General features: G+C 67.1%; 4 protein-coding genes across 14 annotated transcripts in view; all 4 read right to left on the reverse strand.

Moving 5' to 3' along the window:
* Positions 1-1747, reverse strand: part of MAPK12 (mitogen-activated protein kinase 12) — a 10279-nt gene extending 8532 nt beyond the window's left edge. The window contains exons 1-2 of one of the 2 annotated variants that reach the window (XM_084879695.1): positions 1446-1747; positions 1176-1305 (exon numbers count right to left, since the gene is read on the reverse strand). In XM_084879695.1, coding sequence (XP_084735821.1) covers positions 1176-1305; positions 1446-1570 — 255 coding nt within the window. In that variant the 5' untranslated portion in view covers positions 1571-1747. The remainder of the gene's footprint in view (positions 1-1175; positions 1306-1445) is intronic. The other variant, XM_084879696.1, reaches the window with a different exon arrangement.
* A 2061-nt stretch (positions 1748-3808) lies between these two features.
* MAPK11 (mitogen-activated protein kinase 11) lies at positions 3809-10493 on the reverse strand. Of its 6 annotated transcripts, none has more exons than XM_084879699.1 (12): positions 10142-10491; positions 7678-7807; positions 7521-7579; positions 7343-7454; positions 7013-7042; positions 6893-6940; positions 6689-6803; positions 6394-6468; positions 6078-6157; positions 5702-5780; positions 5439-5612; positions 3809-5109 (listed from the first exon to the last, which is right to left on the reverse strand). In XM_084879699.1, the coding sequence occupies exons 1-12, from the start codon at positions 10255-10257 to the stop codon at positions 5030-5032; spliced, it is 1098 nt and encodes a 365-aa protein (XP_084735825.1). In that variant the 5' UTR covers positions 10258-10491; the 3' UTR covers positions 3809-5029. The 6 variants fall into 6 exon arrangements, with proteins under 6 accessions (XP_084735825.1, XP_084735826.1, XP_084735827.1 ...); XM_084879700.1 differs by having other exon boundaries at positions 6394-6465; positions 10142-10489; XM_084879701.1 differs by lacking the exon at positions 7013-7042 and having other exon boundaries at positions 10142-10493.
* Positions 10494-15736: 5243 nt separating this feature from the next.
* On the reverse strand, positions 15737-46159 carry PLXNB2 (plexin B2). Of its 3 annotated transcripts, XM_084879667.1 has the most exons (39): positions 46031-46159; positions 34785-34837; positions 29765-30851; positions 29311-29493; positions 29025-29153; positions 27895-27995; positions 27669-27795; positions 27046-27196; positions 26199-26313; positions 25671-25779; positions 25489-25599; positions 24980-25072; positions 24710-24791; positions 24218-24378; positions 23964-24112; positions 23686-23794; positions 23388-23524; positions 23084-23254; positions 22514-22643; positions 22157-22384; positions 21870-22046; positions 21628-21767; positions 21351-21451; positions 21005-21234; positions 20737-20918; positions 20356-20422; positions 20095-20241; positions 19671-19748; positions 19400-19478; positions 19050-19150; positions 18871-18955; positions 18411-18565; positions 18149-18309; positions 17890-18037; positions 17215-17279; positions 17021-17096; positions 16667-16741; positions 16437-16575; positions 15737-16266 (listed from the first exon to the last, which is right to left on the reverse strand). In XM_084879667.1, the coding sequence occupies exons 3-38, from the start codon at positions 30836-30838 to the stop codon at positions 16471-16473; spliced, it is 5532 nt and encodes a 1843-aa protein (XP_084735793.1). In that variant the 5' UTR covers positions 30839-30851; positions 34785-34837; positions 46031-46159; the 3' UTR covers positions 15737-16266; positions 16437-16470. The 3 variants fall into 3 exon arrangements, with proteins under 3 accessions (XP_084735793.1, XP_084735794.1, XP_084735795.1); XM_084879668.1 differs by having other exon boundaries at positions 15737-16575; positions 34785-34835; positions 46031-46149; XM_084879669.1 differs by lacking the exons at positions 34785-34837; positions 46031-46159 and adding an exon at positions 33615-33668 and having other exon boundaries at positions 15737-16575.
* A 1043-nt stretch (positions 46160-47202) lies between these two features.
* On the reverse strand, positions 47203-57847 carry DENND6B (DENN domain containing 6B). 3 transcript variants are annotated; one of them, XM_084876886.1, is made up of 19 exons: positions 57616-57845; positions 54503-54541; positions 54387-54429; positions 53792-53904; positions 53394-53474; positions 52794-52899; positions 52631-52710; positions 52486-52548; positions 52174-52229; positions 51553-51675; positions 51371-51466; positions 51187-51281; positions 51020-51085; positions 50675-50829; positions 50243-50296; positions 49863-49972; positions 49635-49737; positions 49138-49212; positions 47203-49070 (listed from the first exon to the last, which is right to left on the reverse strand). In XM_084876886.1, the coding sequence occupies exons 1-19, from the start codon at positions 57775-57777 to the stop codon at positions 48948-48950; spliced, it is 1743 nt and encodes a 580-aa protein (XP_084733012.1). In that variant the 5' UTR covers positions 57778-57845; the 3' UTR covers positions 47203-48947. The 3 variants fall into 3 exon arrangements, with proteins under 3 accessions (XP_084733012.1, XP_084733013.1, XP_084733011.1); XM_084876887.1 differs by lacking the exon at positions 52794-52899 and having other exon boundaries at positions 52631-52744; positions 54387-54541; positions 57616-57847; XM_084876885.1 differs by lacking the exon at positions 50243-50296 and having other exon boundaries at positions 54387-54541; positions 57616-57847.
* Positions 57848-60948: the final 3101 nt, after the last annotated feature.

Genomic DNA, 60948 nt, shown 5'->3' on the forward strand with positions numbered 1-60948 from the left:
GATGAAGCCTTGGGTAGAAGAATCTGCCCTTGTGGGGGCGTGGGGAGACAGGGTCCGGGCGTGCCCAGGTGTGACGGGGAGACGGGAGGCCCAGGCTGGGCTGACATCCGCCGTGAACAGACCTCACCTGGGACGAGGGGACCAGGCTCCTGGGGACCATTTCCCGAGGGGAGGCCTGCGGCTCCCAGGACCCAGGAGGGGCCAGACCAGGTGTCAGGAGCACGATTAGCCAGGGGCGGGGGCTCACCCTGCAGCCCTCCGACTGGGTGCAGATGGGGGTGAGGCAGGGTGCTGGGGTGGGACAGGGGCTGGGGTGGGGCAGGGTGCTGGGGGGCAGGGTGCTGGGGTGGGGCAGAATGCTGGAGTGGGCAGGGTGCTGGGGTGGGGCAGGGTGCTGGGGGGGCAGGGTACTGGGAGGGCAGGGTGCTGGAGGGGCTGGGGTGGGGCGGACTCTTGGCCGCAGGGTTCTGTGCGGAGAAGCAGTGAGAGCGCCCTGGCCGGGCACCCAGCAATGGCACCAGAGCCAGGCCTCTCGGCCAAGGGTGGTGCCCGTGGGCAGGTCTGGAAGCGAGGGAAGCCTCTCCCTGGTGGGGCCCAGGTCCGCCTCCCCCCCACCCCCCACGTCCATGAACCCCGGCCAGAGAGCAAAGGGGGCGTCTGTGTGTTGGTCACTGTGCCCTGTGCCCTCCCCACACCAGCTCCCCAAACCCACCCATCACCGGAGACCCCAAGGCCCTGAGGCGACAGGTCCACGCCCAGCTCTGCCTCCCAGGCCCCGCCGCTCAGCAGGGGAGGCAGGAGCAGAGTGAGGGCAGGAGCAGAGTGAGGGCAGGAGCAGAGTGAGGGCAGGAGCAGAGTGAGGGCAGGAGCAGAGTGAGGGCTGGAGGGGCCCTGGGTGGGGCTGCGGGAGGCAGGGGAGAGGCTCAGCGCCCTTCCAGGAAAAAGCTCCACAGGATTTGGGGCGACACCTGGGCCATCTCCTCCCCGGGCCTGAGCGCCACAGCCAGGGGCGGCCCAGGGAGAGCCGAGGTGGGTCCCATCTTTTCCAGGGACGGCCCGCCCGGAGGAGAGGGTGCCTCGGGGGCCAGTGGGGGGCCGGTGGGAGGGCCGGTGAGGGGTTGGTCTGGGCGGCTGTGGCGGGAGGCGCGCAGCCGGCTGTGGGGGCGCTGACTCACGTTCTCGTGGTGCATGTGCTTGAGGAGGCGCAGCTCGCGGTAGGCGCGCTTGGCGTACAGCTCCGACTGGAAGGGCCGGTACAGCTTCTTGATGGCCACCCTGGCGCCCGTCCGGCTGTCCACGGCCGAGCTGCGGGCGAGCGCAGGGCTCAGCGGATGGCGGACCCCCGGTCCCAGCCCCGACCCCGCCCGGACCCCCACCCCCCGCCCGGACCCCCGCCCCGACCCCCGCCCGGACCCTCGCCCGGACCCCCTCCCGGCCGCGCTCACCACACGGCCCCGTAGGCGCCCGAGCCCACGGGCTGCAGGTCCCGGTACTCGGCGCGCACCTCCCAGTCCGTCTTGGTCACCTCCTGGCGGTAGAAGCCCCTGCGGGCGGGCGGCGGGGAGCTCATGGGCGGCCGGCCTCCCGGGCGCCCCGTCCGTCCCGGTGCCCCGTCCGCCTCTGGCGCTCCCTCCGGCTCCGGAGCTCGCGGCCCGACGCCGCCGGGCGGCGCGCCCCTCCCTGGCCGCCGGACCAACCGGCCCCGGGGCCGCGCGCACGTGACGCCCGCCGCCTCCCGCTCCGGCCCCTCCGGAAACGGGCGGCGGCCGGAGAGGCGGGAGGCAGGGGGGGTGCGGGCGGCGGACACGGGGGAGGGCGGCTCAGGCCCAGCCTGAACCAACTCGGCGCCCAGACCCCAGCCCATCGTCTCCACGCCAGGCTGCACGCCCGGCCCGGGTCGGGGTGTCTGGGCTCCTGTCTCCTCCTTCCTAACCAGGCCCCTGGGGAGCCGGCTGGCCCTCGGGACGGGACGCCCATCCCCAGCTCCCCGCCACCAGCTCCGCCAACGCCCCCGCCCCCACCGCCGCGCCCCACCCCGGGGCCCAGAGCTGAGCACGGAGCTCCCGGCCCCCAGCACGCCCCCTCCCCGGGGCTGGTCTTCCATCCTCAGCTGAGGCTCCCCAGCACCTGTCTTGGCTGCATCCCCTTTCCCGAATGGGGGAGTCGGTTCCGTCTCCCAAGCTTAGAGTGCCTCCCCAGCACCTCCCTCCCCCTGCGACCACTGACCCCAGGCCTCCCGACTCAGCCAGAGAGGTGGTCCCTCTGCACCCCCAGCTCCCCCTCCCCTCCCCCCCGCCTCTGGGGAGTCCTCCTGCCCGGCCACCCCCCGGCCGGCTTCCTCCCTCCTCTGTCCTTCAGGGCCCTGAGCCGCTCCTCCCGCTCGGGGCTCGGGACAGTGTGCCTGACCCGGGTGAAGGGGCCCAGGCCAGCTCTCAGCACCCCCTCGCTCCCCTGGGTGTGGGTCAGACCCCGTCCTGGACCAGACAGGGTTTGGAGGGCAGAGCCCTCGGCCCGGTGAGCCGGGCTGAGAGGGAGGGGGTAACAGGATCCCGGGCCCCCACCGCCCGCCCTGCCCCGCCACCATGAATCAGCAGCTCAGCGCCGCCAGCCAGAGCAGCTTTACACCTGAGTGCCTGCCTGCGGGGATGCTGAGCCCTCAGGACCTGGAGAGGCTCCATGGGGGCAGCCTGGGGCCTGGAGCCAGCGCCAACTGCACCCCGCGCCCTCATGCCCTGGCGCCCGAGGCTCTCCCGTCTCCTCCCTGCAGGGGGCCCAGGGGGCCAGCGGGGTTCTCAGTCGGACCAGACCCCAGGGGAGGCACGCCCAGTTCTGCTGCTATCTCCCCGACACACACACAGGTCTGGCACCCCTTTTTCTCCAGGGGTTCCCCGGGACCTGAAGCCCAGAGCCACACTGCCCAGGCCCTGGAGGTGCAACTCCCGGATGGTCCCAAGGCCCAGAGGAAGGGCACAGGATGTCTGCCCCGGAGACACCCTGCCTGACTCCCCACTGGGGCCCGGGCCCAGCCCACCTGAGCCACAGTGGCTCTGTGTGGCCAGGGAGCTGAGTGACCCTCTCCCCGTAACCAGGAAGGAAAGCTACGTCCCCCACTCCAGCGGGCTCCGGGCAAGGGCCGGCCTTGGCTCCCAGACACCCTCACCTCTCCCCCCGGCCTCCCTGACCGCCGAGGGAGGGGCCGGTTTGATCTGGACCAGATGCAGGGTCCACCCGGGGGAGGCATGGTGCCCACCCGCCCCCACACTGAGCCCATTGGCCTGGGCGGAGCAGGAGGGCACTGCCCACAGAAAGCTGCTTGTCAGACGGGAGCCCAAGGGAGCTGGCCAGGGCAGGGACAGGGCAGGGCCGGGCGGCTGGGGGTGTGATGCAGGAAATCCAGCCACTGTCCCAGGCAGCAGGCCATGGGCAGCACCTGGAGCCTGGGACACACGCTGAGCGAGAAGAAACCTTTTTTACAATTATTTATTTACTTATTGTTTATTGATTTCAGAGAGGAAGGGAGAGGGAAACATCAATGATGAGAATCACTGATCACCTGCTTCCTGCACACCCCCTAGTGGAGATGGAGCCTGCAACCCAGGCATATGTCTCCTAACTGGAAATTGAACTGTGACTTCCTGGCTCAACCACTGAGCAACACCAGCCGAGCAAGAAGAAATGTTCTTTAAAATATATATATATTTCAATACATTTATTATATTGAAATCAATATATAAATATATGTATATATATGAAATCTATATATATATATATAGATATAGATATATATATAGATATATAGATATATAGATATAGATTTTAGAGAGGAAAGGAGAGGGAGGAGTGAGAATCATTGATCAGCTGCCTCCTGCACACCCCCCACTGGGGATTGAGCCCAAAAGCCAGGCATGCACCCCCAACCGGAATCGAACCCGGACCCCTTAGCCCACAGGCTGATGCTCTCTCCACTGAGCCACACAGACAGCGTGAAGAAATGGTCTTTATTGCGACACCAGGTGCAGGCACTTGGCCCATAGCCCGCCCTGGGGCCCTCGAGGTAGGAGGCCGCGGTCTGGCACCTGACGCCTCCGTGGACAGAGGAGACTCGCTCTCCTCCACGCCGGGAGCAGGTGCCTGTGCCAGAGGCTACAGTCAGCTCCTCTGGAAGGAGGGGGGCCAGAGCGCCCCAGCTCCGCAGAGGGCCCGGTCCAATCCAAGCGCCTCGATGTGGCCCAGCCCCTCAGCGCCCCAGCCCCTGACTGCAGCTCCCCAGCTGGCGGTGCCCTCAGGCTTCGGAAGCCAGGAGAACGCCACGGCTTTTGCTCACGCGGCTGTCCCTGGCCACTGAGCCCCTCGCGTGGTGCACGGCAGGACCTCAGCACCCTCATGCCAGCAGGCCCTGGGGAGGGAGGGGAGGCAGGGACAGCCACCCCGACGTGGGCCTCTGCTCATACCGACTCTGGCCCGGGTGCCCCTAGATTCCCACGTGCCTCCCATGTAAATGCCAGGAACACGCATCAGGGCACGTGTGCCCCACAACACAGGAAACACGTGGCTCCGGGCGGTCCGATGTGACACTTGGTGGCTGTCCCTGCCCTGCCACCCGCCAGGGGAGACCAGCTCTCAGGCCTTAGGGTCTCAGCATTTCCCAGGGCAGCCGCCCCACTTCTGGGCCAAGCAGCTTAGACCACGGAGTCCCTGCCCTTCGAGTCTCCAGGGGGCCCTGGTCCCAAGGCACCACCCCGAAGAGACAGCCCCCTGGGGGGGAGATCCGGGGACAGACACCTCCCCAGGGGACCCCTCAGGCACTCAGGTCTCCACAGTGAGTCCCAAGGGAGACAGAGCCTGGCTGCCGGGATGTGGTAGGAGGACACTGTCCAGGCTCCTACGCCCGCGGCTTGCACACGTTCATGCATTTGTATGTGTGCACAGACGCCCACAGGAGCGGCATGCAGGCCAGGGGTCCCAGGCCAGGTTCATGTGGCGGGAGGCGACCCCGGCGGAACCCGGCGGGCTGCGGAACCAGAGCCGCTCACTGCTCCACGTCCAGGCTGCCCGGAGGCTGTGGTGGCCCCGGGGGCTTGAAGCTGAGGACTTCCTGGTAGGTGAGCTCTGAGGAGTGAGGGGAAGGTGAGCCCCTGCTGCCTCCCCCCAATCCCCCCCTCAGTGCACACCAGCCACCAGCCCAGGCCCACCGGCATCGGAGGGCAGCCTCGGCCCTAGGCCCTGCCAGAGCCTGCCCTGTGCTGCCCCCTGCTCTGCTGGGTGTGCCAACCCATCTCTAACCAACCCCTGGAGTTGGCAGGGGACTGGGGGAGCGTGCTGTCCCCCTCCCAGACCACCCCGAGGGCAGCAAACAGGCAGTGCCCGGCCTCCCGGGAAGGCAGCCCTCGGGCCCTGGGTGCCACCGCCCCCCATCTCCCTCCACCCCCCAGGCCCACCCTTCCACTCCTCCAGGGTGCGCTCCGTGGCCTCCACACTCTCGTCGTAGGGCTCGGCCTCGGGCTCGTCCTCGGGGTCGTGGTACTGGCTGAAGTAGGCGTGGGCCAGGGCCTCGGCGGCGCTGAGCCGCTGGTCGCTGTCCAGCACCAGCATTCTCCCCAGGAGGTCCACGGCTGCGGAGCGGCCAGGGGGGGGGGGGTCAGCCCCGCACCTGGGGCCGGCCAGACGTGGCGCCCAGCCGGGGCCCGGGGCCCGTCCTCACCCAGGGGGTTGGCGCCACGGAAGATGCTCCTGAGGTCCTTCCCGGGCATGGGAGGCAGGGACTGGATGTACGTCCGGGCCTGCGGGCACAGGGCAGGGCCTGAGGGGCGGCACCCCGCCTCCCTTGGCCCTGAGCCCCCTCACTCACTCACTCACTCCTACCAGCCAGGGCGAGGGCAGATCTGGGCTGGTGCTGCCCTCCTTCCTTGGCCAGGGCACTGCCCTCACTGTCCCTCATGCCAGGAATGTCCTCCCCGTTCACGTCCTACCCCCTGAAGGGCCCGGCCCGTGCTCCCCGCGGCGCCTGGTCCAGCCCCTCAGGCCCTTCCTCCAGGCACCACGGCCGGGCAGCAGAGGCCCCGGGGCTGGTGACTCACGTGCTCCGAGGAGATCTTGGCCAGCACCTCAGGGCTGGGCGTGCCCACCACCTCCATGATGCGCTTCAGCTGGTCAATATCTGCCTGGCTCAGGAAAGGCCCACGGGCCAGGCACGAACCCTCCTCAGGCCCCCAGACCCCAGGGACACTGCCCAGAACCTGCTCTCCTACAGCCCGGGACAGCGAGCCCAGGTGCGGGGAGAGGGGGAGAGAAGAAGCAAGACTAGCCAGAAAGGGCTGAGCCATCCCCTCAAACCCCCCCCCAAAGGAAGGGATCCTGGCGCTCAACCCTCCCCCCCACCTGGGCCAAGGATACAGTCACTTCCCGGGAAGAGGGCCTTTCCTTGGAGCAGCTCAGCCATGATGCAACCCACAGACCAGATGTCCACTGCTGGGGAGGCGTCTCCATCAGCCTGTCCACCCAGTCCTTCCTCTGAGAACTGGGGGTCCCCTCCTCCTCCAGCCAGAGCCCTCTGAAGGTCTGTTCCTGAATGCTGGCCCCAGGCCTTGGGTCCCCACGATTGAAGCTCCCAACGTCCTTGGCTTTGTCCCCACCCCACCCCCAGGCCCTGGCATGGGCTCTGCCGGCCGCCCCACAGGGCTGACGTCACCTGTCTGGTTGTAGTGCATCCAGTTGAGCATGATCTCAGGGGCCCGGTACCAGCGCGTGGCCACGTAGCCCGTCATCTCCTCGTCTGCCTGGCGCGCCAGCCCGAAGTCCAGGATCTAGAGCGGGCACCCGGGTGGTCAGCGCCCCCCGGAACACCTCCTCCATGCCCGCCCCCCACCCCACGCCGTGCCCATCCCGCAAGCACCCTGAGCTCGCAGTCCTCATTCACCGCCAGGTTGCTGGGCTTCAGGTCCTGCGTGCGGGGTTAGAGTTAGCGGGCCGAGGGCAGGAAGAGCGGAGCGGGCGGCCCTGCAGAGCCACCTACCCGGTGGACGATCCCGGCCGAGTGGATGTACTGCGAGCGAGCGGAGAACGGAGGTCAGGTTCCCGCAGCCTTGCGGACACGCCCCGCCCCCATAAGACCCTGCCCACCCATGGCCCCCCCCGCCCCTCCGGCCCCACCACTTCCGGCCCCGCCCTCTACGAACCACGCCCATTCTACCACGCCCATCCACTGACACGCCCATCGCAAGCCCCGCCCTCCCACCCCCCGCCCATCCACAGACACTGGCCCAGCCCCTACCCCCGCCCACCCCGGCTCCACCACCTCCAGCCCCGCCCATCCAGCGGACACGCCCTCTCGGGCCCCGCCCACCTTCAGCCCGCGCAGCAGCTGGTACACCAGGAACTGCACGTGCTCATCGCTCAGCGCCTGGCACTTGACGATGTTGTTGAGGTCGGCGCCCATCAGCGTGGTCACCAGGTACCTGGCGGGTCGCCCGGTGTCAGCACCGGCCCGCCGCGCCCTCCCCGCCGTGCCCCGCGCCGCTTACACTTCGCTGAAGTCCTCGATGGACGTGGCCGGCGTGAAGACGTCCAGCAGCCCGATGACCTGGGGGGGTCAGCGTGGGGTCCGGCCCAGCCCGCGGCCCGCGCCCCCCCGGAGCCCCGCCCCGCCCCGGAGCCCCGCCCCCCCGGAGCCCCGCTCACGTTCTCGTGCTTCAGGTGCTGCAGCAGCCGCAGCTCCCGGTAGGTCCTCCGCGCGTGGACCAGCGACTGGAAGGGGCGCGACAGCTTCTTCACCGCCACCTTCTGGCGGAGCCGCGCGTCGTAGGCCGAGCTGCGGGCGGCGGAGGGGGCGGTGGCCGCGACCTGGGGGCGCCCGCCCAGGGCCGTCTGGGCCGAGGGCGGTCCGCACACGGGGGCCCCGCCGCCTCCCCTCCGCGGCCTCCCCTGCCGGCCCTCCGCCGGGCTCCCCTGGGAAGTCCTGGGGGGCCGGGCCGCCATCCGGGGTCCCCAGGGCCTCCGGTCCTGCTCCCTCCTCGAGGAGCGGCTCCCCCTCCCCCCACACTGCCTTTCCCCCAGCCTTCCAACCCCAGAGTCCGCCCGGGAGCCCAGGGCCTCAGGACCCGGTTGGTTTGCCCCCTCACCCCCAACCCAGAGGAGGCCAGGATGGAAATGACGCACCAAGTGAGCAGCCTCAGCTGTTCACACAGCAAAGGGCCCCCCAACCCTTCCGACCGTGAGTCCAGGAGGGCCCAGAGCCGCCTCCAAGGCCTCTGGACATTGAAACATTCCTCACTCTGCAGAGTGAGGAGCCAGGCAGACAGAATGCCCAACGGAGCGTGGTGTCTGCATCCCCCGTGCCCAGCCCCAACCCCAGAGGCAAGACCCTCCACCCCACCCCACCCACCCCACCCCCACCCCACCCCACCCGCTCTTCACAGGGGACTCAGCAGCCCCTGGCATCGTCCTTAGGCCCAAATCTCAGCTCTGGTCTAGGCACACACACACCTACCTGCCCCCCCACCCCCCCAGCATGCCTCTAGCGGATGCTCCTCCCTTCATCCCTCCATCCTCCCACTCCATCTCCCCTCTCTGGGATCTGCTTCCCCAGAGGGAATGGAATCCAGTGTTTGGAGCCGCTCCTGGGAGACCAGGGGTCCCTGCTCCCGGGCCAGGTAGTGGTGGGGAAAGCCAGGAGGGAACCTGGGCACCTGTGCCCTCAGTTGGGGGCAAGTCATTCCTCAGTTGGGACCTCTGGCACCGCCCACCCGCGAACACGCCCCGCCCATCCGGCTCCACCACCTCCGGCCGCCAGGTGGGGCAGCAGATGGTTTTGCCTAATCGTGTCTGTGCCGCCAGGTGACCGGGGACCGGCCTGAGTAGGCAGCTTCACGGGTGAAGGGGAGCCCAGGAGAGCCGTCACCTGCCGGCACGTCGGGCTGAGTGCAGGAGAGACCCGGTGGCCCTCGGAAGCTGGGTCACTGGGAACTCCCAGGAGACAGGCCTGGGCGGGATGTGCTTCCAGCAAGGCTCTGTCAGACCCCTGCCTCCCCCAGCCACCAGCACCTGGCCCCGACCCCCTTCTTGCCCCGGGAGAGGCCTGTGGCCGGCTGGAATGCCTACAAGGGCCGGCCTGAGGCTCCTGCCTGCAGCCACAGGGTGAGCTCAGGGGCCCCAGGGGCCTCAGGCCCCTGCTCCAGGATCCAGCACTGGGCCTGAGGCCTGGCCCACTCCGAACTTCCAGCCAGAGCCTTGGGCAGTGACATTTGTGCGCTCCTCCCTCCCCAGGGCCGCTTCACCCCCACCTCCCGGACCTCCACCTCCCGGACCTCCACCTCCCGGACCCCTGCAGTGGCAGCAGCCACCTGGCTCTGGCCTCGCAAGGAACCAACCCACTGGGTGCTGGGGGAGGGCATCTATCACATCCACACCCAGTCAGCCTCGCCGTCAGCATGGCAACTCACACCAGACTTCCCGCAGCTGCCTCACCCCGGGCCCTCTGCCTCCCCACCCCCAGAGGGACAGGCCTCAGGAGCCTGGCCCTCCTTCCCCTTCCAGAGTCATCCTCTGTCCGGGCCCAGGGCCTCGCTGCAGGGCTGTGGTCTGAGCTCTTATTTGGAGCAAAAAAGGGGTGGCATGGGGTAGAACCCCCTAATTGTTGGGGTCGTGGTAAGCACCTTTGCTTAGGGCTACCCCCCCGCCCCAGAAGTCAGAGACCCCTTGCAAAGTGGAGGGAGGGCACAGGCCCCCCAGGGCCATCCTAAGGGGAGGGGTTGCCCTCTCTCCCTAGCTAGGCTTTTCTTGTTCAAACAAAAGTGCCCACCCTAGGGCGTGGCCTCTGCCAGACCCTGGGGCTGCCTGACCCAGGGCCAGGGGCGCCCCAGAGGCGTGCTCAGACCTTTGGGGGCCGGGAGACCCGCCCTCTCGGGCAGTGACGCCGCAGGCTTCAGGCCCCGTGGGGGCAGGCAGGTGGCCCTTCCCCCCACCCGGAGCAGGGTCTGGGAGGAAACTTTGCTCCACGCCCCCACCCCCGTGCATTCCCACGGAGCCTCGCAGCGCCGTGGGCGGCGCAGGGCGAGGTCCCACCCCGCGCCCGGAATCCGGCCGGGTAGGTGGAGGGCGCGCGGCCCCGCCCAGCCCCCCGCCGCCCCGCCCCGCCCGCCCCTACCAGACGGAGCCGTAGGCGCCCGAGCCCACCGGGCGCAGCCCCTGCAGCCGCTGCGGCACCTCCCACACCGTCTTGTTGAGCTCCTGCCGGTAGAAGCCGGCGCGCGGCCCGGACATGTCCTCCCGCGGCCCCGCCGCGCCCGGGCGCACGGAGCGCGGGGCGGGGCCGGCGCGGGGCTCCCGGGGCGAGGCGGCTGCAGGCGGGGGGAGCCGAAACCGGCCTCCTGGCCCCTCCCGGGCGGTCCCCGCGGATGGGCTGTGCCGGGGGAGAGGGAGCCCGGACCGCCCGCCAGCCCCGCCCGCTTCCCCCTCCAGGGCCCGCGCGCCTCCCCTGGGATGCGCCCCCGTCCCGCCCCCGCCCGGCGCCTCGGATGGTGGCCCGGCCGCCGCCGCCTTTCCCAGGACTCGGCTCCCCGCACCCTCCCCGCTGGCGCCTCCCCTCGCCCCACCTCCCGCCCCGCACCCCGCCCCCGGCCGCTCCCTGGAAATCAGAGATGCCGGCAGCCATCGCCCACACAGGAGACCACCGAACAGCCAGCGCCGCGCTGGGCAGAGGGCACGGCGCCTGGCCCTGGGCCTGCCGGGCCTCCCTGCGGAGGCCGCTCTGGGCTCGGCGGGCGGCCGCCTCCGGGCAGACAGACCTCGCCCAGCGCCTCTCCGGGGCCAGGCCTTGGGTTTGTCAGGACCAGGGACAGCGGCGGCACCAGGGGGTCTGGGGTGTTGTGCCCATAAGAAGCTTTCCCTTCAGTGGGCAGAGCAGCGGCCTGCGGACTGAGGCGTCCCAGGTTCGGGTCCAGTCAAGAGCACAGGCCCAAGCTGGGGACTTGACTCTCAGTGTGGGGCGTGCAGAAGGCAGCCAATCAATGATTCTCTCTCATCATTGTCATTGATGTTTCTCTCCCTTCCTCTCTGAAATCAATATATATATATATATATTTTAAAGAAAGCTTTCCCCGAATGAGTCTTCTTTGGTGCCTGGTACCTTCCTTCTTTTTGAAACAACCGCCCCCCTCCCCCCGCCTGTCACCTCTTCCAGGAAGCCCACCCTGACTTGCCTAGATACCGAGGAGGTCCCAGGGCTGCCAACACCTCCTGAGCCGAGGTTTGCTCTCTCGGTTTAGTTCCCACTTGCTGTTCCACCAGGTGTGCCTGGGGCCAGCAGGCGGGCACCCTCATCTACCCAGCACCCTTGGGTGAAGATAATGCCTGCCCTGGGGCAGCAGGTAGTGGCTGGGCTGCCCCTCCCCCCAGGAAAACAGGAAATTAGGCACTCGCCCAACATCCTGGTTTTTTTTTTTTAAATCCTTCTTTACAAATTTCAGAGAGGAAGGGAGGGAGAGAGAGAAACATCAATAACGAGAGAGAACCTCCTGCACATCCCCTACTGGGGACAGAGCCTGAAACCCCAGAATGTGCTCTGACGTCCTGGTTCATAGGTCGAGGCTCAACCACTGAGCCATGGCGGCCCGGCCCAAAGTTCTGGTTTTTCAAAACAAGTTAAAACCTGAGTTTTTGCCCTAACGGTTAGCACTTTCTGGTTTGGCTCAGTGGATAGAGCGTTGGCCTGCGGACTGAAAAGTCCCAGGTTCGTATCCCAAGGCATGTACCTTGGTTCTGGGCACATCCCTAGTAGGAGGTGTATAGGAGGCAGCTGATTGATGTTTCTAACTCTTTATCCCTCTCCCTTCCTCTCTAAAAAAATCAATAAGGTGTGCTTTTTAATAAACAAATCCTGAGATTTTATGGAAATAACTGATTTTTAAATATTGACAACCAAACAAAAATAAAGCATATGAACGCAGTACCAGGCAAACGGTCACTCTGCCTAGAGTAGTGGTCGGCAAACTGCGGCTCAAGAGCCACATGCGGCTCTTGGGCCCCTTGAATGTGGCTCTTCCAAAAAATAACACGTGCGATTGAAACTTCGGTGTTCGGCTCTCAAAAGAAACTTCAGTCTTTGTACTGTTGATGTTTGGCTCTGCTGACTAATGAGTTCGCCTACCACTGGCCTAGAGAACCCGACCTCGGGAATCGGGCCGAGTCCCAGCGCCAAGGCCATGACCGTGGCCAGTCCCGCGCCCCCAGGAGCCCCCAGCAGCTCGCTCCTGTTCCCGCGGGGAGCGGAGCCCCGCCCCTGGCCGCCCCTGGGGTCCCCTCCGGCCGCGCCGGTGCCTCCCGGCCGCGGAGGGAGGTTTGTGCGGAGCTAATGAGGCTGCAGCTGAGCCGGGGCGGGAGCGGGCCGGGCTGTGGGAACCGCCGCCCAGCCAGAGGCCGCCTTTGTCTGCGCCCCGCGCGCCAGGGCGTTCCCATGGCGACCGCCCCGCCCCTGCGCTGTTGGCGGGCAACCCCGTGCTCTCCCCGGGGTGGGGTGTCTGCCGACCCTGGGGAGCCCCGCGGTCCTTGCCGCCTGGAATCCCACGGGTGGGCGGTCCGGGCTGCCGCGCGTGGAGCAGCCTCCCTGCCCGGCTCAGCGGGTGGGGGAGTGGAGACCGTCCTCATTCAAACCGGCCCGGGCACACCGCCCCCCCATCCCCGGGGGACAGGTCCCCACCTGCCTTCTGCGGAGGATCTGGGTTCTCACCTGGAGAGGTGACCTAGGCAATCCTGGCTTTTAGGGCTGAGCTTGGCTTCAGGAACAGAAAGGCCATGGCCATTGTGGCGGGCTGGGTGGGGCACGATCAGATTAAAAAGATTTTTTAATTGAGCCGAAACCGGTTTGGCTCAGTGGATAGAGAATTGGTCTGCAGACTGAAAGGTCCCGGGTTCGATTCCGGTCAAGGGCATGTACATTGGTTGCGGGCACATCCCCGGTAGTGGGTGTGCAGGAGGCAGCTGGTCGATGTTTCTCTTATCGACATTTCTAGCTCTCTATCCCTCTCTCCTCCTCTCTGTAAAAAATCAATAAAATATATTTTAAAAAAAGATTTTTTAATTGATTTCAGAGAGGAAGGGATAGAAACATCAATGATGAGAGAGCATCAATGATCAGCTGCCTCCTGCACGCCCCCCACTGAGGATGGAGCCTGCAACCAGGGCCTGTGCCCTGACCTCCTGGTTCATAGGTGGACACTGGACCACTGAGCCACGCCGCCGGGCAGATTTCCGGTTTGTCCTCAGGGAGCTCGGCTGGACGTGGTCAGTGTCATCAGGCCACCAGACCCAGGCTCCCTGTCCAGGTGGATGACTGAGTGGTGAGTGGTGTGGGGCAGGGGCAGCAGCGGGAAGTGGTAGGATCACAGTGTGAGGGTGGGGCTGAGGGAGGAGCCCTGGCCTCCCTCCGCCCTGTGTCACCCCTGAAAGTGGAGCCAGCCCTTCTCTCCTCGTCCACTGGCCCAGGTCACCCCCTTTCAGCCCCAGCCGTCTGGGTGCACTTCCCCCTGAGGTCACAGTGAACTTCCTAAAATGATCATCAGTCTGTGTCTGGGGTGGGGTTCATGCTTTTTCTTTTTTTCTTTCTTTTTAAAAAAGTTCTTTTTTAAAATATATTTTATTGATTTTCCATAGAGAGGAAGGAAGAGGGATAGAGAGGTAGAAATGTTGATGAGAGAGAAACATCAACAAGCTGCCTCCTGCATACCCCCTGCTGGGGATGTACTCACAACCAACATACATGCCCTTGACAGGAATCGAACCTGGGACCTTTCAGTCCGCAGACCGACGCTCTATCCACTGAGCCAAACCGGTTTCAGCTAAAAATATTTTTTAAAATTGATTTTACAGAGGAAGGGAGAGAGAGAGAATTAGAAACATCAATGAAAATATGGATCAGCTGCTGCCTCCTGCACGCCCCCTACTAGGGCTTGAGCCCACAACCAAGGTACATGCCCTTGGTTAGAACTGAACCTGGACCCTTCAGTCCAAAGGCCGATGCTCTATCCACTCAGCCAAACTGGGTAGGGGGGTTCATGCTCTTAATAAGCAAGTGGGGTGTAGCCTGCCACTTGTGAGGAAAGCTCGAGGTTGGACCCTCCCTGGAGACACCCTGACCATTCAAGGTCTCTACCCTTCACCACCGAGACAGGACAGGACAGGAACCCCTCCTCTCCCCAAGAGGGTGGTCCTTCCCCCGTCTCCGAGCTTCGGAGCGGAGGGGGGAGGGGCTCCCACTGACTCCTCCATCTTTTGTTGGGGTTAATCCTCACCCAAGGATATTTTCCCGCCGATGTTTAGAGAAGTGGAAGGGAGAGGGAGAGGGAGAGAACCATCGAGGTGGGAGACACGTTGGTTGGTTGCCTCCTGCACGCACCTCAACCTGGGCTAGTGATAGAGCCTGCAACCGAGGTACATGCTCCTGACCAGCATCGAACCCTCGACCCTTAAGTCCCAGGATGGGTGCTCTATCCACTGAGCCAAACCAGCTGGGACGCTTCTCAGCATCTTGTCCTGATGCCCTGACCAGTTGGTCCCTGGGAAGGGGTGGCACTGTCACTTCCGGGGGGGATGTCAGCTGTTTGCCCAGTACCCCTTCCTTGTGGGAGACACCACCCTTGTTCCAAGTGGTTCCAAGGAGCCACCCACCCTTGTTCCAAGTGGCTTATGATTAAGGCGTCACCTACCGAGACTCCCTCCACCCCCACCCAGGGGTGTGCCCAAGTGGAGGAGACACAGGCTGGGGCTGCCCGCCACCAGCAGCCCTGCTGCCCCAGGATAAACCAACAGACAGATGGAACCCAGACACATGAGCGCCTGGATGCAGCCGTATCTGAAGCTGGACCCTCTACGTCTGCTGGCTTGGGTGGTATTTGTGGGGCAGGCCCGGTGTGCCCGGTGCCTGCAGAGTCTCTCGTGTCCGGGACAGTGTGTGTCCCAATCGGGGGCCTGACACACAAGCACACGCCTGCCTGATGGCTGTGGGGACACGTCTCCGCTCTGCGGAGGTCCGGAGCAAACCCGCCCCCATCAGCGGATTCCAGACAACCCCTCCCCCGGCAGCAGCCAGGCGCCGCGTGCTCTCTGGTACAGGGTCCGTGGGCCCTGCTACGGCGAGTCACTCTGGGCGGTTCAGGGGGCAGAGGAGCCGCCCCCGTGTCCAGTGGGGTCTGCATACAGCAGGAGCTTACTAAATGGGCACTGGGTTGACCATGCCTGGGAGGTACCCCCGAGTCAGGAAGGAGGACGCAGGTCCTGAGAGCTCAGGCTGCCACCCCACCTGCCCCGCCCCCATGGCTCCTGGTGGCTCCGTCCACGGGAGGCAGAGAAACACCGTGGCCACCAGTGCTGCCTGGCCAGCCCAATGCCCACACTTCCTGCCTGGTGGGCTGCCTCCTGCACCCTCCGGACCCATAACCAGCTCCAGGATCACCGAGGCCTGAGTGCCCCGCCTGCTCCACGGCAGAGCCTCACCTCCCAGCCTCTGACCATCCTCCCCTCAGGGAGGACTGAGCGCAGCCGTGGCGGTGGGTGAGCTGCAGCCTCTGCACGCGCCCCCTGGGCCTGGCCCAGAGGAACCGGGAGGTGGGGCATGAGGCCAACAGGCCCACCGGAGGGTGAGGTCCTAGGGGAGGGGGGAGGCCGTGAGCAGGCCCAGCCCGGGGCGGGGCCGGCCGGAGGGCAGGGGCAGCCGCCCTGCAGCCCCAGGAGGAACGGAGCCGACCAGCAGAGTGAAAAAGACGGCTGTATTTGATTTACAACGAACATGATTTACAAAAGGGGTGGGGGTGTCCTAGCCGCGCTCCTCCCGGCCCCCCAGACCGGGCGGGGCCTCCAGGACGGCCTGTCTGACAGGCCGAGGCCGGGACCGCCTCTGCCGGGTCCCCTCTGGCCGCGGGGCCTCGACGTCTGACATCCGGCGTGACCTTGGAGGTGAGGCCCGGGGCGCAGAGTCAGCCCATGGGCGCGGGCCAGGCGAGGTCAGGAAGGCATCGTACCGCTTCTCTCTCCCGTCCGGGGGACGCACAGTCTGGGCTCGAGGCCCCGGGGACTGCAGGCACTCAGGCCCCCCAAGAGGCCGGACCCTCGCCGGGCGGCTGCTGGTGCTCAGGGAGGAGGGGGCGAGGCCCGGCGGCCCCTGGCCACGCGGGGTGGCGGGGGGCGAAAGGCACATTTGCGAATAGCTCAGGAGACGCCACGCGGAGACAGCGCCCGCTGCTGGTGTTCCGGGAGGGCTGGTGCTGGGGACGCCAGGCACTATTGCTCGGGAGAGAGACGCTAAGTGGCTGCCGAGGCGGAGGTGGGGTCCCCGCCGCGCCCACACGCCCTCATCCCGGGGCGGGAGGCTCGTCCTCCGCGGCCCGCCACCGCCTGCTCCGGCCGCCTTCCCCGGGGGCCGCCCAGTGCCGGCACTGGGCATCACACACCTGTGCCTCGGGACGCGGTGCCGGAGGTCAGAGGTCAGAGGTCGGTGACCTTGTTCTCGAGGGCGGCGGCGATCTGCTGCAGGCGGTAGGCCAGCTGCATCTTCTGGGCGGCGGGGTCCTCCTCCAGGGCATTGATGATCTGCGGGAGGCTCAGGTCAGCGCCCAGCGGGGACCGGCTGCCCGGGCGCCCCCTCCCCCTCCCCCTCCCTCGCCGGGGCGGCGGGACCCACCTCGTCGTAGTACTTCTGCGTGTACTGGTAGAGCTGGTGCAGGGCCACCAGGGTGTTCAGGGAGTCCGTGTGCGCCTGGGAGAGGGGGCGTGTGACCCAGGGGAGCGAGCGTGTGACACAGGCAGACTCAGGGCCACAGCCTCACAGCCCCCAGACACGGGGCAGCCACACACGGACGCACCCATGCAGGGCCGTGGCCGACACGGCTGGCTCAGAGCGTGTATACACTGGTCACTCACACTCAGGTGCCGGCCCACCTGGCCCGCCTCCCGAGGGCATGACAAACTGCCCCGCAGTGCAGTCGGCTGCCCCCCACCCCCTGGAGGGTCCTCGGTGCATCCCCGCGCCCCTTACCCGGGAGATCTCCGCCAGGTGTGTGTTCATGTCCTGGTCGCTGACCTGCACCATCTGTCTGATCCCCTTGTAGTAACTGTGGGAGAGGGCAGTGGGGAAGGGGGGCACGGTGGGTCCCGGAGGCTGGACCCGACGCTGCCCTCCAGGGGGCGCCTCCCCCAAGAGACCCCGCGGGCGGGGGGGGGGTCACTCACTCCTCCACCATCTTCTTGTAGGTCGAGATCTCCTTGGCGTAGAGCAGCTTGTTGCTGGGCGAGTCCTGTGGGGTCATAGCCACGTGAGGCCCAGGCCACGGTGGGCTGCCAGGTCCCTGCCCTCGGCCCCATGGAGCCAGGCCGGCCCTGCTCAGGAGGGGCGGACCCGCCCAGCCAGACCGGACCACACTGACACTGGATGGGAAGGGGGGCAGCAGGAGGGCGAGGATGGGGTGCCAGCCACCACAAAGCCCATCAGGCCCTGGCTCGTTTGGATCAGTGGATAGAGCGCTGGCCTGTGGACTAAAGGGTCCAGGGTTCAATTCCAGGGAAGAGCACATGCCTGGGTTGCAGGCTAGGTGCCCAGTAGGGGGCGTGCAGGAGGCAGCCAATCAGTGATTCTTTCTCATCACTGATGTTTCTATCTCCCTCTCCCTCTCCTCTCTTCTATGAAATCAATGAAAACATATATTTTTAAGAAGCCCATCACCAGGGGACCTCCCGGGCTCTGGCCCTGCCCCCCCAACCCCGTTAACTTGCACCCCTCTCTCCTGAACCCCAGCTCCAAATGTGCAAATGCACACCCACAAACGCGGCTCAGACGGCTCGGCCACGGCTCCCCTCCCCCGTGAGCACGGACCCCCTCCCCGGGCCCGGGAGCCGCCGGACGCTCACCCGGCTCAGCTTGTGCTCGGTGCGCGTGCAGGCGTCCATGAAGGTCTGGGCGATGACGGACAGCGAGGCGTCCACCACCTCGTGGACGTGCACGTCGAAGATGAAGTGCGGGTTCTTGAGGATGTTCACCCAGAACCGGAGCGGCAGGCTGAGGTGGAGCGAGGGCGGGTGAGGTGAGGGCGGCTGGGACGGGGGACGGGGGATGGGGGCCGGGGCACCGGGACGGGTGGGCGCCCGGGGAGGGACGCACGGGCCCCACCTGTTGGTCTTCCAGATGTGGATGGTGTCCTCGTCCTTGATGTCGTGCTTCTCCGCCTGCTCGTCCAGGAAGTCGAAGAAGTACTTGACGGCGGGCGGCACGGCCAGGCCGGGCGCCAGCACGCTCTGGAAGAAGTTGTCCACGAACTGCTGCAGCGTGCCCTGCGGGGGGAGGGGAGGGGACTCAGACTCAGCGTCCGGCCTGCCGCCTGGTGCCCCGGCCTGCCGGCTGCTCGCCCGCCCGCCCGCCCGCCCGCGCCCACCTTCACGGACAGCAGGCGGGTCAGGTAGATCTCGGTGATGGCCTTGGTGCGCTCCTTCTCCTTCATGCTGCCGCGCTTGCTCTTGCCCTCCTCCACCTCGTCCGTGGGCCGCACCAGGTGCCACACGCGGTTCTCGTCCTCCAGGAGGGCGTGGCCTGCGGGGAGGGCCAGGTATCACGCTGGGCTCGCAGCCCCAGAGGGTCCCCCTTCAGGGGCCAGAACCACACCAGCCCTCGTGGCTCAGGGACTGAGCATCGACCTAGGTACCAGGAGGTCACAGTTCGATTGCTGGTCAGGGCACAGACCCGGGTTGTGGGCTCCATCCCCAGTAGGGGGCGTGCAGAAGGCAGCCGATCCATGGTTCTCTCTCATCACCAATGTTTCCATTTCTCTTTCTCCCTCTCCCTTCTTGTCTGAAATCAGTCGAAACCAAACCAAACAGCACGAGGCAGGCACTCACGCTCGCCGGGCAGGTCCTGCTGGTTGTCCTCCGGCTGCTGGGAGACGCCCACCTTGGACAGGATGAGCGTGGCTCCATCCCGGACCTGGGGAACAGGCTCGTGAGGGCGGCCCCGCCCCCGGCCCCGGCCCCCCGCGTGCAGGAGGGCGCCCCCCCCCTCCCCCGCGCGCCGGACTCACGTTGTAGTGCATGAGCGTGTTGACGCGCTTCCACCGGCCGTCCCGCTGGGAGGTCAGGTCCAGGTCAGACAGGATCTGGGCCGTGGACCCAGGGCGCCACTCTGCAGAGGGACACGGCAGCTCCGGGACCCAGCACAGACCACCCGCCCTACGGGCGCCCTCGCCGTGTGTGTGTGTGTGTGTGTGTGTGTGTGTGTGTGTGTCTGTGTGTGTATGTGTATGTGTGTGTCTCTGTGTGTGTCTGTGTGTGTGTGTGTCTGTGTGTGTGTCTGTGTGTGTGTGTGTCTGTGTGTGTGTCTGTGTGTGTGTGTGTCTGTGTGTGTCTGTGTGTGTCCGGGCAGAGAGCTCACCCAGGACCACGCTGTCCGCCTTGGGCCAGCGGGAGCACGGCTGTGTGCGGTACACCTGGTCGATGATCTTCTCCTTGACCTGGGACAGTGTAGTCAACAGAGACAAACGTCAACAGGACAACGACTGGAATTTCTTTTGAGAGCCGGAAACCGCCTTCTGCGCACGGCCACGAAGCTCCCATCGCCCCGGACGTGCGCCCGCGGAAGAGCCCCACTCGAGGGGCCGAAGAGCCGCATGTGGCCTGAGAGCTGCAGTCGGCCGCCCACTGACCTGGGAGATGGTGTCGCAGTTGAGCACCTTGACGGGGATGGCGTCCAGCCCTTCGTCCTGGACGATCACGCTCACCGTCTGCGGGGGCGGGGAGGGAGGGGGACGGGGTGAAGGGCCAGTGGGCGGGTGGGAGTCCCCACGGCACCCAGCCGGCGGCCAGAGCCTCGCCTCCCCTGCAGACGGAGCAGAGGGACGAACAGCGGCCCCCGTCCCTCCCAGCTCAGGGGGCAGGGCGCACGCACAGCTCACTCCCTCGGGTGCTCAAGCCTGTGGGCCCACATGCCGACAGCAGGCCTGGGCCGTGGCACCTGGGGGTCTCCCCAGCGCAGGGAGGTGGCCAGGGAGGGGCGTGGCCTAAAGGGGCGTGGCCAGGGAGGGCATGGTCCCGGAGGGGCGGGGCCCGGGAGGGGCGGGCCCGGCTCACCAGCGGCGCGTACTCCACGTCGTCCCCCAGCAGCCCCGTGTCGTTGAGCGTGTACTTGGCCTTCTTCTGCACAGCATCCACCGGGCCCTTCTCCACCTGGTGCTTGATGGCCTTGAAGAGCTTGTACAGTGGCTCGCCGGCGCTGTCCTGCAGCAACGCGGCGGTCAGCTCCCCCGAGGGGCCACAGGGCGAGGGAGTGGGGAGCAGCACCCCCTGCTCCCCCACCCCCTACCCCCCTGCACCCCCCGCCGGGGGGCCCACCTTGAGGTACTGGTACAGGCAGATGGACATCCAGTTGGACAGCATCCTCTCCACCACCGTCTCTGACCTGGGGGTGCAGACAGGCCTGGCACCCAGGGCCTCGCAGTGCCTGCCAGCCTGGCTGGCTCTCCAGGCACCCGGGCCCGCCTCCCGCCAGGATGCCCAGGTCCAGCCTGCAGTGAGCCAGTGCCCGGCCCCTTGGGGGGTGTGTGTGTGTGTGTGTGGCATGTCACCCCGTCCTAGTGGGTGATTCTGAGGGGAGAGCAACGGCTGCCAGGATGCCACCCCTGCCCACCCTCCCTGCTCTTCGCGCTAGCTGCCCCCCCCAGCAAACCAGGTGCCCGCCCCCCGCCTCCCTGCCTCCCTGCCCGCCGCACGCACCTGCGCAGCATCAGCTTGGGGTTCTTGGCCACCACGTACTGCTCCATGAGCTCCAGGAAGAGCGTGCGCATGATGTCGGTGTAGTACTCCAGCTTCCCGTGCAGCGCCACTGTCAGCAGCGACGCGAAGTACACCTTGGCGCGGGCCGAGAACTCACGCTGGTTCTCCAGGGTGTGGATGAACTGGGGGCGGGCGGGCGGGGGTCAGCGCCTGCGGCGGCCCAGGCCCTGCCCGGCCCCCTCTCCCGCCACCCCGCCCCGCCGCTCACGTTGATGAGGAAGGACTTGCTGTTGAGCAGGTTGGAGAACTGGTACAGCGCCTGCTCCACCACCGGCCGCCGCGCCTCGGGGATGTCCAGCTTGCCGGTGATCATCACGTCCTTGTCGCCGTCCTTGGAGGGCAGGAAGAAGACGCGGTCCGTGTACGTCTTGTAGTCCAGCACCGGGATGCCCGCCTCGTGCACGTCGTTCGTCTGGTCCTCCATCTCGATCATCAGGTCTGGGGGGACAGCGCCGCCGTGACACCCCGCCCGGCCCGGCCCGGCCCCCCTGAGAGCGCCCTCCCGCCGCCCGACCCCCCGCGAGGGCGCCCTCCCGCCGCCCGCCCGCGCGCACCGGTGAACTCCTTCTTGCAGCGGTCCCGCACGCTCTCCTCCAGGCCCTCCAGCTGCGACCGGATCTTCTCGTACTCGCGCTCCGCCTGCTGGCTCTTCCTCCTGCGCACGAGGGGGCGCTGCTGTGACCCGGCCTGGCCGCTGCGGGCCGGGCAGTGGGTGTGGCCAGAAGGTGGTGGGGCGGGCCCAGGGCTGTGGGCGGAGCCAGGGCTACGGGCGGGGCAGTGGGCGGGGCCCATATGCGGGGGCGGGGCCGGGCCGAAGGCGGGCGGGCTCACCAGTAGCAGTAGACAGACAGGGCGATGACGGCCACCATGGGCACCATGATCAGCGGCAGGATGAGGCTGAGCGGCACCTCGCTCACACGGCTGTCGTACTCCACGCGGCCCAGCACCCACTCCCGGGAGCCGAACTTCACCTGCGCGGAGGGGAGGCCTCAGCGCGCACAGGCGTGGCCGAGAGGGGGCCCAGCTCCACCGGCGCGGCCTGGCATCCCCCCCGCCGCCCCGCCCGCACGTACAATGAACTCGGGCAGGTTGAGCGTCGTGTCTCGCTTCTGCCGCCGCTTGGGGGGGGGCTGCACCTCGGGGGGCTCGCAGTACAGGTCCGTCTCCGTCAGCGTCTTCATGACGCAGCGCTCGGCGCCCACGAAGGCCTCGGCCTCGTGCAGCGTCATCGCCTTGTTCAGGTTGGTGCCCTGGGGGCGGGGCAGGGTCACATGACCAGGAGGGACTGGGGGCACCTGGACCGGCCCCGCCCAGGCCGGAAACGCCCGCCCACCAGCTCCCCGGATCCCGGCCGCCTCACCTGGGCGTGGATGAGCTTGTTGACCTGCTTCTTGACACCGCCCGTGAAGTTCTGGAAGGTGGGGTCGGGCACGTACTCGAAGGCGCCGGCCTCGGTCCTGAGCAGGACGCGGTGCCCGTCCATCTGCACCAGCACCGTGAGGTTGTAGGCCTCGGGGTCCTCGGGCACGGCCGGCGACAGGAACACCACCCTGGAGTCGTTGTGGCGCGTGTACTCGGTACCCACGATCTGCAGGCCGAGGGCTGCGGGTCAGGCCACAGCACAGGCCCCTCCCCGCCCCGGCCGGCCCCCAGGTCCGGCGTCGGCTCCAAGCCCCGGGCGTCGGCTCAGAGCCCCGGCCCCCGGCAGCGGACTGACCGTGTGGGGCTGCAGGGGCCCGGCCTCCCGCCGGCGCCGCCAGGACTGCAGGGGCTCGGCGATGACCACCATGGAGAAGTTCTGGATCAGGCTGAAGCCCTGCCCCGTCACGTTGATGCTGCGGCCGCCACTGGGGGTGGGGGGTGCCTGAGTGGGTACAACTGGGCAGGGAGGTGCCCAGCCAGCTCCAGAGCAGGTGCCCCGCGAAGCCGTGCCCCCACCCCCTTGCTGGGAGGGAGGGGCCGAAACCCATGGCCCCAAACTGGTTTTGGGGGCACACGCAGGTCCCCCTGAGCCCGGGCCTGCCGCAGGATGCGGGGTGCTCAGGGCCTGTGACTGTGAGCCCTGCCCTCCTCGGGCGTCTCTGGGCCGGGGCTATGGGGCTCCCTGTCAGGATTCCCAGGAGGAAGTGGGTCTTGGGGTGCAGCAGGGTTTTTATGGAAGCTTCCTCCTGCCCAGCCCCCCCCCTCCCCTCACATCCACACCAGGCCGTGGGCACAGGGCACTTGGGAATAGCAGGGGGTGGGTGGCACGGGGCCTGGCGGGCGGAGGGCAGGGCAGAGGCCACACCTGGCAAAGCTCCGCAGGGGCTCGAAGGCGCGCAGCACGGGGTTCTCGCGGTAGGCGAAGGCGATGCCGGAGCTGGGCACTGGGGAGCCCCCGTAGAAGACCTCCAGGGGCAGCTGCCCCGGGGCCGCCTGGGGGCCCGTGACACACTGGAGCTGCGCCCCAAACCGCGTCCTGGAGGGGAAGGCGGCTGGTGTCACCCCCACCCCGAGACCAGCTCGGCAGCGCTCCCTCCCGGACACGCAGGGTCCCGGCCAGCACACCGCCCCGCCCCCGGGACCCGGGCAGGCCCGCCGGTGACACGCACACGTTGCACGGGACGCCCCCGATGGTGACGTGCACATCCTCCTTCGAGCCCGTGTCCAGGTGGGTGCCGTTGATGGTCAGTGTGGTGCCGCCCGCCTGCGGCCCCTCCCTCGGCTCCACGCTGAGGGGCTGGGGCTCCTGGAGGAGGGAGAAGGGTGCTTTGGGGTGGGGGCCGAGTGGCAGCCCCCCCCCGAACTTGACGCACAGGTGAAGGGGCACAGCCCCCAACCACCAGGAGTCCGCAGCGGAGGCCGGGCCCGCCCCCGCCCGCCCCACCCGGTCGGGGGCCCGGCACTCACCTGGTAGGTGAACTGGACGTGGGGCGGCGAGTGGCCGAGCTTCCCGTTGATGTCCACCTCCACGCCCCCTGTGAGGGGCGCCTCCGTGGCCTTGATGGCACACACGATCCTGGGGGCAGCGGGCAGGGTGGGGTCACTCAGGCCCTGACCCCCGACCCTGCCTGACGGAACGTCTGATGGGGAGTCCGGGGCCCCCACAGCCCCCGGGCCCTGTTCTCCATCTGCCCCGGCCCCCAGGAGCGGGCTGACCTGGCCCACGGGGCCGGCTGGCCACTCACCGGGTGGACACGGAGTACCGCTCCGGCTCGAAGGCGCAGTTCCGGCCGGCCACGGCCACGCTCTTCACGTCGTCCGCCTTGACCCCCAAGTTGGACCCGAGGATGGTGACGCGGATGCCGCCGCCCAGGGGGCCCGTCTGCGGCTGGATCTGCAACGGGCGAGTGGCTGACCCACGGCCTGGGCCGCGGGCGATGCGCCGGGCCGGGCTCAGGCCGCCCCCCCCACCCCCGCGGGGCCCTCTCCCCAGGCTCACCGCGGTGATGACGGGCGGCGGGCACTCGGAGGTGGCGTTGCCGCACAGAGCCTCGTACACGCACCGGCCCTGCCCGCCGCACCACACGCACCGGTAGGCGGGGTCGGCGGCCAGGCACAGGCTGCAGTCGCTGCGGCCGAAGGAGCAGTTATAGAGGGTCACTGCGGAGGGAGCAGCCGGCCGTCAGCGGGGCCACCCCCACCCGGCCCAGGCCTGCCCTGCCCCACCCAACCCTGCCCGGCCCCAGCCCTGCCGCCCACCAGACCCCCAGGACCTGCCTGCCCGGCCCCACCCCAATCCTGTTGAGTCCCAGCCCTGCTGCCCACCAGACTCCCAGGCCTGCCCTGCCCCACCCCGTCCCCAGCCCCACCCCCCACCCAGCCCCAGGCCTGCCTTGCCCCAGCCCCACCCCTCCACCCAGCCCCAGGCCGGCACGGACCCAGCACTGCCGCCCACCAGACCCCGCCCTGCTCCCCGCCAGGCCCCGCCCACCTTGGAGCTTGCTGTCAATGTATTTGCCGTAGGACTTGACGTACAGGTGCAGGGGCAGCGTTTCGTTCTCATCATGGGACAGCTGGAGGGACACGCAAGGACACACTGCACTCTGACCGCCCCCGCCCCCCGCCCTAGAGGGCGATCACTGTGCCCACAGAGGCCCATGGGGTCCCCTCTTAGCAGGGGGGCAGCAGTGGAGGGGCCGGGGTCTCGGGGACACGGGTGAGCGTGCCGCCTGGCCCAACAGGCCCACCCTGGGAGCTGTACCTTCGGGGTCTGAAAGTGGAAGGTTCCGGGGTCCCGCGTGTTCACCTGCACCTCGAACTTGGGGAGGTCACTGCCCACGTGCAGGGAGGAGACCTGCGGGACACACCGTCAGGACCCCCGCCCCGCCCCGCCCCGCGGCTCTCTGTGCCTACCCTCTGGGCCAGCTTTGGTACTCCCATCCCAGCTGACCCCCGGCCACTCCTGGACCCCGCCCCCTGGTCCAAGCCTGAGCCAATCGCCCTGCCCTCCGCCAGCCCCTCGGCAGACTGGCCTGCCTCCTTTTCTCCGTCCGAGTTGTCAGCGCCCCAGACCTCCCCGCCTCCGCCTGTCCCCAACACTGTTTCCTGAGCAGCTGCCTCCTGTGGGGGCCCTGAGCCAGGGCGGCCTGCAGGAGCCCAGTCCCCCTTCCCGCCAGCAGGATGGCTCTGAGCAAGCCCCACGCACACCCAGCCGCCAGGGCCGCTGGGCACAGGCTCTCTGCCCGTCAGCCATGCCCAGGGCAGCCTCACCGGCCCCATCTTCAGAGTGTCCAGGTTGTTGCCCTGGAAGGTCACGTCTGTCTCGTAGTTCATGGGGATGACCAGCGGGCTGGGGTCCAGGAACTGGGGGCAGCTGTCCTCCTGCAGAGGAAGGCCAGTCAGGCCCTGGTGCCTGGGACGGGCAGCCACCGCCACAGGGCCACGGCCCTCACCATGTGAGCGGGCACGATGCCCTCCTCAGGACTGGGCGAGGCCTCCCGGCACTCGTGGTAGCGCATGTCCCACTGGCAGGTCCAGCGGTTGCTGGCACAGGAGATGCACCTGCGAGAGGTTGGCGAGGGTGAGGGCACCACCGGGGGGGGGAGGGGGGGGGGGCGGGGGGGGGGCGCCAAGCTGGAGGAGCCGGGGGCGGGGCTGTGGCCGGGGCGGGGCTGAAGGAGCCGGGGGCGGGGCTGGAAGAGGGGCGGGGCTGGAGGAGCCAGGAGCTGGGCGGGGCTGGAGGAGCGGGTGGGGGGGGGGGCTGAAGTAGCCAGGAGCGGGGATTGGCTGGAGGAGCCGGGGGGCGGGGCTGGAGGAGCCAGGAGCGGGGCGGGTGGGGGGGGCCTGAAGTAGCCAGGAGCCGGGGGCGGGGCTGGAGGAGCCGGGGGCGGGGCTGGAAGAGGGGCGGGGCTGAAGTAGCCAGGAGCCAGGGGGCGGGGCTGGAGGAGCCGGGGGCGGGGCCGGGCCGGCTGAACACTCACGGCAGGTTCTTCTCCAGCTTCATGGCCTCTCCGCAGTCGTAGAAGGGGTACTGGTGGGAGGTGAGGAAGACATCGCTGTGCTGGAACTTGAGCTGGATCTCCACAGCCACGTGGTCTGCAGGTGGTGGACGGGTCGGTGTCAGGTGGGGGCCGCAGAGCGCAGGGCACTGCCGCCACGGCAGAGGTGGCCTCGGGAAAGCCTGGACCTGGGCCTCTTCCCGCCGAGTCCTGGCAGCGCCACAGCTCCCAGCAGGCCATGGGGCAGACAGCCCCCAATAGCTCCCAGCAGGCCATGGGGCACAGACTGCCCCGTGGGGAGAGCCCCTGGTGTGCACCCTGGCTCAGCACGCCGGCACCCGCTCTCAGATCTCGGCTCAGGTGTCGGCTCCCAGGGCTCCCTAGGGCCAGGTCGCCGTCCCTGCGGGTTCCTGGGTGTCTGGGCAGAGCGCCCGCCAGCTCCCTGCACGTCACCGTGTGGTCCCAGCTGCGCCGGGGAGCTGCCCTCCACGGCCCCGACGGCTCAGGGACAAAGGCTTGGCACCTGGCCTGGCCCACTTTCCCGGCTGGCCCCTGGGGACGCCTCGCCCGCGTGAAGCTGGCCGGGGTGGGGGTGGGGGGTCTGCAGACACCAGAGCCCAGGGCCTGGCACCGGGTGGTGGGGAGACGGACAAACAGCGCAGGGAGGGGCCAGGGGCACAGCCTGGCTCTGGGCGCCTCTGCCCTGCTGCATCCTGGCAGGTGCCACCGCCCCTCCCGCCCCTCCCTCCACCTCCGCCCGCCCCGTTTGGTCCCAGGAAGGTCCCGGCTGTGTGGAGCGGAGGGAGAAGGGCCAGGGCCCGGGCCTCACCCTGGCCGGGCGGCGTGCTAGGGATGCTGCTCGGGGAGTTGCACACCACGGTGTCGCCCTCCACGCGGGCAGGGTGTGCCGGGGAGTCGCCAAAGAGGCACAGCAGCTTGTCCTCGCCCAGCGCCGGGAGGGGGCTGACCGTCAGCTGCACCTGGGGGGGGGCCATGCAGCTCACATGGACCCCTCTGGCCAGCTCTGGGGGCGGGGGGCCCAGCCCTGGGGGTGTGGGGACCAGCCCTGGGGGTGTGGAAACCAGCCTTGGGGGTGGGGAGACCAGCCCTGGGGGCGGGGGGCCCAGCCCTGGGGGTGGGGAGACCAGCCTTGGGGGGTGTGGGGACCAGCCTTGGGGGTGGGGAGACCAGCCTTGGGGGTGGGGAGACCAGCCCTGGGGGTGGGGAGACCAGCCCTGGGGGTGGGGAGACCAGCCTTAGGGGGTGTGGGGACCAGCCTTGGGGGTGGGGAGACCAGCCCTGGGGGTGTGGGGACCAGCCTTGGGAGTGTGGGGACCAGCCTTGGGGGGTGGGGAGACCAGCCCTGGGGGTGTGGGGACCAGCCTTGGGGGTGTGGGGACCAGCCCTGGGGGTGGGGGCTCCAGCCCCACGTCCCACCCGCCGGCCACGCACCGCCCCCTGAGCCCGCCGGCTCATGTTCTGGGGCTGGGCCCCCGTGATGGTCACACAGGACTCCTCGTGGCTCCAGAGCCAGTGTCCACTCTCCTCAGCCCGTGGGCACTCAGCCCTCCTGGTGCATCTGCAGAGAAGGGGCAGCCTCAGCCCTGGCACCTTTCCGCACAGGCGGGACTGCCGCCCGGCCTCCAGGGGGAGCCGAGACCCCGGCCCCGGGACTCACCGCCCCTTGACGATGCACCAGCCGCAGTAGGGGTCCCGGGAGCCGAGGCACTGCTTGCAGTTGAGGTAGCTCGCGCACTCCTGCACAGGAAGCCGGAACGCCTGGGGGCGGCAGGGCCATGAGCAAGACTGCGGCCACCGGGACCCCCTCGGACCCCGTTCCTGGGGCCACCAGCTGGGTCCCACCTGTAACTCTGAGCCTTAGCACTCAGGTGCCACCTGGCTGGCCTGGCTCAGTGGCTGAGCATTGACCTGTGAACCAGGCCTGTGCCTTGACTGGGAATCGAACCGTGGTTCGATTCCCAGTCAAGGCACAGGCCCGCATTGCAGGCTCCATCCCCATTAGGGGGCGTGCAGGAGGCAGCTGATCAGTGATTCTCATCATTGATGTTTCTCTCTCTCCCTCTCCCTTCCTCTCTGAAACCAATAAAAATACATTTAGCCCTGGCTGGTTTGGCTCAGTGAATAGAGTGTCGCCTACAGACTGAAGGGTCCCGGGTTCGATTCCAGTCAAGGGCACATGCTTGGGTTGCGGGCTCAATCCCCAGTACGGGGGCATACAGGAGGCAGCCAATTAATGAATCTCATCATTGATTTTTCATTTCCCTCTCCCTTTCTCTCTGAAGTCAATAAAAATATGTATTTTTAAAAAGTCTCAGATGCCAACTCAAGGCATGGCAACACGCTCCAGGCAGCGGAGAGGTGCACGGGGCCTGTGGGGCCCCGGCCCTGTGGCTGCACCTGCCCAGGACCCACGGGGCGTGGTCCCAGGAGACCATGGTGTCCAGGGTCTGGCCTTCCCGGTGCCAGCCCAGGCCCCTTCGCTGACTCCCTGGGGGAGGCCCTTGGGTGCCCAGGCCCAGGGCTCCAGAGGCCGGCTCGAGGGGCTCTCCCCCCCTTTCATGCCCGTCCACCCTGGAGGAGCCCCCTCAGAGCAGCCCAGCCCTCCCTTCAGCAGGGGTCCGAGGCAGGACATGGGGAGCAGAGCTGCAGACAGGGGAGGTGCTGGGTGGGACAGACTGCCAGGAGCCCGAGGGGGGAGGGCTGCCCCTCCCGGTCCACGTGGGCACCCTCGGGGCCTGGGACAGCGGACCGGCCACCGGGCCCTCCCCGGGGCCTCCGCAGGCCTACCTTGTCCTGGGTCATGGCGTACAAACTGGCCTGGTCGGCGGACAGCACCAGGTCCTTCTTGATCCTCTTGTTGATCTCCACCAGGATGGAGCCGTACTCCACGGAGCTGCCGTCGGGGGCCAGGTACACCTGTGTGTGCGGCAGGCAGGGGCGTGAGGGTGCTGTTCCCTCGGAGACAGCCCTCCAGCCCAGCCTGCCCCTGTCCCACCCTGCCCCTGCCCCTGTCCCACCCCCTGCCCCAGCCCCAGCCCGTCCCACTCCATCCTGCCCCTGCCCGCGGCTTCACCTTGAGGACCTGGCCGTCCGAGGTGCCCAGGAAGGCGATGGTGTGGCCGTCCTCGGTGGCCACGGTCACGGCGGTCAGGTTCAGGCCTCCACGCTGCAGCACGGCCGTGGCGTTGAGCCCCTTGCGGCTGCCCAGGGGGTAGGGCAGGTGCTCCGAGCCGCACTCGAAGTCCTTGCCGTCGCCCTGCGGACCGCCCACGGCGTCAACGGCGGGCCCACACCCGCGACCCGCCCGGGAGGCCTCTCCCCACGGGGGCCCCTCCCAGCACTCTGTGGCCCCGCCACGTCCCGAGAACGAGGACCAGCTCACGGCTGGACGGTGCCACCACACCTGTGTGGGCACACCTGCCCCCCAGGCCACAGAGACACCGCACACGCGTGCACGCTCACGGGGCCCTCCCGAGCAGCCAGCACACGGCAGTTCCCCGCGTGGGGGACCCCGCGGGGCCGCGCACCTGGCTGAGGCCGCCGCAGTGGATCTCGCCGTGGAAGGGCTTGTAGAAGTCGGGGGGGTCCTTCTTCGGGCTCGTGTAGCAGGCGTTGCGGATGGCCAGCATCTGGTCGTTGATCTCGTCCAGAGAGAACAGGCAGAGGCCGGCCCGGGGCCCCCCGCCGCCCCGGTCCTCCCGGGCGAAGACGGCGTAGAGGACCTTGCGGGTGGCGGCGCCCGGGGCGGCGGCCGCGGCCAGGCAGGCGCCGAAGGGGGCGGCCGGGTCGGCGGGGTCCAGGCACTGCAGGCCCATCTCCAGGTAGGAGTAGTAGTAGGGGTCGTGCTTGCACATGCGGGCCAGCAGCGTGCGGCTGCGGGGCGGGTGCTTGTCCTGCTGGTTGAAGACGAAGAAGACGTACAGGCCGTCCTCGAAGGCGGCCACGAACTCCTGCGTGTTGGGGGCCAGGTAGCCGGCCTTGTAGGTGGCGTGGTCGGTGTAGGCCTCGAAGGCGTCCCGGCCGCCGGCGCGGTCCAGCAGCCGCGTGCTCACGATGACGCCGTTGTCGTACAGGCCGTTGCCCTTGCCCACGAACAGCATGCGCGGCCCGCCGCCGGGGGCCGTGGCGCTCACCAGCCCCACGGTGGCCACGCCCTCGTCGTTGCTGGCCACGAAGGACCGCTCGCCGCTGCTGTCCTCGTAGAAGAGCCGCGTGGAGACGTTGCTGAGGGCGCGCAGGGCGCAGATGCCCTTGAAGAGGCTGCCGCACTCCACCAGGCGCCCGCCCGGCGGGTCCAGCAGCAGCAGCTGGTTCACGTTGTCGGTGAGCACGGCCTCGTGGCACTGGCTGATCTCGATGGGCGGCGTGCACTTCTTGTTGTCCAGCCTCGGGCCCGTGTCCGCCTTCTGCTGCAGCTGCAGGTCGGCGCTCAGCTGGTAGAGCGCGTTCACCGCGCCCACGTACACCGTGCCCGACGCCTCATCCACCACCAGGTGGTTCAGCTCCGTCTTGCTCTGGAAGAAGTCCAGCTTCCGGGGCCGCAGGCCCGAGCCCGCGCCCAGCAGGCCCAGGAGGGTCAGGGCCCAGAGCGGCAGAGCCATCGCCCCCCGGCCCCTGCGGGAAGAGAGGAGGGTCAGGGCGGCCCCGGAGGGTCCAGGCCCTGACCGGTCGGGGCACATGCCTGGGACGCAGGCTTGAGCCCCGTAGGGGGCGTCCCCCCTCGGGAGGACCTGTCCATGCGCAGGAAGTCCCCTGCAAAGGTCGCCCAGACCCCCTCCTTGCCGGACCCTGACTGAGTGATCAGGACGCAGCCCGGGGAGGGGCATGGTTGCCCCTGTGCCCGAGTGCCGAGCCTTTCCCCACCTTCCGTGCAGCAGACACGCCCACTCTCACCTCCAAGGAGCTCCCTGCCCAGCCTGGGCACGCCGGGTGCCCAGCAGTCTAACCGGTGACGGGGCCTGGCCACCTCGGCAGCACAGGCGGGCCTGGCGGTGGCCGCCCCAGGTCCCCGCCCTGGCCTCCGCCTCCTGCAGGCCCGCCTCCCAGCCACAGAGCAGCTTCTCGGGAAGCCTCCAGGCCCGGAGCAGGCCCAGCCCTCGCCCTGTGACCCGGGAGGTCCGGGTGCCGGAGGGGCACTGTCCCCAGAGCCCAAGCCCTAGCAGAGGGCCAGGCTGACCAACAGCCCGGCATGCAAACAGGTGGACCAGCCCGGCCGACGCTCAGTGACTGAGCGTCGACCTATGAACCAGGGCAGCGGTCGGCAAACTCATTGGTCCACAGAGCCAAATAGCAACAGCACAACGACTGGAATTTCTTTGGAGAGCCAAATTTTTTAAACTTCTTCGAACGCCACTTCTTCAAAATAGACTCCCCCAGGCCGTGGTATTTTGTGGAAGAGCCACACTCAAGGGGCCAAAGAGCCGCATGTGGCTCGAGAGCCGCAGTTTGCCGACCACTGAACCAGAAAGTCATGGTTCGATTCCTGGGTTATGGGCTTGATTTCCAGTAGGAGGCTTGCAGGAGTCACCGATAGATGATGTTCCTCTCTCCCTTCCTCTCTCTCTCTAAAAAAAACAAAAACCAAACAAACAAACAAACAAAAAAAGCCCACAAACAACAACAAAAACAATAAAAAAATTAATTAAAAAAAAAAATCCTCACCCAAGGATACGTTTTGATAGATTGATTTTTAGAGAAAGAGGAAGGGGACAGGGAGAGAGAGGGCAACATCGACTGGGCATCGAACCCACAACCCAGGCATGTGCTCTGACCAGAATGGAACCCACAGCCCTTTGGTGCCCGGGAAGACGCTCCAACCAGACAGCCACGGCCACGGCTAAAAACACGGAAAACTTAGAGAAGAGAGACCACGGGCGGGCCACTCCTCATGGCACACGGCGCTGCCTGACGGGAAGCCGGGAAGCCGAGGCAGCCGCCGAGGGGGAGCTGGGCTCAGGCTCTTCTGTGCCCAGAGCCACCAGCAAAGCCGGGCCTGCCTCCTGGCCCCCGCCCCAAGCTGCGCTGGGAGACCGGAGTCCGAGGGGGCACCCCCGGGGCTGGGGCGGGCCGTGTCCGCGTCCGCGGGCAGGGGTCTATCAGAGCACACGGCCTGCATGTACGCGGTCCACACGCCTGCCCGGGTGCGAGGGAGGAACCGCTGAGGCTGGCTCCAGGCCCCAGGCGGAGGGCGGTCAAGGCCCAGGAGTGGTCCTTGGAGAGCACCCACCCTCGGTTCTCTCCCCAGTGCAGCGGGCTTCCGGCCCCTGCCGCCGCGGGGCGGCCCGTGCCCTCACCCTCGGGACCACCCTGTGCTGGTCAGAACCCCACACCAGCTCCCACTGCCACCAGACTGCCCTTCCTGGTTCCGCCCGAGCCCCATCCCGGGCTGGCTGCCATCTTCCCCGACGGCTCCTGTGCCGGACGCGACACCCTCGCAGCCCTGCCCATGCCAGCGCCTGAGTGACCCTGGCCCCGCCTCCCCGGCCCCCACCGGCCGCCGGCCCGGCCCTTCCGGAGGAGCTGGCACCCCTCGGCAGCCGCCTCAGACAGCATCGCCCCCCCAGACGCGTACTCCCCGAGCAGTAACTGCAGTTCCAGCCCCTCTCCCCGTGCACTGGCCCACGCTGCCTGCACTGGCCCACGCCGCCTGCACTGGCCCACGCCGCCTGCACTGGCCCACGCCGCCTGCACTGGCCCACGCCGCCTGCTCCGAGAAGCGGGCAGGGGCAGGGAGAGGGTTCCCTGGGTGAGCAAAGCTGTGCTCACTGGGACCCGTGGGCTCACGTGCCACCAGCTTCCTTCTTGCTTGGGCGTGAGGAAGCCCCTCGGCCAGGCAGCTCCTGCCTCTGCCCAGAGCCGCCCCCCCCCCCCACACACACACGCTGTGCCCTGAGGGCCCGGGAAGAGGAGAGGTGCCCAGGGCAGGGTGTTGGAGGAAGAGGACCCAGCAGGGACCTGGGGGCAGGAGGCTGGGCGGGGAGAGGGGCAGGGCCCAGCGGAGGCCGTGAGAGGAGGAGCCGGGGGAGGGGAAGGAGGGGGCTCTGGTCAGAGTGAGGACGACTCCACAAGCCCCATGGACCGCGTAGCAGGCCGGCCGGCCGGCCCTGGGGGGAGGGGGCCCCACCACACAGACTCTCTCTAGGCTCGGCTGCCTGTCCAGGGGGCGGAGGAGTAGGCTGGGGAGACCCCCAGATGTGGGTGTACCACCAGGAGTGGCCCCAAGTCCCGGGCAGCAGCCAGGAGTCCCTCCTGTGGGGCCTCCGGGAAGGAAAGGACCTGGCATCCCCACCCCTGCGTCCAAAGTCCACTCTGCACCGAGCGCTGACCCAGCCCCTTGGCCTCAAGCCTCACTGGCCCTCCCTGCCCGGCCCCACTCACCCCAGAGAGCTGAGGGCCGCCGAGAGCCCCAGAGAGCCCCAGCTGCGGCGCTACACTGCCTGCCTGGCTGCTGGCTGAGCCGGGAATGAATGGAATGTTACCCGCCTGGGAGGGAACTCAGCGGTGGAGGGGGGGCGGGGGCGGGGCGGAGCCGGGGCTGTGGGACGCCCCCCCCTTCTGAAACAGCTCTCAGCTCCGACCCTGACCCCTCCCTCAACCGCCAGCTCACACCTGTGGTCACGGAGCGTGAAGAGAGTGCTGCGGGCTTCCTGTGGTTAATGTCCACCTGACCGCGTCCCCCAGGCTCCCGCAGGGCGAGGGCCCCGCCTGTCCCTCCACGCCCCCCCGGCCCCCCCAACCTGGCCTGGGCTGGCCAGCCTGTGCTCAGGGAGTGCCTCCTGTGGTCAAGGACCTGGCTCAGCCGCCAAGCACTGCCCCCTCGCCCCCCCTCGGCGCGCAGGCTCCCTGCCCCAGGGCCCGTGTGGTGTGGGTTTCGGGCAGGAGGGCGAGCCCGGCCGAGCCCAGCCAGGCAGGCTGGCGGGAGGGGCTGGTCACCTCCACAGGTAGCCGCTCCGGCACGTCCTGCACAAACAGCCTCAGGTGACCCGCCTGGCAGGCCCCGGGAGAGGTGGCCCACCTGACCGGAGCCCGCCGGGAGGGCGGACAGACGGCAGGCTGGCGCAGGAAGTGCCAGGCACGGCCGGCAGGCTTCCTGCCTCGGAGTTCCTGGAACGGCGCTTCCTGTTTTGAAGGTGGCCCAGACCCCCGCTGCCCCTGCCTACCGGGAAGCGGCCGTGCTCGCCCAGCCCGGGAAGCGGGCCGCGGGGATTTCCTCGCGGCACCAGCCGGCTTTCCTGGCCGGAGTCCTGGCCGGCGCCCGGAGGTGCGCTTCCCAGAAGTGACGCCCGCTCCCGCCCCTGCCGCCGGCCGGGGAGGGTCTGGACAGCCGCCCCTTCCCACAAGCCCACACTCAGGCTCCAACGCACACACCCTGCCAGTCTCCCCGCAGCCCCCCCACACACACACCAAGCAAAACCCGGCTCGGAGCGGGACCTGGCCGTGGTCCCCGCCGGCAGACGCGTGAGCAGGCGTGCACCCACAGGCCCCGGCAGGACCAGGGCCGCACCAGCCGGCGGGCGGCACCGCTGGCCTCCCTGCTGCCCCACTCACCCAGGCTCCAGCCGTCCCGCTCAGGCTCTGCTCCCGGCTGGCATCCAGGTTCTCTAGGAAGCAAAGGGGAGAGTGGTCTCACCACAGGCCCGGCCCGGGTCCGCCTGTCCCCTCAGCTCCGCCTCTGGGGGTGGGGAGCCGTCCAGGGGACCCCACCGGCGGCCTCTGCCATCCTGAGCAGGAGACCCCAGATCTCCTTCCCCCGCTCCGTGCCCTTAGCCCTGCACCCCGTTGGGGGGGCACACATGTGGTCCTTTCAAAATACAAGCCTGATACTCTCCTCTTTCCTCTGCTCAAAAAAAAAAGGCAAAAAAAAAAGAAGTGGGGAAAGAACCAGTTTTCTCCTTACAAGTCTACAGGTGGCTCAGCTGGTTGGAGCATCTGTCCCCCACACAGGAAGGTTGCAGGTTCGATTCCCGGTGGGGTGTGCATGGGAGGCAACCAATGTTTTTCTCTCCCTTCCTCTCAAAACAAACAAACAAATAAAAAACCAACAGGGAATATCCTCGGGTGGACACAATAGGGTTCGAATAATAGGCTTAAATAACAAAATAAAAATTGCTTTTAAAAAACTTGCATGCCCCTGACCCCTGCAGTTCTGCTCACGAGCTGTGTGACTGTGGGCAAAGGACTGAACTTCTCTGGGCCTCGTTTCCCGCCTGTGAAACGGAGACCGCCCTCCCGAGCCCCTCTGGGGTTTGCAGGGACCGAAGGGTTCATTCAGAGAAGCCCCAGGAGAGCGTGTTACACTGTAGCGCTCAGCGAGGCTATTGTATCCGCTCCGGGACCCAGATGGCCATGACGGCGAGAAGCTGGCCACCACCTCCAGCGAGAGCCCCTGGGACCCACAGGGACCACCGGGGGGCCCGTGCGACCCCGGGGAGCCCAGGCGGCTGCGGCTCGGGACTCTGGGACCTCCCCAGGCGTCCCTGTGGGCACACAGGCGTTTCACTGCTGAGCTTCAGCCAAATTGCAAACGTGGTGGAGCCCCGGGGCAGGGCGGGGGGCGGGGCAGCAAAGGAACTGCATTTGTGAGACATTTTATAACATATTCCTTCAGCCCCGGCCCCGGCCCGGTGGCTCAGGCTGCTGCAGCGCTGCCCCTTGCACCAAAAAGGGCATGGGTTCGATTCCCGGTTGGGGCTCACACAGGAGGCAACCAATAGATGTTTTTCTCACATAAACGTTTCTCTCCCTCCCTTCCTCTCCCTAACAATCAATAAAAATATTTTCTTGGACCCTAACCGGTGTGGCTCAGTAGATAGAGCGTCGGCCTGTGGACAGAAGGGTCCCAGGTTCGATTCCAGTCAAGGGCATGTGCCTTGGATGCGGGCACATCCCCGGTAGGGGGTGTGCAGGAGATAGCATTACTGGATTAAACCTCCCCATTCCCTCCAGCTCCCCTCAGCCTCAGGGACTCCCCCCTCCTCAATCCCTCCCGGCTTACCCCAACCCCCCACACCCAGGCTCGGCCACTGAGCCCTGCGTGGTGCCCCCACTACTCCTCCACCGGGGTCAGCCCACCCCTCCCCACTCCCCCCTAACCTCCTGCTCCACCGGCCCTATGCTGCCCACCGCCCAGCGGGGTCACCCTCACCCACACTCCGAGCAGGACCAGGCCTGGACCCGGCGGGGACAAGGGGGTCCAGAGGGACAAGGAGGCAGGAGGCGGGCAGAGGGCAGCGGCACTTCCCTTCGGGTCCTCGGCCCCTGGCTGGTGGGAAACGCTGACCCTGGACGGCGGGACCCAGGAGGGACCCAGGAGAGGGGCTGAGGCAGCCTTTGTGGAGGCAGCGAAGGTCCTGCCTCCGGCTCGGGGGTCAAACCACAGGTGCCAGCACCGGAGCCTCAGGAGGAGGCGAGGACCAGCCTGGCTCCCAGCTCTGAGGAGCAGGTGGAGGCCACCTCGGGGCACAGCCCACACGGCGCCTCCATGTGCCCATGCCTGCTCTCAGCCTCCTCCAGCCCCGACCTGGACCCCACGGCAGGCTGCGGCGGCCCCGGCCCTCCCCTCCCACACACAGCCACCCCCAGGGCCTGACCAGCTGGGCCGCCGTCTCAGATGCCCCCAGAGGCGGCCCCTGGGTCCCCTCCCAACAGAACGGACCCTCTCCCTCCTCAGCACCAAGTCCCAGGGCCTTTCCGAACTCACAGCGCCTCTGCTCGCAAGCACCCCTGCCGGCCCCGCTCCTCCCACCACCTCCATTCACCCCAAGAGCCAGCCTTCTTGCCCAGCTCTCAAAAGGGCCCCTCAGAAGAGACTCCCTGAGTGCCCAGAGCCCGAGGCCACAGCTGCCCCTCGCCGCCCAGCACACAGGGGCCTCCAACAGCCAGACCACGGGGTTCAAACCCCAGCTGTCACTTTCTTTAAAAAAAAAAAGCACTTTCATTGATTTTAGAGGGAAAAGTAGAGGGAGAGATAGAAACATCCACAATCAGAGAAAACCACTGGCCAGCTGCCTCCTGCACGCCCCCCACTGGGGATCCAGCCCCCACCCCAGGCCTGTGCCCTGACAGGGAATCGAAGTCCTTAAGTCCGACACTCAACCACGGAGCTCTGACTGGGCTGTCATTTTCTACCTGTGTTCCTGGGCTGCTGACAAAGCGACGCCGTGCCTCAGTTTCCCCACGTGTAACACGGGGCTGGTAATGGCACGGACCTCAGTGAGCTGCCCTGCGGTGTGAGCGAGCCCGTGAGTGGGAATCCTATGGCTGTGCCTGCAGTGGAGGCTGTACCCATGACGTCACCACATCTCTGCTTTCGCTGAACGCCCCCTGGAAAACTCCTACCCATCCCCCGGAACCCCGGAGCACCATGCTGACCGACCCTGCAGATCCTCCCTTATCGGCTGGTGTCGATGGTCTTCACAGATGAAGGCAGGATCTGGCCAGGGGGACACGTGTGGGTCTGAGCCCAACAGACCCAGGAGGGGGTGACAGGGTGGACAGAGCCAAGAGCACCTGTGCCCCTGCAGCTGGCCCCCAAGCCTCACACACGGCCGTGTGTCCCCCCGGCCCAGCCAGAGCACCAGGGGACAGCAATGCCAGGCAGTCGAGGCCTCTCCTCCACTCGGCAGACCCGTGGGCTCAGCACGAGCCCCCTCCCGGCTCCATCGCCTCTCACCCAGGCCTCTGGCACAGGTGGTGCTGCCCCGTCCACCGGGGAGGTACCCAGGAGCAGCCCGAGGAGGGAGGGCAGAGTCCTCACTGCAGACCATGGGGGGACAGTCAGGGGCTCTTTCCACTGTTTTCGGGTGAACACTGTCGGAGCAGTTTCTTAAAATCAAAACAACAGAGCCCCGGCCTGTGTGGCTCAGTAGATAGAGTGTCGGCCTGTGGACCGAAGGGTCCCAGGTTCAATTCCAGTCAAGGGCATGCACCTCGGTGGCAGGTTCCTCCCCGGCCCGGCCCTGGTCAGGATGCCTGCAGGAGGCAGCCCATGTTGTGTTTCTCTCACATGATATTTGTCTTCCCCTCTCTCCTCCACCCTCTCTAACAAACCAAAGGAAACATAGTCTCAGGTGATGATTAACCAAGAAAATCAAAACAGCGGAAAGCAGCCATGAGGGAGGGTCCAGCAGACACACCCAGGACTGAGGGGGGCAGGGCCTGGGCGACAGGTGAAGGCTCACCAGGTGGGGGCCCAGGCCCAGGCCGGGCCTGTGTGTGTGTGTGTTGGGCGGGGGGGGGGGGGGTCCCAGCGCGGTGGAGGGCACCTGGGCCTGCAGGTGGGTGGCACAGAGGGCACCCCCAGGCGAGTGGCTGCAGGCACCTCCCCCTCCCTGCCCCCAGGGCCCCAGAGAAGGCGGGGCGCCCCTCCCCGCCCCCGCCTCCCCCGGCAGCTGGCGGCCTGGGGACGCAAATGCAAATCTGCAATTAGCCGCCGCGCACAGCAGATCAGCAGACAAACCGGCAGCGCCCGCACCCGGGCCGGGCAGCTTTCCAAACGGGCGCGAGGGGGGGTGCTGGTGCTGGGGGGCGGGTCAAAGTTCACGCCGGGAGCCAGGCCCCCCCCCCCCGCCCCCCGCGCCCCCGAGGCCCGGCCTGCGCCCTCCCCAGCGGCCCGGGCGGAGCGCGCCGGCGCCACCGGCCTCCCCGGGGAGCCACCGGGGCCGCGGCGGCATCGGGGCGCCGCTCCGAGGGGAGACTGGGCGCCCGCGACCGCCATCCCGAGCGCCAGGCCCGGCAGGACGGCGGCCGCGTGGGCGCAGGCCCGGCCCGCGCTCACCTGGGTCGCGCCCTGGACCCGCCTCGCGCTCACCGGCCGCGGCCTCCGGTCCCGGGTTCGACCCCGGCCAGGCCCCTCCGCGCCGCCAGCCCGCACTTTGGCCCGCCAGCCTCCCGACCCAGGACCGGAGGTGGGGCCGCGCCCTGACTCACCGGAGGGAAGGCGGGAGGGAGCCAAGGTCCCGGCACCTGGGCCGGCGGCGGGCGGGGCGCGGCGAGGCCGGGCCTGCGTCAGCGCCACCGGAGCCTCCCCCGACCCTCCCGGGGAGGGTGTTAGCCCTCCGCCCCGGGGCTCCGCCGCCTCCTGCCGCCGGACCGCAGGGATGGGAGGGCTCTGCGTCCTCCCCCGCAGGAGGCCACCCAGGTGGGCGGGGGGAGGGAAGGTCACCCAGGTGGGCGGGGGGAGGGAAGGTCACCCAGGTGGGCGGCGGGGGGAGGTCACCCAGGTGGGCGGGGGGAGGGTCACCCAGGTGGGCGGGGGAAGGTCACCCAGGTGGGCGGGGGGAGGGTCACCCAGGTGGGCGGGGGAAGGTTACCCAGGTGGGCGGGGGGAGGGTCACCCAGGTGGGCGGAGGGAGGGAAGGTCACCCGGGTGGGCGGCGGGGGAAGGTCACCCAGGTGGGCGGAGGGAGGGAAGGTCACCCAGGTGGGCGGAGTGGGAAGGTCACAGGCCCCAGACCACAGCGGAGGGGATCGCGCCCATCGCACAGCCTCCGGGCCCAGGGACCTCCCAGACGGGATCCGGGCCCTTCTGGCCCCTCTGAGGCCGAGGTCAGGTCCTCGGGAGGTCAGGGCACCAGGATGTCTGGTCACCAGGATGTCCGTCCTCCTGCCCTCAGGCGGAGCCGGGGTCTCTGTCCCACCCCACTCCCCACAACTGCAGCCTCCGTGCTGGAGGGGGGCAGGCGACCCAGACGGACCCCGAGCCGCAGGCCATCGGCCGTGCCCTGCCTCCACCCCGCCTAACGTGTGGCGACTGGCTTAGGAAAACCCCCGCCCGCCGGCTGGCCCGCTGGCTCAGGGGTCGGTTGTCCATCCAGGAACCAGGAGGTCAGAGTTCGATTCCCTGTCAAGGGCACACGCGGGGTGGCAGGCATCATCCCCAGAAGGGGGCGTGCAGGAGGCAGCCGGTCCATGAATCTCTCTGGTCATTGAAGTTTCTCTCTCCCTCTCCCTTCCTCTCGGACATCAATGAAAATATACGTTAAAAAAAAGAACGTGGAAAGGAAGGTCGCTCTCCTGAGCTGACCTCCCCGGGGGCTGGTGTTGTCAGAGAGCGAGGGACCGGAAGAGGGGAGAGAGGTCAGAGGTACCAGACGTGGGCTGGGGCCGGCTGGGGCCGGCTGGGGCCGGGGCGGCCACGGCCGGGCGGCCACAGCACAGAGAGGCCTCCAGCCACGGATGGGGAAGAAGCCGTCCAGACAGCTGGTCAACCACAGGGGCTCCTGCGTGGCCGAGCGCTTACCCAATCCCAGCTGGGAGAGGCGGGGCAAGCCTCTGGATATTGGGGCTCAGTGACAAGCACAGATCTCCGGTGTCTGCCTCCCTAACCGCTGGCACCCACCCCACAAACACACACACTCCTCTAAGTGCCCAGTTTATCTCCCCTGCAGGCTCACCCCCCGCGGCCGGCTGGACCAGGGCCACCTCGGGCTCTGGGCGGCTGCAGGGGCCCAAGACCAGCCCCCCTCCGCAGCCCGTGAGTGTGTGTGCGTGCGTGCGTGTGTGTGCGCGCGCGCGGGGCTGATGGGGAGGGGGAAAGCGGGAGGAGCAGCAGGCCTATAATCTCCCCGTCAGTCTGTCAGCGCCTCGGCGGTCACCCCGGCCCCGCCCCCTCCGCCAGAGGCAAACCCCACAATTAGTTGGGGGCACCGTGCCAGCCCCCACGCACGTCCACGTGACCACACGTGTGCAGCCACACACGTCTGTGATGGCAAGGGGGCCCTGTCCCCCGGAATATCCCCAGGACAGGGAGCCCACGGAGGCACCCCAGACGCAGGCACGTGGGCAGGAGAGGCTGTGGGTGGGAGGGGTCTGTCCAGTCCCAGCGCCGGGTCAGCCCAGAAGGCCCGGGGGGCCAGGAGGGGCAGAGCTGGGCTGGCCTGGAGGGGGGCCGTGTCCTGGAGCGGCGGGGGGCACGCCCCGCATTGGGAAAACCCCAGGGAACAGTGCAATCTCCGGTCCAGGGGGGCTGGGGGCCTGGTGAGGGACACGGTGCTGGGGGTGCTGACAGGGTCCGAGGCCGGGCTGGTGGGACAGTGGGCAGCGACCGCAGGACAGACACCGGGGCTTTAGGAAGGCAGAGCCCGCGATCCCAGGCAGCAAACGCCCCGCTCAGGGTGAGAGGCCCTCGGGGGGGTCACTGGGGAAGGGGTCAGATGGCCCCTGGCCTGCCTGCCCAGCTCCCCGGGGTCAGGCCCACCCCCTCCCCAGTCGGTGGTCACTCAGTTGAGCAAGAGGCTGCCACACAGGATGGGGCAGAGGCCGCCTCCAGGAGCTGGGCTGGGCCCGGGGACAGCATGCCTCCCGCCTTCCCTCCCCCACCCTGACATCCTCTCCTGGGGCCTGAGCTACCCAGGTCACCCCCCGACGCCAGGCCACGGGCCAGAACCAGGCTGGGGAGGCCAAGCCCCTCAGGGCCCCTGGCCAGGCCTCTGCCAGGCTGAGAGGGGGGGCCGAGCTGGAGCCCCCCTCCACAGCCCGCCCCACCCCTGCCCACTCGGTGGCTGGACTGAAAATGGGTTCTCCCCTGCTGAGCCCCCCCTTTTCCCTGCAGAGGGCACCTCGTGCCCTGGTGCTCCTGCAAAGCATCCCCCAATTCTGAAAACACCCCGGGGTGGGGGTTGGGGGCTGGAACCCACGAAGGCCCAGCACCCCACCTCTAACTGGTCCTCAAACCCACTTCTCCACCGCGGGGCCTCCACATCCCAGGTCCCCCACTCTGCTGTCCCACACCCTCTGCACCACGCACGCCACAGGCCCCTGCCCCCCAAGACAGAGCCCCCTCCCTGGCCTCTGCCCAGCACCCCCCCACCAGCAATCAAAGGCCCAGGCGAGGGCAGACCAGCCTCGGGCGGGCACCAAGCCAGTCCTTCCCCACAGCCACCCGTGCCGCCTGGCGCACTCCTGCTATGGCCTCTAGAACAGCCCGACTGGACAGCCAAGCAGGGTGCCCGGAGGGGAGCCAACAGCGCCCCCCAGCGAGACCCCCGGTCCCACCCACGGCCACGCCCTGCACGGCGGTGAGCGGGCGGCGCGGTCGCCCCAGACAGAGCCCAAGGCCGGCTGGGGACGCTCTGCGTGGTCCGTGTGGCCTCAGGGTCTCCCGGGAAGCCCTTTCCTCGTCCTCCCTCTTACTGAGGGCCCGGTGGGGCCCAGAGACCTGATCGCCACCCTGCCCCTCTGCCCGGTGCCCATGCGGGAACTGGGTGGGGGCAGGGCACCCCAGGAATCTGGTGTCCACACCCCCAAGTGCAATGCCCAGGGCAGGGCTGTTGGCAGAGCTGGGGCCAGAGCCCAGGGTGCACCCAAAAGGCCCCGTTCCTCTTCCCCTTCCCCGCTCCAAGGCCCCTGCCCCCACCCGGGCCGGGACCCATCTGGCACCGGACGGGGAACTGCCAGATTTCGGAAGTCACACCATCTCGGAGGTCAAGGCGGCTGTGGGCACGGAGCTGGGTCTGCCTCCGGATCCCAACCCAGCGCCCCGATCCCGGCTCCGCCCCGATCCCGGCTCTGCCCACAGGACGCCAGGCACGAGGCTGGCGGAGGCCACCTGCGGGGCAGCGGTGGGGGCACATCTCGGTGTGGGAAGGTGGCTGAGAGGCGACACGGGGCGGGAACAGAAACCCGGGCTCCAGTCCAGCCGGGCCTGGGTTCCTCCCAGGAAGGTGGGGCTGCCGCCTGGGGCCGGGCTGCCTGGCAGGTGACTGGCAGAGCGAGTGAGGCAGAGGGAGTTCCATAGCCCTGGGGGGGGGGGGGGCGGAGGGCAGCTGTGCCTGCAGGGGGAGCCTAGGGCGGGGCTGGGCTCCTGCCTCACCCCCACCTCCACCCCCACCCCCACCCCCACCCCCACCCCGGGGCAGACAGAACCCCAGCGGGCAGGGGATGTGAAACCACGGAGGGGAAGAACGGAGAGAAAAGGGAAGCGGGTGCCACGTTCGCCAGCCGGGGATTAGAGACGACCACGGACGAACACCAGGAGGCCCCGCCCCGAACACAAACAGCCTGAGCCTGGGGAGAGGGACTCTGCCCGGCGCCTGCCTGCACCGGTGACTCAACCGGCCCGGCCAGAACCTGCCTCTGCCTCCACCTCCGCCTCCGAGGGAGCGGAGGCTGGGGGACCGCTCTCCACGGGCCGGCCTGGGGGCCCCTCACCCCTCACCGCCCCCAGCTTTCCCCGCACTGGTCCAAGCGGCTCCTCACCCCCGTCCCCCGCCCAGGAGACCAGGGGGCTGCTGCAGCGAGGAGGACGGAGGCAGGCCCTGGCCCGTGGCTCAGTGGTTAGAGCTCAGCAGCGGACAGAGGGGTCACGGGTCTGATTTCGGTCAAGGGCAGGGCAAACCTTGGTTGCAGGATCCCTAGCCCCCATTCAGGAGGCAACCAATCGATGTCTCTGTCTCTGTCTCTGTCTCTGTCTCTGTCTCTCTCTCTCATGTTGATGTACCGTATCTGTTTCCCCTCCTTCCATTCTACTCTCTAGAGATCATGGGGAAAAATGTCCTCAGGTGAGGATTAAAAGAAAAGAAAAAAAAAGAACTGAGGCGGGACTTCCTGCTCGCGGGAAGACTGTGTTGGTGGCAGAGGGCGGCCTCTCCTCACCAGGGCACCCCTGCCTGTCACTCACACTCACACACACACACCCCCTCCCAGGGGGGAACAGACACCTCGGTGCCTCCAGATCGGATCTGCTCCCGTCCAGGACGGCTCCTGGGGGCCGGGGCCAGTGCCATATGGGCCTCCCCAGGCTGCCAGCCCCCCCAGTGCCTTCCAATCCCATCTCTTCTGCTCCACTCGGCTGGGCCGGGGCCAGGCCCCTGGCTTCCTGCGCTCTCCCAGCTGCCGGCTCTGCCTCTGCCATGAGGTCCCTGCATGAGCTGCTGGGAGCCTGGCTCTGGGGACACACACACACACACACACACACACACACGGCGAGAACCCAGGCAGCCCACCACCCAGCAGCGACCTCAGGGCCTCACCTGTGGGACAGGCGGGCGGGGGACATGATGGGGGCCAGAGCTGGGCCATGGGGGGGGCTTGGAGGGAGGCTGTGTGTCAGCTGCTCCTTGAGGGTCAGTGAGGGGGCAGGTGGGTGGCCTCGGCTTCAGCCTCCGGGAGACCCCATGCCCCACCCTAGGCCGCCTCAGTCACACCCACACCTGCACCCGGTCTGCTCTGGGAAGCTCAGGGTGTGAGCACCCGGCCCAGGCTGTCCCCGAGCCCAGCTCCAGGCGGTTCGTGGTCCCAGGGCCTCGGGGAGGGAGGGTCCTGGGCTGGGCCGGGCTGGGCCCCCTGGATGGGGCTCGGAGCTCCTCCAGCCCCATGGCCTCCCCAAGGCGGGCTCGGTGAGCCTGCTGGGGCCACCCTTGGGCGTTCTCCATCTGAGGGTGACGCATCCCCTCCCACCCCGCCCCCCACGACCGGTCGGAGCAGCCGGAGCTGCCTGGGGGAGGGGGAGGGGAGCTGCCCGGACTAGCCCGGCTCTTCCTCCCGGGGCCGCGACCCGCAGCCCCGGAAGTGGATCCCTCTCCCAGGCTGCGGCCTCCCCCTTGGGTGGCTGGACACGGCTGGATAATCCAAAATATTCCTTCTTGGCAGGCGGCCGGCGGGGGCGGGGGGCTGGAATTCCAAACCCTGTTTTTCTCGGCAACTTCCCTCCCCTCCTGGGTGAGGAGCCCGGGCCAGACCTCAGGCTTCCTGCCACCCTCAGCGGCTCCGGCCGGGCCCAGGGGGTGCGAGGGGAGGAGGAGGAGGCGGCCGGAGCCCACCTGCTGGTGCTCAATCTTCTCTGGGGATTCCTGAGCCCTGTCACCCCAAAAATACCCGCGGCCGCCTGGGACGCCGCACCCCCCTCCTGGGACCCTGGGCAGAGCAGCCCAGCCCCTCGGGCCCGTCCCCCCGCAGGCCCGCGGCGCTCTGCCCTCCACCCAGGGTGGCATCTGGGTGTGGGGGGGCCGAAAGCCCCACCTCCGGGCTCCCTCGCCCCGCTCTCCCACTCTCCTCCCTGGGATGGGCGGGGGCGGGAGCAGAGCTGAAGTTAGACGTGAAAGGGGAGCTCCCTGGAGAGCCCCCCGCTCTGGAACATTCCGCCCGCTTGGAGGCCCAGCCTCCCCGGGTCCTGACCCGCACCCAGGCCACGGTGGCGCAGACGGAGCTGCTGTCCGCTCCGCGCTGCTGGGAAGAGGAGCCCAGACCGGGAGCGTGGAGGGGCTCTGGGGTCTGGGCTGGGGGAGGGGGCTCCCCACAGGAGGCGCAGAGGCGCAGGGCCGAGTGGGGGCGCCGGACCCCGGTTCTGAGACTTCCTGGGCCCGGGGTGTTCGCCCGGCCCCTCACCAACAGCCTCGCCAGGAGCTGTCCCCCCGCAGCAGCGCAGGCCGCCGGCCCCAACTCGGAACCTGCACCCCTTCCAGCCCGGCCCGGCCCGGCCCGGCCCGGCCCGAGTCCTCCTCCCGGGGCCCCGGGAGGCCTCGCCCCGGGGAGAAGCCGGGCGTGCACCCCGAAACAAGGCTGGGCGCGGGGGCGGCCTGTGCCCGGGCCCGGGAGGGAGGCTCGGACCCGGACCCGGACCCGGAGCGGGGCGCCGGGGAGACGCGGCGGCCGGAGGGGGCGCTGCGCCCCGCGGGGCGCCGGGCTGAGCGGGACCCGGCCGGCCGCCGCCTCCCGGCCGCCGGGAGCCCCGGGCCCGGTCCAGCCCGATGGGCGCCTCCGCGGAGCGGCGCTGCCGGCCCCGCGCGGAGCAGCCGGGCGGGCTCAGCGCTCGGGCCCCCGCCCCGCTCCCCCGCGGCCTGCACCCCGTTCCGTACCTGCTCGTCCGCCGCCCGCACTCGATGGCGCCCGGGCCGCGTTCGGCGCTGCTCCCGGGCCCGCGCGGCTGCCATGGAGACCGGCCTTTGTGTGGCCGAGGAGGGGCCGGAGCGCGGGAGCAGCGGCCCCGCCCCCGGGGAGGGGAAGGCGGGGAGGGGAGGGGCGGGGAGGGGAGGGGAGGTAGGAGGGGAGGGGGAGGAGGGGAGGGGGAGGAGGAGAGGGGAGGGAGAGAAGGTAGGGCAGGAGGGGGAGGGGAGGGGCAGGGAGGGAGGCGGGGAGGGGGAGGGGAGGGGGAAGAGGAGAGGGGAGGGGAGGGAGGAGGAGGGAGGGAAGTCAGCGAGGGGAGGGAAGTCAGCGAGGGGAGGGAGGGGCCCCCTGCGCCCCCGCGCATCCCGACCCCAGTGTGCATGGGGCGCCGGGCAGGTTCAGCCCGGTTCTGGCCCAGGTTCAGACAAGGAGTGTCCGGGTCACAGGAGCGAAGCCCCAGGATCATCCTCGCCCCCCCCTCCGGGAGCCTTACCCCGGGGGGCGGAGGCTCAGGGCCTGACCCGGCTCCTAGGGACCTCAGCACCCACTTCCTGGGGGAAAGGCGCCTGGGAGTCTCCTCGAAAACTACCTGTGGCCCCAGCTGCCCACACCGGGCCCTGGGGTCTGGGACCGGACCCCCAGCTGCCCGCTCCAAGCCTGCACCTGGCCCTGGGGCCTCACAGGGACCCCGGCTGGCCCTGCAGTGCAGAGCCTCCCACCCCCCACCCCAGCTCTGCAGGGAGGCGCCCGGCCCTGCTGTGCCTGCGGCAGCCTCTCGCCCAGCCCCGACAGGCATGGGGCGCTGCGGACAGGCATGGGGCCGCTGTCGGGGCCCAGGGATGGTTAGCGCCGTTCCCCAAGCCCTAACCCGCACCCTCACCCTGGGGTGCCCCCCCCACCCCGACGTGTCCCCTCCTGCAGACAGTCTGCCCCCTCAGGCACCTCCTCTCTGGGTGCTCCCCACCCTTGGACCTGCCCCCCAGAGTATAGGAGGGTGTCCCTCCTTTCAGCACTCGCTGCCCTCCCACCCCCTTCAGCCAACCACATCCATACCATGCCACTCCCCCCGCAGGAAACCCCACATCACCGTGTCCGACAGATGCCAACTTTTTATCTTAAAAAAAGGAAGTTAAAACACGAGCAGTGTGGTCACAGGACATTTTAATCCCAAAAATGTGGGAAGGCCACTATGCCAGACTAAAGGAGTCTTTAAATAGAGGCAGGAAGCTTGGGTGCACTCCTTCCTGCCGGGAGCAGCCCCGGTAGGTCCGCCCGCCCCCAGGCCCTGCACAGGCCTCCCAGCCCCGGCGGGCGGGCGCAGTGGCCACCACAGCTCCGGACAGGACACTGGGCTTTCTGCCCTCCGGCTCTCCTGCAGGGGGTGGGGCAGGGAGGGTTCTGCTTCTTCTGACCCATCTTCCCCTTCCTCCCTGGCCTGCAGCCCCCGCTGGGTTACAGTGAGGCCCAGGCTGGCACTGTCTCCAGCCGGCGGAAGTAGGGCTAGGGTAGAAGTTGGCATTAGCTGGGAAGAGGGCAGGCGCTGAGTGGCATCTGGGGTCAATGTGGAACCTTTCTCACGTGAGGGCCTCCAGCGTGTTCCGCTCAAAGGCAGGCACTGCCTCTGCTAGTTCCGGCTCAGCGCTGAGACCCAGGATAGTGAGCGTGTCCCAGGCTTCGGTCTGGGCCAGAGGCTGACAGATGCTCAGACCAGCATGCTGCCATCTGCCTGGAGGGGATTTCCGCCCTCCAGGGGCAGGACTGAGAGGGGCTTCAGGAGGGACAGGAACCCCGCCGGCTGCAGCTGCTCACTGCCAGGGCCACTCACTGCCAGGATCGCTCACCGCCAGGACCTCCTGGAGGAGGTGCTGAGCCCCATGCGGCTGGCAGAGCCCCCCGGGTGAGGGGTCAGAGGGGGAGACTCACCACAGGCCCACCGCTCTGGCCCTTCCCCCAGCTGACCCTGCTCTCACTGGGCCTGGCTGGGGTACCTCTAGGAGCTGGTACCCCAGCGGCTGTGGCTGTGGAGGCTGGGACTGGGGCAGGGGGCGGGGCAGGTAAGCCGCTCAGACTGCACACAGGGTAGATGGACCCGGGGTAACTCCAGTGCCTGTCAGCTGTAGCCACTGGGGGGGGGAGGGGGGGGGAAGGGGTGCTCCAGGGACAAAACCTGGGACAATTCCTGGAGGGTGGGGAGCCCATGGCTGGGTCCCACACTGCCCCCTAGTGGCCTCTCAAGAAACCAGCAATCACGAGGCCAAACTTCTCATCCCTCCCAAGCCAAGGACAGTTGGTGAGGTGCCCCCAGGCCTAGCAAGTGGGTGGGTGGGTGGGTGGGTGGGCCCTGTGAGGAGAGGGGCCTGCTGTCAGCTGCCTTTTCCTGTTCTGGGCTGGGCAGCCCGGTGGGGCTGAAGGACACATCAAATGCAGCGCATGGGCCTTGCATGGGGCCTTCCAGGACTGGCAGATGGGTGCCTGGCGGGGGGGATGGCCCCAGGCCCAAAGCAGCAAGGGCTCGCAGCCAGCCCCGCCCCCCAGCGGCAGCCCCGCCCCCCAGCGGCAGCCCCGCCCCCCAGCGGCAGCCCCGCCCCCAGCGGCAGCCCCGCCTCCCAGCGGCAGCCCCGCCCCCAGCGGCAGCCCCGCGGAGGGCAGGTGGGGCGCGGGGGAGGGGAGGCTCCAGCCAACACATGATCCATGATCGTCAACAGGCAGGGCCTGGGCCGCGGCTCCAAATGCCCTTTACTGCTGGGACGGAGGCGCTGGGCAGGGCCAGGACTGGGGGGCAGCAGGAGCCTGGTCAGAGCTCACGCTTGGCTGGGCGCCCTCGCTGGAGAGAAGGAAGCTCAGCCAGACCGGCCCCCGGCACGAAGCCCGACCACACCCCGGCCTGTCCTAGGGAGGGCACAGGGCGGCCTGCAGGCCCTGGGGCAGGGAGCCGATGGCCGTCTCGATGTACCGCTGGGCCTGCTGCAGCGTCTCCTCCGTCACTGGGAGCCGGTGGCCCTGTGCCTGCACCTGCGGGGGCAGCACTGGTCAGGGGGAGCGGCCTGGGGCCCCGGGCCCGAGCGGGCAGGCTTCTCACCAGCTTCTCCTGGAGCTTCAGGACCAGGTCCACGACCTCCACCTCGGACTTGCCCTTCATCCAGGTCTCGATGTTCTGCCATGAAAAGGTGGGGCCACCCATCACCACAGCCCTCCCCAACCCAGCCCCTCCGCCTCAGGGCCCCCAGCCTCCCCAGTGCCCCCCACCCCCCCGCCCCAGGGCCCCCAGCTCCTCCAGTCCCCCCAGCACCCCCAGCCCCCCCCGCCCCAGGGCCCCCAGCTCCTCCAGTCCCCCCAGCACCCCCAGCCCCCCCGCCCCAGGGCCCCCAGCTCCTCCAGTCCCCCCAGCACCCCCAGCCCCCCCGCCTCAGGGCCCCCAGCCTCCCCAGTGCCCCCCACCCCCTCGCCCCAGGGCCCCCAGCTCCTCCAGTCCCCCCAGCACCCCCACCCCCCCACCCCAGGGTCCCCAGGGCCCCCAGCCCCCCCCCAGCCCCTCCAGCCCCCTCAGCACCCCCAGCCCTCCCCAGCCCCCCTCACCGCCTCACAAATGGCCTCCAGGTGCAAGGCCTCCAGCTGACGGGCCATCTCCTTGCGCCGCTGCCGGTACCAGCCGTCGAAGTGGGGGGACTTGAAGAACCGCCTGTGGGAGAGGCAGCGGCTGTGGTCTGACCCGTCACGGGGTCACGGGGTCACAGGGTCACGGGCTGGGCATGGGCACCCTGTACCACCAGCAGCAGGAGCCTGGGCCCTGCAGGCGTCACCCACCTGTAGAGACCCAGCCAGTCGCCCTTGAGGATGCAGGTGAGCTGGGGCCCCGCCTGCTCCAGGCTGCACAGGAAGTCCTCCTGGTGGAAGGGACGGACCTGGGGAGGGGTCTGAGACAGGGCCAGGTGAGCCCTGGTGCGGGGAGGGGGGAAACGGGACCCTCCTGGGGACAACGCCTGACGCCCTCCTGCTGGGACAGACCCCTCTGGGGCCCCAGTGCTCCATCCTGTAGGGGCAGTGGTAGGTGTGGGGACGGCCCGGAGCCTGGGGACTCCAGCACCATGACCTCCTCCGGCCTCTGTCCCCAGACCCCTCCCCCCCGAATCAGGAAGGAACTCCTCCCAGCCTCGCCCAGACTGCCACCCGGACCCGAACCCCACCTTCCAGGGTGTGATGCTCTTCCGCAGGGGCATGAGGCTGGCCATGTAGTGCTCCTATGGGAGAGTGACCTGCGCCTCAGCCTGAGTCTCGGGGTCCCCACCCCGGCCCCGGGCCTCAGCCTGGGTCTCCGGCCCCCCTTCCACCCGCCCACCTGCCCTGGGCCTCTGCCTAGGGTATCAGGGTCCCTGCCAGGGGCCTCAGCCTGGATCTCGGGGTCCCCACCCAGCCCGCCTGGGTCTTAGGGTCCCCGCCCGCCAGCCCGCCCCAGGCCTCAGCCTGGGGTATCAGGGTCCCTGCCCTGGGCCTCGGCCTGGGTTTCGGGGGTCCCTGTCCCGGGCCTCAGCCTGGGTTTTGGGGTCCCCACCCCACCTGCCTACCCCGGGCCTCAGCCTGGGCCTCGGGGTCCCGCCCGCCCGCCCGCCCGGCCTCACCAGGGGGATGATGAAGCTCTGTGTGAGCTCCAGGAGGTGCCGCCGCAGCAGCGCGGTCAGCACGCCCGCAGGCCGCTTCTTCTGCAGCCCCCGCAGCAGCCGCCGGAGCAGCGCCTTGTCCCGGCGCAGGTGCGCGGTGTAGGAGGTGTAGAGGCCTGGGGAGGCAGGGGCGCCGTGTAGCAGGTGTAGAGGCCTGGGGAGGCAGGCGGGTCCTGTCCCAGGCACCCTCCCCCCACCGCTGCCCCTTCAGGGATGCCTGCACTGTGGCCCCTGCCCCCCCGCCCCCAGGACGCAGAGCCCACCCTGGGTCCTGGGGGACACGAAGGGCCCGTCCGGGGCACACACCTGGTTTGGTGTCGAGGGTCTTCAGCCTCGAGGGCTTCTTCAGCTTGACCTGCTTGGGAAGGCCGCCTGCGAGGAGAGACCGCTGAGGGCCGCTCGGGGGCCAGGCTCAGACCCAGGCCCTCGGGGCGGGCCTCCCCAGGCCCCACAGGCCAGGCAGCCTCACCCACCTGCCATCCTGGGCTCCCCGACGCGGAGGATGTGGGGCCAGTGCTGGAGCGTTTTGATGAAGAAAGGGTTTGTGACCCCCAGGACCACGTTCGGTCTAGAGAGAGGAGGGCGAGAGGGAGGGAGGAAGCAGCGGCAGGCTTGGGAGGGGGCAGGAGGGGGAGAGTGGACAGAGGGGGCGCTTACGGGGCCTGCGTGCGGGTGGTGAACTCCTTGAACTCGCTGTCGTGGATGGTGAAGTAGGGGCGATAGTCGCAGCAGAACTTGAGGGGCTGCAGGCAGCTTCGGGGGAGGGGGGCACAGCAGGCCCGTGAGCACAGCTGGGCAGGCCGTGCCCCGACTCCACGCCTCCCAGCGCACTGGCCTACCTGGTCAAGGCCAGCACCATCTCCGAGGACACGGCGGGCGAGGGCGCCAGCACCACCAGGGGCTCCCCGAGGAGCATGAGCTCCCACAGCGTCTGCACGTGGCTCAGCACAGGCTGCAAGCACCTGGGCGGGGCGGGGGGGACCCCCGGGGGACGCTGGGCAAAGGCAGGGCTCCCCCAGGTAGGGGCCCTTTCCGCCCCTCCCCTCCTCTCTCTCCCCTGGTGAGCCCGCCCGGTGGGTGGGGAGATGGTTTGGAGACCCTGAGGGAGTGCAGGACCCATGGATGCTGACAGCCTCCCACGTGGGCCCGAACCTGCACCCCATGCAGAGCCAGCAGCCTGGTCCTGCAGGCCCAGCCGGGCAGGACCCCTCCCTCAGTGCCTCAGGGAGAGGGGCACACAGCGACCGCCCCACCCAGGAGCCCGCCCGCCCTCCCTCCCTCCAGTGCCTGGCCGCTGGAACTCCTGCCCTGCGCCTGGCCTTGGTGCAGACAGCACCGGTCCTCTCCCTCACAGACCGGCGAGGTCCGTCCCTGGGCAGAGCCCCGCGGTCCCGCCTGCCCACGCCCGGCCTGAGGGCTCCCTCACGGTCTGAGCAGCAAGCAGCGGCCGAAGGGCTCACCTGCACAGGTCCAGCTCGTGGACACTGGAGAGCGCCAGCGGGGCCGGCAGCAGGTTCTGAGGGAGGGGTGGGTGGTATCAGGTAGAGGGTGACAACCGCCATTGAGCCCCAAGCAGCACCCCACCCAGGAGAGCCCTGGGGACCGTGGCCCCTGCCCACACACCTCCCACCCTACCCCCCAAAGCACGGGGGCGGGGGGGCACCCAGCCCGCACCCTCTGGCTCTGCCTGGTGTCTGGCCATCCCACAGGGCTCCCGGCGGGAGTTGGGGGGCCCAGGCAGGTGCAGTGCCACTAGCCCAGGAGGGGCCCACCTCTTGGCCACTCTGCTGCAGCGGACTGGATTCAGGCTTGTCCACTCTGGATGGGATGTGTACCTGGGGGTGGAGGCAGCAGCTGCCAGCCAGGAGTGGCACCTCCATGCCCGGGGCACCTTCCCGCCCGGCCGGCCACCCTCACCTGCAGGACGACGCCCACGACTGGCAGGTTCAGGGTCTGCCCGGGCACCGGGGCCGGCCACTGGTCAATCTCACTGCACACTGTATTCCAGGGGGCCAGGTTCAGGAGCCTGCCCTGTGGGAGCGGCCCCAGCTGGACGATGAGGCTCTGGCTGACCACTCACCTGCTTCCAGGCAGGGCGCCAGCTTGTCAAAGTACTCGGGGGCGATCAGGCTCAGCAGCGCCTGGAACAGCCGGATGAAGGGCAGGCGGGACACCAGCACCAGAGACTGCGGGCCCACAGGCCGGGGGACGTCACCCAGCCGGCGGGGAGAGGCCGCCAGCCGGCGGGGGGCTGCAGGGCCCTGGCCTGGCTCATCCCGAGTCACCCAGGGCCGTGCCTCCACCAGCTCCACGGACACTGTCCCAGGATGGCCAACCCGGGCCCCAGGCCATACTGGGAAACCAGAGCCTCCCCTAGACAGGAAGGGGAACCCCCAGGACACGCGGGTGGGCTGGACCCTGGGCCTTCAGAGGAAATGCATGTGGCCGAGGCTTCTCTGGGCGTCTGAGCTCAAGGCTGAAGTTCAAATCCTGATCCTGAGTGAGAAGCAGGGTGTCTGGAGCCCAGGTGCTGTGCTGGGTGAGGGAGGGGCTGCGGCAAGGGTGGAGTGGGCGGCACCCTCACCCCCTGCCTGCTGCCCGGGTACCCCTGCCCTCAGCCCCTCCCAGGGCCGCGGCCCTGTCTCTCAGTGGTGCCACTCAGAGGGGCCTCGGGGCTCACCTTCTGGAAGTAGCCCCTCTTCACGGAGCTGTCCTTCACCTGCCTGAAGTACACGTAGCCGAAGTAGTGTGCGGACTCCCTCTGGAAGGAGCAGTCACCAGGTGGCGCCACGGCTCCTGCCCACCCAGACCCAGACCGCTCTCTCCCTGGTCCTGGGGCAGGTCTGCACGCCCTCCACTCAGAAGGGGGCAGCTCCTCCAGAGAGCATCTGTGCAGACCCGAGGAGCAGCCAGGCCGCTGCCCACCAGCCACACCTGCTGCTCGCGTGTGCGCAGGGAGAGCTCCGTGGGGGCCGGGGCTGGCCAGCGCCCTCCTGCCCCTCAGGCCTCGCCTGGGAGGGCTGCCGGCCAGCCTGAGCCGGGCCGTGGGACGCGGCGGCCGGGGAGGCGGCCCCTCACCTGCAGTGACACGGGGGCCTCGCTGTCGTAGTGCCTGTCCTCGGCGGGCCGGGGGCTCCTCCGCCCTCCACACTGACGGATTCGGAAGCTGAACTGCGTGTCCCCGAGGCAGCCTGGGGGGGGCAGCCCTCTCCGTGTCCGGGCCGGAGACCCTCCCGCCACCACGTGGGGGTGGGGACAGCGGGGACGGGAGGCCATGTGAGTGAATGCTGCTGAACTACGGAGGCCCCAGAGAGAAAGCCCTGCTGCTGGGTCCTAACTCCTCACCGAATGTCAGAGTCCAGTCCGGACCCAGACACAGGGGCAGCAGGAGCACGGGGCATTCGGGAGAGGCCGTGTGGCCAGCCCGGGGAGCAGGGGAGGAGCAGAGCAGCTCCTGGTGGGTGCAGGAGACCAGACCCCGCTGGGCCCTCTTCCTGCACGAATACGGGAACCTGCTGCCTCTGCTGCATCGTGGGCTGGGCGTCTCCACAGAGCGCTTCTAGGCTGTGCTGGGCTCGGCCCCGGCCCCAGGGCTCCCCGTGACCTCCCCTCCCCTCCCTCTTCCTCTTCCTCTCGCCCCAGCTCAAAGCGGGAGGCTGTCGGAGTTGCCTACCTGAGTGGGAGTCGGGAAAGGACAGGTAGCAGATGCTGCTTTTCTGAAACACAGGAAACCCGGTGAGGGCTGGCTCGCTCCTGGGCGCCGTCTGCTCCCCAGCGGGCGGGACCCACCTCCTTGTCCGTGAGCCGGGAGTCGCTGGGGTACACCAGCTGCGGGGCCAGAGCACGCGGTGAGGCTGCGGGCCTGCACTGCCTCGTGCTCCTCTCCACCCTCCGAGCCCACGGCCTCCTCGGCTCCCACCCGCCTGCCTCTCAGCACCAGGCCCTCCGGCCTCTCCTCACTCACCTGGCCAGCACACGCCTGGCAGGCTCCCCAGCTCCCTGCCTGCACCCCTGGCCTTCCAGGCCACTTGCCCAGGCTGTGGTGGGTCTCCCTGACTCCAGCACCGGCCCTCTGGCCCCTCTGCTTCCAGAGGTGCTTCAGGTCCCGCCCATGGCTCCACCCGCCTGGAGTGGCTCCCAGCTGGCCCTGCTTTCCCCGCCTCCCACTTCCGGGACCCCATCCCACCAGTCGGGCCTTGGGCTATGCCTTTCCCCAGGAGGCCCTCAGACCAGGCCACCAGGCCCCTTGTCTTCTCCACACAGATGTCACCGGACACAGTGGCTTCCCTGTCCCCCCACTAGTCAGGGGTCCGGGAGCTTCTGACCTGTGCCCCGCCCAAGTGTGAGCTCCAGGAGTGTGCCCTGGCTCCAGGGTCCAGTGAGTGTGCCCAGCTAGACAAGTCACACACCCTTGGGAGTGGATGGTCAGCGAAAACCCAGATACTAATGACCGGCTCTGAGTGACCTGGGAGACAGGCTGCACTCTGGGGTGGGGGGGTGGTAGCACTGTTCACTGGACCCCTGGCAGGGTCTCTGCACTGACCTGATGATTCCGGGGGACCCTGGGTTCCCAGCACCCCCTCCCTGACTGTGCAGCCTCGTCAGCTGCTCAGAAACCCAAGCACACAGAGCTGTTTAGAATGGTTGCATTCTAAATGGTCACTTTCTAAATGGTTACATTCTAGAAAATTAGACATGAAAATGCCGTAAGGAAACAAAATATCTCTTAACTTCTCTTGTGATTTAAATTTTTTTATTGATTTTAGAGCAATAAGAAGGGAGAAGGAGAAAAAACACACACCAATTTGTTGCTGCATTTGTATACATTCATTGGCTGATTCTGGCACGTGCCCTGGCCAGGATGGAACCTGTAACCTTGGTGTATCCAGATGACCCAATGAGCTAACTGGCCAGGGCCTGCTCTTGTATTTTATTATTATTTTAACCCTTACCTGAGGAGATGCTTTTACTGATTTTAGAGAGAGAGAAAGGGAGAGGGAGAGAGAGATAAAGAAACATTGATGTGAGCCCAGCTGGTGTGGCTCAGTGGTTGAGCATCGACCTATGAACCAGGAGGTCACAGTTTGATTCCTGGTCAGGGCACTCACATGCCCAGGTTACAAACTCGATCCCCAGTGTGGGGTGTGCAGGAGGCAGCTGATCAATGATTCTCTCATCACTGATGTTTCAATCTCTCTCTCCCTCTCCCTTCCTCTCTGAAATCAATTTAAAAATCCTATATAATAAAGAGTTAATATTCAAATTGACCCCCACACCCTCACAAGATAGCTGCCTATGACCAGGTTGGCAGGGGGGTTAGTGAGGGATGACCAAACGACTGAACAAGCAGACTGTGTGGATGACTAGGCCAGCGGGGGGGGGGAGGGGGGGGGAGTAAGGGGTGACCAGGCCACAGGTGAGCAATTAGGAGCCAGGGGTCTAGGATTGTGAGAGAGAGAGATGTCCGACTGCTGGTTTAAGGGTTCCCAGGTTCAATTCCGGTCAAGTGCATGTACCTTGGTTGTGGGCACATCCCCAACAGGGGGTGTGCAGGAGGCAGCTGATCAATGTTTTCCTCTCATCAGTGTTTCTAGTTTTCTATCCCTTCCCTTCCTCTCTGTAAAAAGAAAAATCAATAAAATGTGTGTGTGTGTGTGTGTGTTTTAAAGAAACATCTATAGGTTGCCTCCCACACAATTGAACCTGTAACCTTGGTGTATCCAGACAGCACTCTAACCAACTGAGCTACTCAGCCAGGACTTCTCTTGTGATTTTATGGGGAACAATTTGGTCAACGGTAAGAACGTGGGCTCTGTGATGTTGGGCAAATCACCTCACCACAGAGCCCACATTCTGCGGTGAGGTGACTTGCTCAATGCTTGGGCCCCTCCAAGAGCTGCGCTGACACAACACTGCACGCCTGGTGGGGATGGTCTGGTGCACGGGGTTTGTACAGAGCTGGGCACCGTGCCAGGGCCCAAGGGCCCTCACTGAGCGTCAGCCCTTTCTGTGTCAAAGACCCTGGTTTCCCACGGCCTTGCGGGGTTCAGCAAGGCCTCAAATCAAAACATCCCTCATCCCCATCGGCTTTCCAGCATGGGTGTGCAGCCAGCCTCCTCCTGGCCAGCTGCCCTGCCCTTCCCCTCCCATGAGGTCCCGGAGGGTGTGGTGAGGTCTGTTCCAGCCTCCCTTGTACCGGCCAGCTTTCTGGCCTGCAGGGTGTGGGGACCATCCTGACAGCCCTTCGGAAGGCCTCTACCACATTTCCACCTACACCAGACACCCAGAGGAGGAGAAGCTGTTGGGGGGGGGGGGGGGGGGAGGGCGCGGGGAGAGGTGCCCCAGGCCCAGCGAGGTGCAGCAGGCTGGAATAGGACCCACAGGGTCTGGATCTGATTCTAAGTGAACGAAGTGGTGCGGGAGGGTGTAAGCAGAATAGCCGCAAAGGAGGGGGTCACCGCAGCGGGGTGGGGTGTAAGATGATCTGAGATGCTTGTTGCCAGTGGAAGTGTCAGCCTCTGCTGCCCATGGGATGTGTGTGTTGGGGGGGGGGGGGGAGGGGGGAGGCGGGGATGGGCGGAGGCCGGGGTGACCCTGGGATTCTGGCTGGAGCAAAGGAGGGGAGAAGGTGCCGCAGCCACCACGGGGAAGGAGGAAACAAGGCTGGTTTTTCTTGAGGAAAAGTCAAGGGCATCGCTTGGGTTATCCACAGCGCAGGGCCCGCCCCTCTCTCCTCCATCCCAGGGGGGAGTCTGCCTCTCGTTCCTCGGCTTGAGCGCGCCTCTTCCAGGAAGTGACAGCACAGAGTCTCGGTGGGACAGGCCGGCGGGTGTCTGCCCGACGGCACCCCACGCGCAGAGGGCTCGCGGCCGCGCGACCACCGCCCTCCGCCCCGCGCTCACCTCCAGCGCCTGTCCCAGCTCCAGGTCGAAGGTGACCACGCACACGCACTCCAGCCAGGCCGAGAAGCGCGCCCAGGGCGTCGCCGGAGCCCGCGCCCCCAAGGGCGGCGCGCCGAGCCGGCCGCGAGGCCCGCGGGGCAAGGCGCCGGGCTGCGCATCCATCCCGGAGACTGCGGAGGCCGGCAGCGCGTTGCTGGGGAAACGGCCGGCAGGCGTTGCCGGGTAACTGCCTGGAGGCGGCGGCCGCGGTGCAGGTCGGGAGCGCGCCGCGAAGCAGTCGAGCGGCGGTCGTGGGCCAGAGAGGCCTTTCCGTGGTCTCGCTGCCTCCTGGAGGCCGGAGGAGCGCAATGCAACAGAAAGGCGCTGAGCCCACCAGCGAGATGGGCCCTCCCGGGCTAGGGCGGCCCGGGACGCTGAGGCGGGACTTCCGGCGGGTTTGTGTGGGACCCGGGAAGACGGTTCGTATGCGCGCTGGGGCCTCGGCTGAACGCTCCCTTTCCACCAGACACGGAGTCCAGCGGTAAGGGTCTGCACCGCATCTGCTCCCCTGGGCCCTGCAGAGCTGCCCCGGCCCGGGTTCGCGCCTGCCCGGGGCCGTCTTTGCCCCACGGCCTGTTCTGGCCTCCTGGTCCGCGCCCTCCAGTGTTTCTGCGCCTCGTTTCTGCGCAGCCCCAGGCGCCGAAATCAGCCAGGACGCGTTATGAAGCCCCCGGTGTCACAGCAGAGCGAGGAAGGAGTTTGGAGCTGAGACAGTAACTAACTTGTCAGATATTTTAGTTTTTAGGTGTTTATTTTTATTAAAATACTGGTGGCCTGGCGCACTAATTCGTGTACATTGAAAGGGAATTAATTAGAACTATTTTAAAATATATATCTTATTGATTTTTTACAGAGAGGAAGGGATAGGGATAGAGAGCTAGAAACATCGATGAGAGAGAAACTTCCATCAGCCGCCTCCCGCACACCCCCCACGGGGGGTGTGCCCGCAACTAGGGCACATGCCCTTGACTGGAATCGAACCTGGGACTCCAGTTGCAGGCCGACACTCTATCCACTGAGACAAACCGGTTCCGGCTAGAAGAACTATTTTAATATCGCTATTTGCCTTTTCTTTATAAGGGAAGTGACAACCAAATTCACGATCCACAACGACAAATGGAAACATACTGCCTGTAATTGGTGCGAGTGTATCAGGCATGTACGAGCCAACTTAGCCTTTTCTAAATATAGAATCAATTTGCTTAATTAGACCTGCTTTCTGATTTAGCCAAACTTTTTCCAGCCCAATGAAGCACCCTAATTTCTCTTTCAGGTAGGTGTCAGCAACACATCAGTAAATATGAACAAAAAGCAGATTATTGTAGGTCATGCAGGGAGAACAAAGGGTAAAATATTTAACTGCAGCAGTGTTCAGTGTTTGACTATATTCTACGCAGTTAGGAAACCTGAAGTCATTTTCAAGATCTACCATTTCTTACTTCTTTTCAGTCGGGTCAAGTTACTAAACTGTCTAAATCTCCATTTTCCGCTAATGAAAAGAAAATAGGATTCCACTGAGTTTCCCATTTACCTACTCCAGGACTTCTGTGAGGATCAAATGAGATGAGGCATAGGGAAACGCTTCACAGACATTTGGTTACAGTGTAAAATGTTTGCACCTGGCTATAAAGCAAGTTGTATTCCTGGGCTGAAGAAACTCCAAGGAGGCTGGTTGCTAGGGAGAGGAAGCCGGGCATTGCTATGTGATGTCATTACCCGGATGATCGGACACTTAGCATATTAGCCATATATATATATACACACATACACACACACGCATACACACACATACTAGAGGCCCAGTGCATGAAACTTGTGCAGGGGTGCGGAGGCAGGGGTCCTTCAGCCTGACCTGTGCCCTGGGGGATGTCCAACTGCTGGACATCCCTCTCTCAATCCGGGACTCTGCATGCACCAATGACCATTGGGAGGCAGTTAGTCGAAGTTTCTCTCTACCTCCCTCCCTCCTCCCTTCTTGCACTTAGCATACAGGTGAAAGGCATCTGCTGTTGTGTGGGCAGCTACATTTTTTTGCCCTGATTATGAAAAGTAGTACATAACATGATCCTTCTGAGGCAGTAGTGCCATTTTCCCATCTTATGGGTGAAAAAACTGAAGCAGAGAGAAGTTAAGTAATTGGCTTTACCACACAGTTAAAAGTATCAGAATCAGGGCTGACCACAAATTGTGTAAGCCAGAGTCCATGCATGTCATCACTGCATCATCCTGTTTTTTTCAGTGTTAGAGTAGCCTTGCCAGGATTTAATTTTTAAATCTAAGAGACTGTTCCCAATATATAGGGGTAGGGGCCAATCTGTGAGGCGGCCAGTGGGTGGGGTGATCAGGGGACCCTTGCTGGCACCCACCTTGGCTGGGGGCCTGGCACTGTCCATTGGCCAGTACTGTCTCCCCCCCCCCCCCCCCCAACTTCTGGCCAGCACTGCCTCCCTGCCACTGGGCACCTCCCCCTCAGGTGCAGCTCTTGCATTGAGCGTCTGCCTCCTGGTGGTCAGTGCACGTCATAGTCACCAGTCATTTCATAGGTCATTTTGCATATTAGGGTTTTATCACATAGGATATTTTTATTGATTTCAAAGAGGAAGGAAGAAAGATAGAAACATCAATGACAAGAGAGAATCATTGATCTGTTGCCTCCTGCATGCCCCACACTTGGGACCAAGCCCACAACCCAGGCGTGTTCGCTAACCAGGAATTTAACTGTGACCTCCTAGTTCCTCGGTCAAAGCTCAACCACTGAGCAGTGCCTGCGGGAATTTCCCCTGCCCCTTTCCGTGGTCAGCCGGGCCAGGCTGCAGGGACAGCCCATCTAGTGGCCAGTAGGAGAGTTGGGGGTCCCTGCTTCCCTGGCTCAGGGCCTCTGTGGTCACTGCAGTGGCAAAGAGAGTGATGAGGCCTTCTCGCTGTTCCTTGTCTTGGCTACAGGCGATGTCTCTGTCACTTCTGCTTACAGGCGGTGAGCCCACACTAGTCACATGGCCCCAACCTAACTGCAAGGGACCCTCAGAAATGAAGACTGGGAGCCACAAAATTATTACCTTTTATAATGACCGCCTGCCATTGCACTTGTGATGGTACCCTTATTTCATGAATCACTAAGGCAGGGAAACTGCTACCAGTTACAAAGGGATGAGTATTCAAATGTTTTCAAAGATTTTTTGTTTTGTTTTGTTTACAGAGAGGAAGAGAGAGGGATAGAGAGTTAGAAACATCGATGAGAGAGAATCATCGATCAGCTGCCTCTTGCACACCCCTTACTGAGGATGTGCCTGCAAC

The sequence above is a fragment of the Pipistrellus hanaki genome, assembly GCF_964339955.1.
Source record: "Pipistrellus hanaki genome assembly, chromosome: 3".
NCBI classification, from domain to species: domain Eukaryota; kingdom Metazoa; phylum Chordata; class Mammalia; order Chiroptera; family Vespertilionidae; genus Pipistrellus; species Pipistrellus hanaki.

Bases quoted from the DNA above. Each gene is read 5' to 3' on its own strand.
- MAPK11 (XM_084879699.1), bottom strand. From the start codon at position 10,257: ATGTCCGGGCCGCGCGCCGGCTTCTACCGGCAGGAGCTCAACAAGACG. The intron at 6,941-7,012 runs GTAGGTGGCTCT...CCCCGCACGCAG, and splicing joins CGGCCGGGATCGTCCACCGG to GACCTGAAGCCCAGCAACCT. The intron at 5,781-6,077 runs GTGAGTCACCAG...CTGTGCCCGCAG, and splicing joins CCAAGATCTCCTCGGAGCAC to GCCCGGACGTACATCCAGTC.
- PLXNB2 (XM_084879667.1), bottom strand. From the start codon at position 30,838: ATGGCTCTGCCGCTCTGGGCCCTGACCCTCCTGGGCCTGCTGGGCGCG. The intron at 26,314-27,045 runs GTGAGGCCCGGG...CACCACCTGCAG, and splicing joins TAGCACGCCGCCCGGCCAGG to ACCACGTGGCTGTGGAGATC. The intron at 17,280-17,889 runs GTGAGCGTCCGG...ATGACCCCACAG, and splicing joins CCGAGCACAAGCTGAGCCGG to GACTCGCCCAGCAACAAGCT.
- DENND6B (XM_084876885.1), bottom strand. From the start codon at position 57,773: ATGCGCAGCCCGGCGCCTTGCCCCGCGGGCCTCGCGGCCGGCTCGGCG. The intron at 51,467-51,552 runs GTAGGCCAGTGC...CCTCCCCCGAAG, and splicing joins ATGGTGCTGGCCTTGACCAG to CTGCCTGCAGCCCCTCAAGT. The intron at 50,830-51,019 runs GTGTGTGCCCCG...CTGCCTCCCCAG, and splicing joins GACCCTCGACACCAAACCAG to GCCTCTACACCTCCTACACC.